The sequence below is a fragment of the Daucus carota genome, chromosome 1 (genome assembly GCF_001625215.2).
Source record: "Daucus carota subsp. sativus chromosome 1, DH1 v3.0, whole genome shotgun sequence".
NCBI lineage: Eukaryota > Viridiplantae > Streptophyta > Magnoliopsida > Apiales > Apiaceae > Daucus > Daucus carota.
The window spans coordinates 26,305,510-26,357,530 of NC_030381.2; the positions used below are offsets into that span (position 1 = coordinate 26,305,510).

The 52,021-nt window shown below is 33.8% G+C and overlaps 5 protein-coding genes across 31 annotated transcripts; 2 read left to right on the forward strand and 3 right to left on the reverse strand.

Annotated features, from left to right (window-relative positions):
- Nucleotides 1-6,661: 6,661 nt before the first annotated feature.
- LOC108204751 (YTH domain-containing protein ECT3) lies at nt 6,662-8,054 on the forward strand. The gene is made up of 3 exons (XM_064085641.1): nt 6,662-7,201; nt 7,469-7,681; nt 7,914-8,054. Exons 1-3 carry the CDS (start codon nt 6,662-6,664, stop codon nt 8,052-8,054), a joined length of 894 nt encoding a protein of 297 aa, XP_063941711.1.
- On the forward strand, nt 7,925-20,485 carry LOC108204750 (YTH domain-containing protein ECT4). 16 transcript variants are annotated; one of them, XM_064094073.1, is made up of 10 exons: nt 7,925-8,061; nt 14,330-14,384; nt 14,801-14,859; nt 15,397-15,484; nt 17,795-17,842; nt 18,100-18,320; nt 18,874-19,377; nt 19,516-19,728; nt 19,974-20,120; nt 20,228-20,485. In XM_064094073.1, the coding sequence occupies exons 2-10, from the start codon at nt 14,357-14,359 to the stop codon at nt 20,297-20,299; spliced, it is 1,380 nt and encodes a 459-aa protein (XP_063950143.1). In that variant the 5' UTR covers nt 7,925-8,061; nt 14,330-14,356; the 3' UTR covers nt 20,300-20,485. The 16 variants fall into 16 exon arrangements, with proteins under 16 accessions (XP_063950143.1, XP_063950153.1, XP_017229827.1 ...); XM_064094083.1 differs by having other exon boundaries at nt 15,409-15,484; XM_017374338.2 differs by lacking the exon at nt 7,925-8,061 and adding an exon at nt 13,750-13,892.
- A 4,227-nt stretch (nt 20,486-24,712) lies between these two features.
- On the reverse strand, nt 24,713-30,776 carry LOC108205128 (uncharacterized). 4 transcript variants are annotated; one of them, XM_017374935.2, is made up of 8 exons: nt 30,638-30,776; nt 29,117-29,746; nt 28,885-28,962; nt 27,906-28,140; nt 27,161-27,260; nt 25,915-26,059; nt 25,320-25,667; nt 24,713-25,129 (listed from the first exon to the last, which is right to left on the reverse strand). In XM_017374935.2, exons 2-8 carry the CDS (start codon nt 29,735-29,737, stop codon nt 24,926-24,928), a joined length of 1,731 nt encoding a protein of 576 aa, XP_017230424.1. In that variant the 5' UTR covers nt 29,738-29,746; nt 30,638-30,776; the 3' UTR covers nt 24,713-24,925. The 4 variants fall into 4 exon arrangements, with proteins under 4 accessions (XP_017230424.1, XP_017230426.1, XP_017230425.1 ...); XM_017374937.2 differs by having other exon boundaries at nt 29,117-29,760; nt 30,638-30,734; XM_017374936.2 differs by lacking the exon at nt 30,638-30,776 and adding an exon at nt 30,224-30,604.
- A 2,608-nt stretch (nt 30,777-33,384) lies between these two features.
- Nucleotides 33,385-43,120, reverse strand: LOC108204756 (uncharacterized). 5 transcript variants are annotated; one of them, XM_064094109.1, is made up of 14 exons: nt 42,962-43,084; nt 41,394-41,499; nt 40,138-40,482; nt 39,960-40,037; nt 39,259-39,502; nt 36,921-37,682; nt 35,929-36,182; nt 35,631-35,834; nt 35,399-35,476; nt 34,624-34,959; nt 34,416-34,496; nt 34,281-34,325; nt 34,157-34,203; nt 33,385-33,669 (listed from the first exon to the last, which is right to left on the reverse strand). In XM_064094109.1, the coding sequence occupies exons 2-14, from the start codon at nt 41,460-41,462 to the stop codon at nt 33,633-33,635; spliced, it is 2,580 nt and encodes an 859-aa protein (XP_063950179.1). In that variant the 5' UTR covers nt 41,463-41,499; nt 42,962-43,084; the 3' UTR covers nt 33,385-33,632. The 5 variants fall into 5 exon arrangements, with proteins under 5 accessions (XP_063950179.1, XP_063950176.1, XP_063950187.1 ...); XM_064094106.1 differs by having other exon boundaries at nt 35,387-35,476; nt 42,962-43,081; XM_064094117.1 differs by lacking the exon at nt 41,394-41,499 and having other exon boundaries at nt 42,962-43,120.
- Nucleotides 43,121-47,700: 4,580 nt separating this feature from the next.
- Nucleotides 47,701-50,812, reverse strand: LOC108204595 (uncharacterized). Of its 5 annotated transcripts, none has more exons than XM_017374117.2 (5): nt 50,557-50,807; nt 49,331-49,929; nt 48,532-49,239; nt 48,164-48,251; nt 47,701-47,956 (listed from the first exon to the last, which is right to left on the reverse strand). In XM_017374117.2, exons 2-5 carry the CDS (start codon nt 49,925-49,927, stop codon nt 47,946-47,948), a joined length of 1,404 nt encoding a protein of 467 aa, XP_017229606.1. In that variant the 5' UTR covers nt 49,928-49,929; nt 50,557-50,807; the 3' UTR covers nt 47,701-47,945. The 5 variants fall into 5 exon arrangements, with proteins under 5 accessions (XP_017229606.1, XP_017229605.1, XP_063950198.1 ...); XM_017374116.2 differs by having other exon boundaries at nt 48,136-48,251; XM_064094128.1 differs by having other exon boundaries at nt 48,136-48,251; nt 49,331-49,736; nt 50,557-50,803.
- Between the last annotated feature and the right edge of the window lie 1,209 nt (nt 50,813-52,021).

The following is a 52,021-nucleotide window of genomic DNA, read 5'->3' on the forward strand; positions in this document are numbered from 1 at the left end:
GGCATTTGTCTGATAAAACTTCTGCCAAATCTCTGTCTGAATTTCATTGTGAATCCTGTATGCTTGCAAAACATCATAAGTTGCCTTTCCATGAGTCCAACTCTTTGGCTTCTTGTTGTTTTGACTTGATTCATATTGATTTATGGGGTCCTTACAAAACTCCATCCTTATCTGGTGCTTCTTACTTTCTTACTGTTCTAGATGATCATTCTAGAAATACTTGGACTACTTTGTTGCATTCTAAGACTCAAGTACCTCAGATTATTTCTGCATTTCTCTCTTATGTCAAGAAGCAGTTTGGTGTGGATGTCAAAACTGTAAGGAGTGACAATGGTACTGAAATAGTACAGGAGTTTTGTGTATCTTTGTTTGCTTCTCTGGGAATTGTTCATCAAAGAAGTGTAATCCTTAACAGAATGGTCGTGTTGAAAGAAAGCATAGGCACTTGCTTGATACTGCCAGAGCTTTGAGGATTCATGCAAATTTGCCTCTCAAGTTTTGGGGGGATTGCATTATGGCTTCAACTTACCTTATAAATTTGATGCCATCTTCAGTTTTATCATGGAAATCTCCATATCAGGTTCTCATGAATTCACCTCCTGATGATTCAGAATTAAGGACAATTGGTTGTTTGTGCTATGCAGCCATTAAAACTTCTGATAAGTTTGCTTCCAGGTCCTTAAAATGTGTCTTCATTGGATATCCTTATGGTCAAAAAGGATACAAGCTTGATGATTTGGATAATCATAAAACCTTTGTTAGTAGGGATGTAGTGTTTAAGGAAAACATTTTTCCTTTTAAACAATCGGTATCTGATCATGCTTCTACTTCAACTATGCAACCTGATTTTTCTGCTGATCTTGAGACTATATTGGTTCCTTCTACTCAGCAATCAAATCAGCAAAATGTGTCTTCTTAGACTGTGACAGATGATCTTCATGCTACAAGTTCTGCAGATTTTCATCTTAATAATCCTGATGTTTCAGATTATTCTGACACATCACAGACCATGGTTAGAAAATCTGCAAGAGTGTCTACTCTGCCTAAGAGATTTGATGACTTTGTGGTTGCTGCACCTAAGAAGTCTGTTCCAACACATTCTCAGGCATTTAATGTTTTTGCTGAGACTGAACTGCTTTCTTTTGGTTCTGCTTACTTGGTCACTTTGGACAAGATGCTATCTATTCATGAGCTTACTTCTTACTATCAGGCTCAGAATGATCCAAAGTGGATTGCAGCCATGGAATCTGAATTACAGGCCTTGGAACAGAATCAGACTTGGGAACTGGTTCCTTTACCTCCCAGGAAAACTGCTATTGGTTGTAAGTGGGTGTATAAGGCAAAGTTTAATCCTGATGGTACTCTAAATAAGTGCAAGGCCAGATTGGTGGCCAGAGGTGATAAGCAAATCAAAGGCAAAGACTACAAATGCACTTTTAGTCCTGTGGCTAGGTTTACTACTGTGAGAGTTCTTATTCCTTTAGCTTCTGCAAAACAGTGGGCTTTGCACCAGCTTGATATCAACAATGCTTTTTTGCATGGTTTTGTGGATGAAGAACTATATATGCAGCCTCCTCCTGGTTATAACTGTCTTCCTGGTCTGGTTTGTAGACTTAAGAGATCTCTTTATGGTCTCAGACAAGCAGCAAGACAGTGGAATGTGGAGCTTACTAAGCACCTATTGGAATTAGGATTCATTCAGTCCAAGCAAGATTATTCTTTGTTTATCAAGTTTAATTCCATTACTGGTGATTTTACTGCAGTACTTGCCTATGTAGATGATTTGCTGCTTACTGGAAATCAAAATTTTCAGATTCAAGCTGTTAAGGCTTCACTGCATAAGGCATTTACTATCAAGGATTTGGGTGAGTTAGCATATTTCCTTGGGATTGAAGTTTCAAGAACTGATTTTGGTATTCTACTTAATCAGAGGAAGTATATCTTAGACTTGCTCAAGGATTGCAATATGGAAGATTGCAAGAGTGTGACTGTTCCTTTCAAACATGGGGTTCATCTTGGAGTTAAGGACACACCCTTGTTTGAGGATGTGGAATTTTACAGAAGAATTGTGGGCAAGTTGTTGTATCTGAACATGACCAGACCTGACATATCCTATTCAGTTCAACAACTGAGTCAATTTCTGAATAATCCTGTTGTTTCACATTTCCAGGTTGCCATGCATGTCCTTCAGTATCTGAAAGGCTCTATTAATGTTGGTCTGTTTTATCCTGCACAGACTGAATTTGTGTTAAAGGGTTACTGTGATGCAGACTGGGGATCTTGTGTCTCCACTGCAAAGTCCTTGTCTGGTTATGCCATGTTTCTGGGAAATTCTTTGATTTCCTGGAAAACTAAAAAGCAGAAAACCACTTCTAAAAGTACATGTGAAGCTGAATACCGCAGCATGAGTTATGCTACTAGTGAGCTCATTTGGCTTCATGGTTTGCTTTCTGACTTACACATTACAGTTCCATTGCCTGTGGAACTTTCTTGTGATAATACTGCAGCTCAGTATATAGCTGAAAATCAGGTGTTTCAGGAGAGAACTAAGCATCTTAGGGTGGACTGTCATTTCATTCGAGACTATGTTAACAATGATTTTCTGCAGCTCATTCATGTGCCTTCTTCTCTGCAACTAGCTGATGTACTGACTAAAGCCCTTAGTGCTCCTCAAGTTCGATTTCTATGTTCCAAGCTGGGACTTGTCTTGAATCATCCAAGTTCAGCTTGAGGGGAGGATATCAAGATTAAAAGGACAGTCTTAGTCAACTCAGTCAACTCTTTGAGAGTAATTTGAGCGGGAAAATCAGTTAGACTTTAGGTCTATATATAGTCTGTTATGCTGCAAGTAGTGGACAACTTTAATGCTTGTAAATACTGTTTTTGTACATACATTTTATGCAATACAATCTGAGTTGCTCTCCTATTATTTCCATAGCTTCTTATTTCATAATCACTTATTGCCAGGTTTTGCCTGTATAAGTACCATCAGTAGTAGTAGTTGTTGTATGTCGAAAGGGCAGTCTCTCTCTCTCTCTAACTGATTCTCACTTTCTCTGTGTTTCAACCCCAGTCCATCTCTCTCTGTATATAATTTCTACTCAATATATGTCTTTTTTGTCTCTATCACTCTCATTTCGCTCTGAGTTCTTGCTTAACTCTCTCTGTATGTCATGTTATCTCTACTTTACTTGTTCCAGCATTTATAAATAGAAAACCCAGAAACGGCCTCAAATAGCCCAGGTATCCACCAAATACCAATTCCTGACACTTATCCTATTTAACTAAGTAATATGGATCCTCCTACAGACTACAGTACATCTTAAATAAACATAAATTAGTCACTGGACCTTGTATAATTTGATCATAGTATTTGATTATCCTATTCAGTTGTAGATTTTGTTTTAGAAATGTTATATTTCGTAGCTTCAGTTTGCTTTGTGTAGATTATGTTTTGTAGCTTCATATATGGTAGGTAGCTTCATCAAACACATATATCCTTGTCAAGATCTAATGCCAATGTCCGTAACAAGGGAAGATAATACACATATTTCCTACTTCATATGTTTGCTTAGCAGATTACACGGTTCCAAATATGAAGCCCAAGCCATTTGTCACCAACCGCAGTTCTAAAAACCGAACCATATGATTTAGTTATAGTTTTAATTTAACAAAAATCAAGCTTCATCATTAAGGGCATTGCCCCAAAACTGAGCCTAGCCTTGCTCTCCCCTAGCTGAAGTTTTAGAGAGCGATGGAGCAGGTGAAACAAGTTGAAATTTGAAATTAGAATTCGCTACTAAGAACCAATTTGCATAAATTAAGCCACAACTTGACTGCTTTGAAATTTTGGTGGAATAAAGTGGTTGATTTCGTTGATGTCGATCATATTGACCTTTTCAGTGCCGATGTCTGTTTGAGTGTTCTTTAAATGCAAGTCATTTTTGAAGTTTTCTGTAATTGTGTCATTTATGAAGAAGTGTGGAGAAATTGTTTTGGTCCAATTCAGTCTTACCTGGTTCCTGCCTTCTACAAAATACGTGTTTGAGTTTTCTTCAACAAGGGGAGAATAATGGGGACGGACATGAACATAGAGGAGAATTTCTATGTATATTATTTGTTGTAAAAAAAAATTATATCAAACGAATTAGTATATTTATTTATATGTTCTATTTGCAGGGTCTGGAGTTTATGTAGTTATAACAAGCCCAATTGCTTTGGGCCTTCATCCAATGAGTAATGCTATTAGGGTTTTACTATTATTCCCCACAAATTGCTTAGACTTAATTTTAGAATTATAGAAACTTATGAATTGAGTCTCTCTATGTTCGTGGGCAGCCGTCCATCATAATTTCTCTCTTTTGTGGTCAGGAAACCGAAGGGGTAGTGGTTCTTCCGACGCTAAATTACCCTCGTCTATCTTTTTATTGTGTTTACTTCTCACTTACATCTTTGTCAAATTTTGTCCTGCAGCAAAAGCAAATGGAGAGAAGAAGGACAAGAACTACTAGATCTTTCTACGCCGGAACTAATGACAGAAGAATGGCGGAAACGAATAGCAGATCTGGTACTCCGCTTTTCTCTTTTCCGCTCTGAGTTTTTCTTACCTTTGAGAATGATGAATTTGTGAATCTAGTTTACAAAGCTCTTAGTTATTACATTAGAGTTTTAATTTAATTCTATTTACGGCTGGATTACGACATAGTTGGTATCCACACGGAACTAGTCAACTATAGCCATTCAGTCCATCGACTTTACCCGTATTTCCAGGATCATTTGTACATTTCTTCAATCATGACTTACCGTCCAGTCGGCAGTTTAGTTGCTACCATTCAGTCGTCGCGTGAACCATGGCCCATTGTACTGTATATAGGTATCAAACTTAATATAATAATAACATTAAAAACATAATTAAACCCTCATTCAATATAGGGATATAAGTGGAGTGCCACTATCACATTTAATTTAATAAAAATATTAACAATAAATTTGTTGATCAGAAAGTGTATTCACCTTATTCAGAATAGAGTAATGATGAATTAATGAACCAAATAGTATGGCTAACTTGCATGAGTAAATGAATTTTGCGAAAGTGTAATAAATGAGAGGGTGCTAGAGATTCAACCCTAACTTGAAATAGAATTTATTTATCTTTTTGTACTATTTTGACTAAAATTGTGATTCAACTACTGGTGTTTACATATTTCTCGGATTCCCCCTCAAATATTGCGACCAAATAGGTTGGTGATTCCATGTAAATGAACAATGATTAGAAGGTAAAGCAAATCTTGAAGGGTGTCTTGAGGACATTTGAAAATTTCGATTATCAAAAGAATATCTTCTAGTGCCTGGAAACTGTTTCCAGGGGCCGACCCAAGAAAGTTTTTCTAACAGTCAACTCCCACGGACTGCTTTTAGGGTCCTATAATTTCTCTAGAGACTGCTTCTAGTAGAATAAAATTGTCTCTAGCCACCTTAACTCTAGAAGCCATGTGAACATCAAGGAAGCACTACGAGGCCCCCAAGAAGTGGTTGATGTTTTAATTAGGTCCCAAGAAACAGTTCCTTTACAACCAGAAACACCTTGAGGCCCCAAAACTCTGCAAGAAGTTAAGCTGCGTTCACTTGGGTGGATTGGAATCGGAGAAGAATGGAATGAAATTTGTACTATAAATTTGAGGTGATTAGAGAAAATGTCTATAATTTTCATTCCTTCAATCATTCCATTCTAAACTATTTGAACTAGAGATCTAACCCACATGTTTTGGAAGAAATGCTCATTCCACTTCTTCATCATGTTTCCCTACAATCTTCATCATAAAAAACTTAGAGTTACTCATATTTAGTCACTATTGTTTCATAATTCTTTTTTCTCCATAAAACTTCTTTACAGAATTTTTATCCCATTCTCCCCCATTCATTTCAGCCAAGTAACACAACCTTATGTTCTTACAATTAGCTTACCAGTACTATACTGGAACGCGTAGCCTGTTGCATACCGTCATGTTGTTTGAAAGTTGAGGTATCAGCTAAATAGGTGTGTGCACCCGTGGATGTGGATTAATGAATTAGAAAGGAAGTAGTAGAAGCTTACTGATGTGGAATGGTGTCCTGATTCATTAAAAATTTTGATTAATTGGTTTTTTGTTTAATTTTGACAGAATATTATGAAGATTTAAATCCATTGGGTGCCAGTAGCTGTTCAAATAAAGTAAGTAATTCACATTATCCTCTCTTGATTACATATCTCGGGTCTAGTATCCTGGCATCTTTGAATTATCTAATTTATTAGAAATTCAAAGTTACTTCTCGGATGATAATTTTTACATCTTTTTTGTTAGAGTATATGTCTTTTCTGCTTTTAGATTCCAGAATACTAGTTTTGGTTTCAGGTGTCAAAATACTGTGCCACAAATGAGTAATTTTATACATCTCATATTAATTTCGTTTAGTCTAGGGTTACTGAATCTATATTACAAAATTTAAACAATACTTTGCTTGTGGCCTGGTGGATCAGATGCCATAAGGTTTAGTCTCACTGTTTCGAGGTAAAGTTCCATGAGTTATGTTTCATCAAAAGTTATGATGTTTGTTTAAGATAGTTTTATTACTTGGGTCGGTTTGGAGATTTATATCTATTTTGCATACTGTACTAACGACTATGAATTTTTGTGATGTTCAGCAGTCAAGTTCTGGTTATAAATCAGCTGGTCAATCTCAAATTCTTAGGGAATTCTCATCACTTAAAATAAATGACCAGCGTCATTACTGTGCTCCTGGTACTAGATTGAATGACAAACCAAAAACTCAACTCTGGAAAGTAAGCAATGCAGCACATATGAAAGAAAAGTGCAACATACGTGGAGTACTTGAAGCCACGGCTCATATATCTCGTGGTCCTCGGGGAGTGGGACAAATGAGAAAAATTGTTTCAGATTTACCGGCTGTGGATAAATGGAAGTGGCTCTCAGTACAGAGAGATGATTATAACCTACAAGATTTTCAGACCAAATATGATAATGCCAAATTTTACATCATCAAAGCAGTTAGTGAAGATGACATACACAAAAGCATCAAATATAATGTTTGGTCGAGTACTCCTTATGGTAATAGCAAAGTAAACGCTGCTTTCCTTGAAACACAAGACGAAACAAGTGAAGTGGATACTGCTTGCCCAATTTTCCTCTTTTATTCCGTAAGGGTTTGCATAGTTCTTTTACAGACTGTTATATAATACTCACCTTAGTTTCTATGAATCGTACTTGTTTATAACATATTTGCATATTAGTCACGAAACAAGTGAAGCGGACACTGTGTCCTTTTTCCTCTTTTATTCAGTAAGGTTTGCATAAATCTTTTATAGAGTGTTATATAATATTCACCTGATTTTCTATAAATCGTACTTGTTTATGGCATATTTGCATTTTAGTCAAATAAGAGTCTTCTAATTTTTTTTGTCTAATATCAGGTTACTGAAAGTGGGCAATTTGTAGGCGTAGCTGAAATGATAGGAAAGGTGGACTTTGCCAAGGACCTGAACTTTTGGCAAACTGATGACTGGAATGGGTTCTTTCCAGTGATGTGGCACATAATCAAGGATATCCCAAACACACGACTGAGGCACATTACCATTGAGAGAAACAATAAGAAACCTGTAACACATACCAGGGATATGCAGGAGGTAAAGGACATTTGTCTAACACATTAGCTTAGGGCCTTTATGACTCAAAAATCACCATCAAGAAAAATAAATGAAAACAATGACATATATGTTTAGTAATTCCTATAGTAAAAGCATGAGAAATCACTTACCATACTACTGATTTACTTTAGGACATCAGTGTTATGTACTATTAAGCTTTATCCTGATAATTTCTGATACCTGTGGATGTCTGTATCGCATATATCCTCAGATTGGACTCCAACAAGGTTTAGAAATGCTGAAGATTTTCAAGGACTATACTGCAACGACATCAATTCTGGATGATTTTAGCTTTTATGAAAAGAGGGAGCAGTTACTTATGGCGAAGAGGAATAAACCTGCAAGCTACTGAAAAAGAGGTTTAAATGCTTAATGTTTTCCCTCTAAATCTGAACTTAATATTCTTTGGGTTAATTTTCTAATAGGACACTCACTTCACTCCAATATATCACTCGGATCATCCTAAAATTTGCGGTCTCATTTAAAACATCGTTTTTAGAAATTGGGCTTTTTCTTTGGGTTTCATATTGGATTCAGGTATACGCAAAACCGGATTTTAAATTGGGCTTTTTTCATAAATACCCAAGTCAAAAAGATTTTTTGCAAAAATACTGTCACCTTTTAAAACAAATTGCAAAAATACTACACCTCGAAAAATATTTGCAAAAATATGGAGGTTGCATATGCAACCATATATGCAACTGCTAGCAACCATTTATGCAACCACAAATTCAACTTTGAAAAAATATTTTGAAAATTACGTTTATTTGCATAATAAGTTGCAACTTGTTGCAAAAGGTCCGATAAGCACCCCTACAAGGCCAAAAATTGTATTACGAACTCACAAACAGAAAATCAACTAAAATAACTCAAAAATCAACTCAAAGCAACCATCAGTAACTTACGGTCTATTTATATCTTTGTCACTTTGCCGACCCATCAACATCGACGCACCGCTGACAAACAAAAAAACAACCGTGAACAATCAATCACACAAATACTTACAACCACCAACAACGCAACCTTTAATCGAGTTTAAATCAATTTTGATCTTGCGCCCTTCTCTCTTGCACTTCGAAATCTTCTGTTGTCGCATCGGTGTACACATGCTTGATATCTGATTTTGAAACGCCGTGAATCGTCAGATCTAACGCCGTGAACGAGTTACGATCGAGTATGGGTTAAACGACGGCTTTTCGCATTGAATATTTTGGCTAGTGTCAGGTTGTTTTAATCTTGGTTTGGTAGCTTGTTGTTAGTATGGTGGTGATGAGAGAAAGAGCGATTAAAGAGTGGAGAAGAGAGAAGAGAGAGAACAGTGAGCAAAGAGTGCAAGAAGAGAGCAGAAGATGAAGATGGCGACTACTGAACAAGCACCGTATTTGTGCAAATGTTTTCACTGAAGTTATAAGACTAACGTATGCTTTCAATAATTATACGTAGACAGTACTTTTGCAAATAATATGACAAAAAGAGGCATTTTTGTCAAATTCCTTTTTTTTCCTCCCCAAATTGGATATGAATATAAAATCCAAAACCTGAAACTCGAAACCTGAACCCGAAACCGAAATCTGAAATTTTGAATTTATCAATATTATCATTAATCTTCAAATACACCAGCATTCCTTGATATGCAGGATTATAATACATCATCAACACCTTTTTTTTTTGAAATAAATCATCAACACCTAAAATCCATCCGTTAATAACACCATACACAAATCCTTGTCATACGTAAATGAATTATTAAAATTTAAAGTTTGTGTATGTGTATGTATATGTATATATTATTGTGTGTATATATATCTATATATGTTGAACACCTCTATGTGATGTGTTTAAAGAGTGTATGTACTTCAATTAATATATGTACTTCAAATAATATATCATCGAGTATATGTAGTTTGATTTGCATGTCATAGAGGTTGATTCAGTGTGTATGAACAAACCTATTTTGAACCAATTCATTGTAAGCTTAGTTTGTATATATTAATTTCAAATTTTTTTCCAATTAATTCGCTCCAAGCTCAATTTACAGATTTATGTGGTGAACTTTATTAGTATTTTGAAAGTTGTTAGGCTTCTTGAAATTTAGGAGATGATCATGTTCTATATTGTTAAATTATCGATTTTGGTTATGAACTTACTGTACATCATATAAAGTAAGCGCATAATTTTTTAGTTTTAGACATAAAAAACTAAATGCAAACTAAGCACAAATTCTACACTTACGCTATATTATAGAGTAAGTACAGAATTATTAATTTTAGACAAAAAAAAACTAAGTACAAACTAAGCACAAATTCTACACTTACGCTATATTATATAGAGTAAGTGCAGAATTTTTTAGTTTTAGGCAAAAAAACTAAGTATGGACTAAGTACAAATTCTGCACTTACGTTATATTATATAGAGTTAGTGTAGAAATTTTTAGTTTTAGGCAAAAAAAAATTAAGTATAAACTAAGTACAGATTCTGTACTTACTCTACAGAGTAAGTTGAGAATTTTTTAGTTTTATGCCAAAAGAAATTGGGTATAAGTACTAACTTTGTACTTACTCTATATAATACAAAATATATTCAGAACTTTTTAATTTTATATAAAAAAACTGAGTACAAGCTAAACACAAATTCTGTACTTGCTTTGTATAATCTAGAGTAAATTCGAAATTTTTAGTTTTATAAAAAAACAACTAAGTACAAACTAGATACAAATTCTGTACTAGAAATATTTAGTTTTTTTAGTTTTAGACAAAAAAACTAAGTACAAACTAAGCATAAGTTCTGTAGTTATTAGGGGTGAGCATTCGGTTCGGGTATCCATAAACCGAATGGATATATCCGAAATATTTTGGTTCGGATATCGAACCGATAAAATATAATTCGGTATATGGAATGTTTTTAGATAATTTCGGAATTTCGGTTTTTTAAATCGAACTTTTGGATTTATCCGAATAAATCTACTAATGTATATAGTTATGTTGTAACTTATCCTTTAAGTTTTTTTGAAACATAATAAACAATACTCCCTCCGTCCCAGTCATTTGTATACAAATGGCTGGGACACGGAGACCAAGAAAAGAGATAAAAAATGAGTAAATGTGGGTGAAAAGTGAGTATAGTGGTGGGACCCATTTATATTTAATAATAAATTTGAGATAGTGGAGAAAAGTAGTGGGTATAATAGTGTTTATATTATTATAGAATGGAGATAGTGGGAGAATGTAGTGGGTGTAGTAGTGTTTTATATTATAAAAAGTTACTATTTTGGGAATGTATAGAAATGATGGGACAACCCAAAAAGGAAACTGTATAGAATTGATTGGGACGGAGGGAGTATCAAATTTCAAACATTGTATGTTTATCATTTGGTTGTCTCTAATAAGCTATGATTTATCAATTTATTTCTCTAAGATAAATTATGATTTGCACTTTGTTTTATTTAAATAAATGGTGCCTTATGTTCCTGTAGTTTGACTAGTTAATATGGTCTAGAATGAATATTATAATTTCATTTTAAGAATTTCATTTTCTTTTTAATTTTGTTATACACATGCAATTTGTGTTATATGCACAATTAAGGTTGTGTTATATGATACTTTTTGTTGTTTGGTTTTTTGGAAAGTTTGGAATCCGATCCGGATTAATATTAATGGTTTGGTTTCCATCCGAAATTAATTCGGTTCGGTATTTGGAAATGAAATTTCGCATTTTTGGAAATTTGGATATCCAAATTAATTTCGGTTCGGTAACCAAATTTCCGAATACTCACCCCTAGTAGTTATAAAGTATAGTCTTATGTAGCGGAAGTCTGTGAATCGTATTTAAATCTGGCCGTTAGATTATCTATTCCAGGGATAAAAAATGATTTGGTTGAATAATAAAACATATCCAACTGTGATTGGTGAAACGGTTTCCATTTTTTGTTGATAAAATTATAATGTATTTAAATATATAATATTTTTCTAAATTTGAAAATAATATAAATTAAAAATGTAATGTTTGAAAAAATAAGCCTGCATCTTACTACATTTATAATTAAATATATTTCTTTGAAATTAGCCGCTCGCTCATTGAAAATTATATTTAATATATGCATTCATTAAAAATATTTAACTATCGACTTAATCTAATATCATATTATTTAATATTAATGAAATATAATATACAAATATCTAATTTTAATATTTATCAAAAATAATTTTTCGTGTTCATGATAAAAAATGCTCCATCTGTGTCAGCCATTTCTTTACACTTTTTTTAAAACGTTTTATCCAAAATTTCACATTCCAAGAATTATTAAATCAATATACTTATATAAAGGAGAAGCGCGGGGCGTGTAGGTGGCGCCTCTCATATCGCTTTGTTCTATTTTTCTAATTTTCTGAAATTTTTGGATAAAAAATATATCAAAAATTAGAACTACCTTTTTTAGTTTCAGGTATATAAGAAGCAAGTTTCAGTATCTGATTTTGTTTCAGATTATTTATGGAATATAGTAGCTTGAAATTTTTAATTTGATTTTGTTTCAGATTATTTAATTACGGGAAATAGTAGCACATAAGTCTCTCTGCACCTATAAATACCCCTATAGATTGTAGGGTTTTGGATCATCTAAACACAACCTCTTATATTTCAATTTCAATCTGATTTTGTTTCAGATTATTTAATTATGGGAAAGAGTAGCACACAGGGTTTTGGATCGTCTAACCACAACCTCCTCTCTTTCAATACCACAACCCTACCTCTCTCTGGTGATAGTTCTTTTGCTCGATTTCCAACTCGGTGGTGCCGTTCTTCTGCGACGATAAGTGAAGGATGTTTATACAGTATTAAAAAAATAAAGGTTATTGCAAGCAAATGTAGTTATAGACCGCTATGTGGAAGTCAACAAATCCAAACACGGGAAAATAATATAGTCTTGACATGATATTGATGGATGATATCAATAAATTAACTATTAGTGATGTATGTTTGTTGGTTATTATTTTATAATATTTGTTTTGTTCATCGGACATGTTTGTTGTTGTCAATTTTTATATAATTTACTTTGTATACAGGTTAAAATTATTCATGAATAATCTGTTTGCTCCGTTCAAACAACTTTTAAGTGAAGGTTGTTTATACAGTATTAAAAAATAAAGATCCTTACAAGCAACGGTAGTTATAGACTGCTATCTCACATATTTAGGTTAGATGTTTTTGTGCACAATCAATCAAAAAAATTTGGAGGAAGGTGCCAATGTAATAACATGATTACTTTTAAAAAAACACAAATTAAATTGTTAATACGTGTATAAATTTATTTTCATTTTTTCACCATGAATTATATTCCAATTTTATATATTAGTATTGGTATTAAATCAAGATTTTTATAGCATAAAATTTATTTTATCCCACAAATATTAACTTGGAAACATTAATATACATTTTATAGACAACCACAAAATTATTGCATTCTACAAATATTAATATTGAATTATTAATATAATTTTTATAGGCCGCCGCAACGCGCGGATTCTCAACTAGTACAATTAAATTTTATAGTATGAAATTCAGCTCTCACTATTTTTTTCACTATACTTAATTTAAATATTAAATATTAATAGATTTGTATCATCTTTTTTTCCTCTTGTTTTTTATATTCTCTCTTTTTATATGACACTTTTGACTTAGGCACGTACTTTTAGATGGGTTGACCGGATAGTAAAATTATTATTTTTAATTGATTTTTTTTTGAATTACAATTTTGATTACATATTTTTATTTAAAAAAAAATCAAAAATAATATTAATGATATTTAAAAGTGTGTATTTTGCGCCCAACATTTGGGGATAAATACTAAATAGGGTTTGTCTAGTGTGTGCTCATAGGCACATGCTAAGCACTAACATTTATAAAATTGGAGGGATTTGATTGGTGTGGTTGTTGTAAATGCAGGGGGCCATCATTATTAATGAGTGTAAGCCAATCAAAATCTCCCAAATTTATAAATTTTAGTGCTTAGTGTGTGACCTTCGGCACACCATAGAAAAACCGTACTAAATAATATACCAGGGGAGAGGGACCGTCGGATCGGAAGCAAGGGTTTTCATTAACACACACATAAAATATGTAATGGAGACCTTTCTAAAAATTCACTAAACCTCAACTTTTGTCGTCTTCTCCACCATTGCACTGCTGTCACTAGGTTTGTGTCTTCTCTTCGTAAGTACATTTTGTCTTTCTCTTCAACGTAATTTAGTTTGTCTGATGTTATGATGATGTTTTTGATAATCATGTGTTTGGTTATAATTTTGAACCCAATAAAATAGGTGAATATGGGTATATATGTATGTTGGGCTTGTGGGTTTTTGTGGGTCGTTCACTAATTATTTAAGAAGATAGTTTGATTTTTTTGGCTGATTCTTGGGTTTGTGCTTTGTATATAAACCCGAACATGTTTAGGGTAAAATTTACGCGGGCCTTGCCTCTTAAATGATCGAGTGGTTTAATATGATTCTTGGGTTTGTATATGTTTTGCATTGGTTTTACTTGAATTGGGTATTTTTGTTGAAAATAGGACGTGGTTAGTTTGAAGAATTTGGGGTATATGCAGATGTAGTTCTGATCTTTGTTGTATTGTAGGTGAGAAATTGAGCATTGGTGGTTGACATGGCTGAAGAGAAGAAAACGGGGCAATGTATCCTTTATCCTTTGCTTTTATGCTCCCGTACTAGATGCCTTTTAGGGACTGTCATCTTTGCGGGAGTCGTGGTTTAGTTTGATCATTCCGATTCTTTTTCAATCCCAGTTAATGATGATGGATGATCATACTAGAACACTTAATTTAGTAAAATGTAGCTTCTATATGTGTACAATTGATTGGCAGATTCATATGGCTGGTATCATTATATAGTCATATTACTTTCAGTATTTCAGCTGAATGCGAGTTGTCGAACATCAAGGGATTTTAGATTTTCCTGTTGGAGTTGGTTTCTTGGTTATGTAAATTTTCACCAATGTAAGTCCTCATGTGTTCTTAGGCCTTGAACATCAAACATGTTAGTTATCATTTGGACATTTTATGTATGGATATCACTTAACTATACTTTATAGTTAAACTGGTTGATGCAGTGCGCAAGCCTCAATTACCTACAATAATTGAGCGTGAAGAGGTATGTCATCAGTACTTCAGCTTATTTGACTTTGTGGATTTGGATCCTTTAACTCTAAGAAAGTGTTCAATGCCATTATAAATGTTGGCAGATAAATGTTCAGTTATATATTGTGTATCTGATGTCATGGTCCAATTTTCAATGACTGTCATCCATTTGCTTGGTTGCTCTGTTATACAATTGGTTTTAGCTTTCTGTTTCCTTACTGTACCACAAGCAAGCATGTAGGTAATATGATATCTTGTTAGACGATACCTAGATTTATCTTTCTTGTATAATCTACAAACCTTTAATATGAAAATGTATTGACAATGAACCTGATGTAAATGAGCAGCCACTAGCATCAATCTTTTTGTGTTAATTTACAGGAATAATTATATACCAGTTTCATACTTTAAATGCTTTAAGCAGATGTTTCTAGGATTTATGATGATAAATTGTTTGGTATAGATATTAATTGTGTTCTTCTCTTTACATTTAAGCATTACAATAAAATTTGTTATCTCGTTTATGTTAAAACTTGATAACTTCTTGTAGCTTATCTACCAGGCTTCAAGAGAAGATATACAATCAGATACAACCACATGCCAGAATCATTCAGGAGATTCTATACCAGCTGTTAATGGTAACTCTGATCAATATATAGTAACATGGCATGTTTTTACCATTTACGTACTAACCGTTAGTAAGATCTTCGATTGGTTTGTCTTGGTGTCTTTTGCTTTGTTAGCATCAATTGATCTTAACAAAGAACACAGGATGTCTAAGATTCAATTTTAATCCTAAAGTGGTGTATAGAAACTCTGGCATATATAAGGCTTTTAAATATTAAGAAAACCAACATGAGCAGCCAGCATATTGGTCATTATCATCTCATGTTCACGTGCAGCTATCTACATTAATCCTATAAAAATGCTTAGTCATGTCTCGATATGTGGCGTACCATGTATCAGCACTCCATATGAGCGGAATGGATCCGGAACAGATCTGATCGAATCTATATTTGTCTAATGTATTGGATTGGATTGACTGTCGAATTTTCAAAAGCTTGTCCATATTTGACCTGTCAGAATATGAGTTTATTGGTTCGAATCTTCAGTCTGTTTAGTAGCGCATGATGAACATGTACGCTACAAGTGAATAAAAAAATTATGCTGAAATAAGAGTTACCTATTCGAAACTCTGACAATGGCATATACTAATTAACATAATTAGGGTCATTGACAACCATCATGGTTGTTACATTGTTATATTGTGTTTGAACCCTATATGTTATTTTATTTGCTCGCTTGGATGTTGTGTTGGCAAGTCAGTCTAACTTGGGCTAATGTATTATTAGGTTGATATGTCCTAACCATGGTATTTTTAAAGGAAGTATGCTAGTTAGAATGGTAAGTCATTCAGTGAGGATCTAACTTGGCGTTAATAAGTATACACACATAAACACTTTATATTCTTTATATATAAAGAGAAACTAATTTTTGTAAGCTACATTGATGTTTTTGTATTATATAAACACGTCATCAACTTCAATCCATAAAGCTTCTGACATCTGTGTTACAAATCATTACAAGGGAGTGAGGTCAAGGAATAATGATGAAAGCTTCTAATTGTAACAGTAATACCAATTTTAACTCCTTAACATTATACAGCCTGCAAGTTATTACAGTCATTGTAAGATTTTATAATTTATACAAAATGAAAACTTATTTTTGCACATGTTTCCAAATTTTAAACAGAATTATAGTTGGCTTCTGCTTTTGTATGGAATACTTGTCTTTGTTTCTGTAAACAGTTATAATTATTAAATTGATTTATAAATTAAAAAAGCTAAAATTGGATTTTGCTAGCATTTTAATATACAAAACTAAAAATTGAAATATTTTCATATTCATACGATATTAAAATTATAATATTAAAGAAGAATCAGAAATCTTTGGTACCTAGTCGGTTAGTCCTATTGGCCCAATGATTAAAGTCTAGCCAGATGAAACTGATTAGGTGTTATAACATAAAGGATAAAAAATGTTAATGTGTTAAATAGGATCTTAGACAGTATATAAAAATAATAAGGTTGAAATATATAGTTAATGTTAAAAATTATGGATGTTTATTTATAAGATCATAGACAATAAAAAGATGGGTTTTTTTTAAATGTAGATCATATATAGTGTATAAAAAAGCATTCAGGTTAAATTATATAGCAGGGTAAAGGAAAATTAAGTCTGCAAAGTTGAGTCTGTGATCCCTGTTATTTGGTCGGTCAATGGGTCCTATTGGCGAGGTTAATAAATTATGTATTAGCACACGTATAATAATTGTAAATTTAAATTTTATGACAATGTTAAGGTGGATAAATTAATTTTAAGGGTAAAATTTTTTACTTTTCCTAGCACGTGTGTGAAACTCAAATAATATGGGATGGAGGGAGTATATATATGAAATATTGCTTAAAAAATTTGAATTTTGATTTACAAGATTGTGGATAGTAAAACGAAAGATATTTGTATATATGGTGTTCCTTGTTGTATGAACAACTATTAAAGGTTTTTTTTAAAGGGATACTAGGTCGTATGAATTGCATGAGTCTTTGGTCATGTAGTAACTGGAGTAATTCCACGGCCACCACCGTACACCATCGGTCATCCTACATCTCAACAATTTCGTTCGTACTGGGAAAAAAAAGGTATTAAGCAACCAAACACAAATTGGGTTGTGTCTAGGGTCCTAGAAATTGTCTGTAGCTGCCCAGAGAATAAGGACTGTTTCGGGGAAAAATTTTTCTCTGGGTGCCTAAACTCAAGTGACCATGTATGTCCAGCACTGGAGTCATATTCTTCTTGATTGTCCTCCTTTTATGAAAATATTATTTGAAGCATTACGAGTGTAATTGCAATTGTGACTGAAAGTCGCTTTTCTGTCTTAAATTCGACAGAATGTAATGAAGATATAAATCAATTGGGTGGAAGCAGCGGTTCTAGTACAGTAAGTACTTACATTTTTTCATAATTATTTGTCTTGTTTCTTTAAATTTTGCATCTTTAAAGTAAAAAAATCAGCTAATTACTTTTAAAATGAAAGTGTAACTTGTGAGATTAAACATTTGCGTTTCTGATTTTTTTTTTAATTATCCTTTCAGGGTACAGCAACTGTCTAACTTTCTTGTATAGTATCTGTGCCTGGCTACAATCTTATCCTACTGGGACTTTGATGGGGGCTGATTGACAATAGCCTTTTCTTCAGAAATTTTGCAGGACTTTGATTCAAATAAATCACGAACCATGCCAAGTGAGTCTTGTAATTCAGCATATGTTCGTGATGCAACAAATAGCACCACTGATGTGTCCAGGAGAGTTAAATCCTCGAACCTTCGACAGAATAACAATTTGCATCAGTATGCTACCTCGCCAAGTATTACCAAGTCCCATTTTCACACCAAACATGTAAGATCATTAAATCAGGTACTTAATAAACTATGATATAATGCATCGCACATATAATTAATTTTAAAATGTTATTTTTGGTTTTTAATTGTATTGTTATTGTTCATAGGATTACATTTGCAAAGTTTTCTTGAAGTTCCCAAATTGTGAGATGATATTAGTGTTTTTTTTAGTTTTAATTTCAGAATATAAGTTTTTGTTTTAGGTTATTAAATACAATTTCACGTATCACTAGTTTTATAAAGATCATATATATATATCTATATATATATATATATATATATATATATTTATTTATTTATTTATTTAATTTGGGGTCAAATATTCCATGTTACAAAATTTAAACAATAACTGTGCTTGTGGCCTGGTGGATTCTATGCGGCGATACGTTCTAGTCTGTCTGTTTTGGGTTGGAGTCCCATCGAGCAGTGATTCCTCAAGAGTTTTAATGTTTGGTCAATATAGTTTTATTGTATTTTGGTTTCAATTTTTTTTCCCAAATATATTTTGCTAGGCCAAATTGTTCAGTCATTACTGCTGACTACCATGAACTGTCTCTCATCTCCTGCAGTTAAGGTCTGGTTATAGATCTGCCGCTATGTTTCCATCACAAAGGATATTCTCATCATGTAGTGCAAACAACAAAGATGGTTTCTGTGTCCGTGATAATGGTTTGAATTACAGTCCAAGTACTAGAACGTGGAACAGAAGTGATCCATTAAATTTTAAAGAGAAGTGCAACATGAACGGAGAGCGTGCAGCCACGGTGGAGTTGACTTGTGGTCCTCGGAGCCAGGGGAGAAAAAGTGTTATAAGTTCATTGTCTGTGGATAACAGGATGCGGCTCTTAGTACAAAGAGATGACTATAACCTAAAAGATTTCCAGACTGAATATGACAATGCTAAGTTTTATGTCATCAAATCATTTAGTGAAGATGACATACATAAAAGCATTAAATATAATGTCTGGTCAAGTACCCCTAGTGGCAACAGGAAATTAGATTCTGCTTTTTGTGATACACAGGACGATACAAGTGAAGAAGAAATTGTATATCCAATTTTCCTCTTTTATTCAGTAAGGGCTTGCATAGTTATGTGAATTAAATTTCGACCAAAAATCTCCTTCACTTCTCTAAAGTTTACTTGTGTATCTCATGTGTGCATGATAGTCAAATAAGTGTTTCTAATATTATTTTTTCCTCCTGTATATCAGGTTAACAAAAGTGGGCAGTTTGTAGGCTTAGCTGAAATGATTGGAAAAGTGGACTTTGCCAAAAACTTGAACTTTTGGCAGAGCGACAGGTGGAATGGGTTCTTTCCAGTCAAGTGGCACATAATCAAGGATATTCCCAACACAGAACTAAGACACATCATCCTTGCGAATAACGATAACGAGTCTGTAACATATTCCAGGGATACACAGGAGGTATTTGCCTTGTTTATTACACATTAACACAGGGTCTTTTATGATTCAGTAAACACCATCAATAAAAAAATAATGAGAACAAGGACAAATATGTCTAGCGACTGTATTTTTGGTTAAAGCATAAAGAAATTACTTGCCATATATTCCTGATTAACTTTCTGCCATTAGTTGTGTTTTTAACTGTAAAGGTTTGTCCTGATAATTAATAGCTGATGCTTGTGGATTTTATCCTTACATCTCACCAGATTGAATTCAAACAAGGTTTAGAAATGCTTAAAATTTTCAAGAATTATACTGCAAAGACATCATTGCTGGATGATTTCAATTTCTATGAGAAGAGGGAGCACTCACTCAGGGTGAAGAGGAACAACATGCAGGCTAATGAAACACAGGTCTAAATGCAACACACTCACTGAATAATCTTATTTTGAATTCTCGTGATTATTTCTTTAGGATTAGTTTATTTTTAAACAAATTTTGCTTGCTTATGTTCCCATAGATACATTATAGAGCAGGACAACGAACAACCAGCAGAGGATTTACCCCCAATGGCTGTTCAGACTTCGTATAGCGCATTTTCTGGAAAACCCAAAGATTCTTAGTTCATGTACCAGATACTAAGGCTGATTTATGTATCTAGAGGACAGTAAAAGTTTCGAATCCAGGGTCTTGACTGTTGAGGGCACGGTAAATGCCATAGCATCACTACATTGTTGGTTATCTGAACTTGTTCATTTGGATTTTTTTTGTTGGAATATTTTGCCTCGCATTCACGTAACTTATTCGATATGATTATGGTGTTTCTGCAAAAAAATTTGAATCCTTTATATTTTAAATGCAAACATGGGTTTGACCCTGGCTCACGCTGATAGTTTCTTAGAACAGATACTCAATTGTAAGGTTATAACCCATATTTGGCAAAAAAAAAAAGAAAGAAAGAAGTTTTGTTTTCTAAATGCTTTACAACTTTCTTTGTTTTTTTTTTCCCGGAAATGAACTTAATGGATTTTTTCTTTTTTTGCGTTAGGAGTTGCTCATTGCTTATTATTTTTAATCTTCTTTGACAAACAGTTTGGCGTTCAAAATATTAATAAGTATCTTGATGATGAGATGTAAGCAACAAAATGAAATAAATGAGATGTAAGCAACGAAATAAAATAATATATTGATAGTAAGTAGGATATTTGTTGCATACCAATTTTTGTATACTGATATGATGAAATTAGAGAATTGATATTAGTGAGCTTGATGTGATGACGACAGGGCCGGCTCAACAGTGAAGTGCTTAGGGCCCCCAGCCCTAAAAGGGCCTCAAATTTTTTATAATTTTATATATATGTTTATGTTATAATAGTTAAATTTTGATTTGTATTTATGAAAATAAATATTTAAAATAAATATAAATTATTTTAATTTATATATATATATATAATATTAGTAATATAAATAAGATTAACTTAAAAAAATGAGAATTAGATGATGTAAATGATTTTGAATTTTTCAGTAATATCTGTAAGTACCTAATAAATGTAATATATATACTATTTGAATAAATAATATCTATTTTGTTTTTCGTAAGTTTTACGTTATTATAAATTATGTAATTTCTATCTTTATTGGTATAGTACTCTTGAAAATTTTAATTAGCTTAAATGTTATATTAATATACAAATTAACCTAAAAAATAAAAATATATAAATGATGTATAAATTTTGTGTAAAATGTAAATATAATTATTATGTTCTCATAAAAAAATATATGTATAATTATTTATAAGAATCCAAAATATAAACTATTTCAAATATAAAAAATAAGTATTACATAAAAATTTATCACAAATAATATATAAATTTATATATTAAATAAAATAAAAATATTTTTATATATTGAAAAAGGCCTACATTAAATCTTGCTTAGGGCCTTATAGTGAGTTGAGCCGGCCCTGGATGACGAGTTAATTTTGGGGCACAGTAAGAGGAACTGATGTATATATTCAAATAATTTTCTTGACCTGGAACCGTTGCTCTGTGTTGGACAGTAATAGTCTTTTTCCAATTTGGAAAGACGAAGAGTATCATCCTCCACCGTTTGAGAGGTGATAGCGTGCTTTTCACCATTAAACTCAAAAATGGTTGGGGCTTGCCAGAGTGTCTTATATGCAAAAATATGTAGATCGATCAGGTGGGCCAGTCCCACAAAAGAAGACCGTGATGGGCTGACAGAGTCAAGATCGGTTCAAACTATAAATGGCTACGCCGAGAAGACGGGCGCCCCTTATCTTCTGGATGCACCAAGTTAACTCTCAAACTTCCTTATTCACGGAAGGATTATGATTTGAAGGGCAGGAGGAGAAGCATTGTGCTTAAGGGGACGCCCTTGGGTATATGTGAGTCCTAGTGCTGGCTTGTCGAAGACATGCTACAAAATAGTTATCCGTTGACAAGTTTCCAACTAACGGATACTGAAAGTATCATACTATCCGTTGATAGTTACAAACACTTTATTAAATTACACAATATACTGAGTGTTATATTTTCATCCAGATCAAGTGTATTTTAAAGATCTCTCCCAACTTATGATTTGAGGAATTGCATGCATAAATTATACCTTTGATGATAACAAAGACACTTTTATAGATAATAAACTTGAAAATGCATTGATAAATACTAAGAGTTAGAAAAAAAAAAAAGAGTTCAGAAAGTTGTACAAGAATTTGACCTCTAAACTGAGCATATTCAATTATGTCTTCTAAATTTTCTCGTTCTTCCCAAATTTACATCATTTATCTCAATCTGAATATGGAATTGTTAGAATCTATCTTCTTCATCCACATCTTTGACGTCAAGCTTCTTTACTAAAATTTCATTACTTATTTTCTTCAACTGTCCTCGAGTCTGATTGGAAAATTGATTGTGTCAAGTGGGACATAATATTCTAGGATAGTCCCAACATGAAACTAACTACTAAGACACATCATCTTTGCAAATAGCGATAACGAGTTTGTATCATATTCTAGGGATACTGAGAGATCTATAGGTTGAAACTAAAACAAAGAAACATATTGAATGTACTGAATGTATTTCATAAAACTTGAAGAAGAAGATTATAATGCATGACCATATATACAGAGTTTGTTATTTGATTCTAGAACATTCCAGATTATGCTATGCAAATTGTAACTAACACCTGGATGTGAGTGTATACTCAAAGATGCTGAGATGCTAAGGAGTGGAATGAGGTGGAGTAAAGTAGTGCAGTATGCTTGAGTGACAGCATGCTAAATGTAGCTGTAGGAGATAGCTTCCGACATTAGTTATGGTTTTTATGAAGGACAACTAATATTTGTTGCCGGTGGTTTTTATTCTTGCATCTTTTTGGATTAAATCCCGACAAGGTTTGGAAATGCTCAAAATTTTCAAATAATATACTCCCTCTGTCCCATTTTAACTGATGTTTGACTTTTTGACACGTATATTGAGACGTAAAAAAACAATATCTACACTCAATAAAAAAATTCAATTCTTATATCAAATAAAAGCTTAAATTCTAAACTTTTATTTGATATAAATTTTATAAAGAATAATTATGTTTAGATGCGATTTTTTTAACATCTTAAAATACGTGTAAAAAAGTCAAAAGCAGTTAAAATGGGACGGAGGGAGTACTATAAATCATCACTCCTGACTGTTTCGACTTCTATGAGAAGAGGAAGCACTCACTCAGACAGAGGTTTAAATGCAAAACACGCATTGAATATTCAAATTCAAATGAGAGAGAATGAATGTTTTATTTTAAAAAAAAGTAATAGGATAAAAAGTTAAGAGTCATGTAGTGAGTCTTAAAAAAAATAAAGAAAAAGTTAAAAGTCATGTAGGAGCTCTTAAAAAAAGGAAACACTACATTCTGAATTCTGATAGTGTTCTTTCTATTTAGGAGTCTCTTGGAAATGATCTTACTGCTGTACAAGAAACTAAGGCATCCATCGACGATTTTCGCTCTGGACTAAGTCCGCACGTATTTGCTTTCGGCCTCCTCCCAAAAGACCTCATATTAATGGAGTTGCTTGACAGTTTATATTCAAGACAAATTTTTTTTATCTTTCCGATGTGGGACTTGGGTTGACACCCACTCAACACTGCACGTATTTGCTTTCGGCCTCCTCCCAAAAAGCCTTATATTAATGGAGTTGCTTGACTGCTTATATTCAAGACAAATTTTTTTTATTTTTCCGATGTGGGACTTGGGTTGACACCCACTCAACACATCAGCTGCTACATGCAAAGGGTGGTGCAGGAGCCTGGGGGCGGAAACGGTGTTGAGGGAGACAAGAATGGGAGTCTTCACATGGCTGAAATCACATCACTTATATGAAGTTAAAGATGGGGACGAAGCTTAGAGATTCTATAGCAGCCACTGTACTTTAACTTCGCAATATCAAGTTGGGAAATTTTGCTCCACTGTCCTATGAAATATTCCAAAACATATTATTTTTCAAATGATATACTTCAAACATCATTATTTTATCGAAAATCTTGCCGATCCCATACATTTTATAAGTAAAAAATATTATACATATTACAATTAGAACATTATAAAATATATTATTATATATTAACATGCTTAATTTACACAACATGCATATCGTAAATGTAGGAGATTCATAAGATTTTATTGAAGTAAGAGTACTTTCTTTTATTTTTTGATGGAAGAAGAGTACTTGTAAAACATGTTTCACAATATATTTTATATACAAAATATAAATGGGCTCTGAGAACTGCAACCATAAAACTTTACTCTCGAGAACCATTTAATAACTCTTCTCTGAAGCTGAAAGAAGAGAACGAAAATATAGGCATAGCTCCAAGAAAGATGCATATTGGTGCAGAAGCTATAACTAGCAACTTGAGTTATTTGAAATACACTTGAAACCATACTTTGAGCAAGTACAAGGTAACTCAGTAAAGAGTGAACTGCAGTAGGAGTATTTAAAGAAAACCCAGCAGAAGCTCAGTCAATTCTACTTAAATATTTCGTAATAGTCTCCGGGTAGATATTGAAATTCACTCTTTGATGGTTCGTCCCTCGTACAAAAGTGATTAGGTACATATTTTTAGCTATACATTGAACTGATTGTCCTGGACTACTTGTCTCTTATTTCTAAGGTGTGATGCTGCTGGAAACCGTCCACAAATGTCACCTACTTCATGAATGATGCAAAAGCTGCATGCATAGAATTTCCAAGACGACTAGAACTCTGATGTCCACTTAGTGAATGAGGCCCGCTCCATATAGACTTGCGCTTCTCAGCGAAAAGGGTTCCACATAACTCCAACACCATAGGATTTTCGAATCGGCGTAAATTCTCATATATTCTAGCTTTCTGTGCCTCATCCAGCATTTCCTGGAGCAGAACGAGACTAATAATTTCAAATACTTGCAGCTTTAGCACTTTGATAGACAATTTAAATGCACACTACTTCCGTCAAACAAAAATAACAGTTTACATCATTATCACATTACCCTCGGTCTTCCCGTACTGTAAAAAGCGTAAAAATGATTAGTTGATTCTGGACCTAAAAGAAATACATTACCTTGGGTTTATCATGTCCAGCTGCTGCATTTTCGAGATCACAATGCATTAATGTTTCTTCTTTCCGAGAGTCATTCTGGACATCATTGCTCACCTCCATCTGTGTCTGAAACTGCCTATTGTCCTCTGCCAATCCATTACCACTTACTTTTGTCTGGGATGTGACATCTTTGTCTTCCTTTTCCTCCTCCCCCGAGGAAGAGCTAGATAGCTCCTCAACATCTTCCACATTTTCCATCTTAACATCATCTCCTCTAACTTCCATGCCTCCATTTCCGTCTTGGTCTTGTGAATTTTCTACACTTGATGAAGTATCTCCACCGCAAGGACTTTCAACTGCTGAAGCTTCCTGGAAAGAAGATGCACAAAGAACTGTTAGGTGAAGCAACAACATACTTTTTATGACATCAGGAAATCTACAGTTGGTACAAAAAGACATAGCAACTGCCAAAGTTTAGTTAACTAAACTTAATCAACTTGCTAGTGGCTTTCAAAGATTCTATTAGCTCCCATGGCCATACAGTCTGGGCATTAATCCACTAAATTGAAGGTTGAGGATAAAATGCTGTTCCCAGCCTTTTCAATATTATATGTACCTCTGCTCGGGCTTTTTGTTGTACAGAAAGACCCCCACTACTCTCAATATGATCGTCAGCTGATTGAGCATTCGCTTCACGCTCCTGCCTCCGCCTCATCATGACACATATAGCACACATACAGTCGTCCTTGTGCTTTTTAACTCTGTCAAGTTTGAATTTAGAGAGCATCAGTTTAATAAGTTGAAAAGACAACATAGTTGACCTTAATATGACGCTAGTGTCAGCCATCCACTCGTATTTTCAACCCTTTTAAATCAATTGTAAGTTATAGTCCCTCCAAAGCCTAACATGTGGAACAGCCAAAGCATAAAACTAAAACCTTAAATGCCTCGGGAGATGGTACAAACTTTCCAATGAACTTTGTAAACAGAAATGTGAAAAATAAACTAATAAGAGTACAAGTTACACTACACAATGAAAAATGCTATGGTGTTTTTCAGCTCTTTTACATCTTGCTCGAGGCCTCAAGGATTTTTGATATTTGTTTGCAGAAAGGAGTCTCTTAGATGTAGGAGCCTAAAAGGTCTAAAGAGTGCTTCCCCATGCTCACAATCTTAAAAGAGTAAAGTACCCAGGCAATTCACGACTTTAGAGGTCCATGCCAAATTATATATACTACCTCATGACATTCTATCCAATAAGAGGTGATCTTGCACCCATGGAGGCAATTATAAACAATCTGATTGTATTTGATAATGACGATTATAACTAAACATGAAGGTAAAGACAAGCTGACACATCTTCGGTGGAGTGAAAAGAGAAATTTTACAAGATCAGGAAATTCCTCATATTTTATTTTAGGAAAAAAAAAATATAATTTCTTTTGCACCATACTCAGCAATCCAAAAAGACACATTTCTCCGACCTCTACATCGGACCACATCCTGTGTCTTCTTTCATATATGTACTCTTGCGAGCACTAATTAAAAGAAGAACCAACTATTTCAAGATTAATTAAAGGAACAAGTACATACTAAGTCATATCAATAGTAAAACGCTTAATAGGTATAAAAGTAATCGTGCAAGTTCGGTAAATTAAATATTGACACTATTGGCAACTAACAATAAGTAATAATATAATAATAACACACTTTTTAAGACTTTAAACGTTTAAGCAACCCATATTTAGACATCCTTAGATGGTATCCTTTCAAATATATAATGGTCTATCAAAATCAAGCCAAAAAATCATCAGTATTATATAAATAACCAAGTTAAACCTGTGCGTTCAGCAGAAACATACTTGTGACGTTTTGGGATCTTGTGTTTCAATTCGCCACTCTTGACAGAAGATTTCCCATGAACAGAAGCTGCCATATCTTTCATATAAATGCTTTCAGTATCTGCAGAAGAGGGAATGAGTAGTTGGCATGTCATATAATATTTTATCACATATAAAACAAAGAAACAAGAGGTGTTTTAGCTTATACTTTTGTAGATACTTGTTTGTATTGTAATAAGTGGTCTGCTTATAACAAGCGGTTTTCTTAATGATGATATAATATACCTTCCAAAGGATTCATCCCTCTTGAAGCCTAGACTATCCAGACAGTGCACTAGAATACATATGAAACATAGCCAAACAACACTTAATAGACTTTAAAAAGGAAAACTATTCCAAAACAACAACCTTGTTTATATGCTATACTTTCAGCATGTGCTATAGATATTAAAGCAGCATTGTTTTTTGAGTGGTCGTATATCTATCTTTAGAAAATTCCAGTTGTTCGATAATAGTCACAGGAAACTAACCAGTGGGTTGTAGCATTACTTGCACCCTTAAAGAACTACTACTAACCGTTTGGTACAGTAATAGGATTATTTAATTTTCTCTAATTGACCATTTCCATAATAAAAGATAAAATCAAATTAGGAGCTATTAGACAATAAACAAACAATAATGAAACACTAAAGTGTTCAAACCAATTTTAAAAGAACTTACTAAACGCCCATTACAACAAAGAAAGCATATGCAATAACCAGATTACCCTGCTGTGGCTCGCTGTACAACCCAGCTGATGTCCAGTACTTTGTGAAGTTCTTCTTCACCCTTTTCATAAGATCTACAACATAATCTCCTTTGTTGTTGTACTTAAAGCAGTTATTCCATATTAATTCCACATCCTTGTATACATCCTTTGAGTTTGAGTACTTGACACCACTCTCAAGATTGCTGCATATTGTACCAAAATCCATTGGTGTATCAATGACGTCAAAATAGTCCTGAACTCGCTCAACAAGAAGAAGAGAGTATCAGTCAACTTGCATATAGAGTACACATGAAGTATCAGTAGTATGGAATACTAAAAGACCACAATAAAGTAAGATAATGTCTCCCAAGGTAGCTGCTACAAATGTACCATCAGATACTTGGGGCCTGTTCACTTCTAGAAAATTTTCCCGTCTTCCACTTTCAAATTTCAAATTTGTTTTAGATTTCTAGAGAACTACTTAAAATTAAGAGAACAGGTTCCAAAGAGTAAAATGGCATCTCATAGAATTTTCTAATATCAATTTCAATATAAGATGATTTAGTATAGCAATTTGCATATACTTATACTCATTAAAAAAATATTAAATATTAATATATATAATCTTTGTTTTTCATTTCTTCCTAATTTATATATATTCAAATATTTAAGATAACAAAAATGAGTCCATTAGGATTCACAACAAATTACAAACATATTATAAAAAAATATTAATCATCATTAAACTTTATCACAAAATTAAGAGAATCATATACCTGTCTGATCAGATGTTGCTTAGTAAAGTTATTACAATGATAAGTAACTTAATATTATGTTGCTGCGAAGATATCCATGATGATGCTATTTCCAAACATCATCTATATAAATGCATGTATACCTTCTTGAGAATAGTACTATATTTTTCAATAATTAAAGAATTAGCAGAAGTATCCTTGAGCACTGAAAAACAAGATTTGTAAAAGTGACTCTAACTTACAGGTATTCCTAATGCAATTGGATTTACTGGAGCATTGAAAGCCTCGGCTGCATCCATTTTCATCACTTTCTTAATTACCTACGCCAGAGAAAAGATAAATAATGGATGCAGTAAGTACATTTATAAAGATGCATGGTATCGGTAAGATACAATATAAATAAGGAAAATGTTTAATGAAATCTCTCTCTCTAAAATAATCAGAAACTAAAAGATGCAAGAAATTATACGGTACCTCCAAAGCAGTATCTAGCTCCTGCTTGCTGTACATGGAATCCTGACGACAAGCTGGCTCTTTCCGCTGTGAAATCTCACCCTGTAGCAGTCCAGTATTGTTGTTACATGGACTTAATGTTGAAGAACTAAAGCCCCTGGAAGATTTAATCTTAATGCTTCCAGCCTTCTTAGACGTTGTTACTGATAGACCAAGATTACTCTCAGGTAACGACTTGGGGCTATCTTCCATCCTGTCACCAGGAATAGCTTGTTTCTCCAAACTCACTTTATGGCTGCTCTTATCAGTGTCGCTTTGTGGAGGTGCTTCCGAAGAAGTAGGATGAGCGTCAAAAGCTTTTGAAGGTTTGATCTTAACTTTAACACGTGTGTAAACTAAAGTTCCAGATGTTTTCTCAACCCCCCCACCAGATTTAACAATCGCAGGCTTTCCGGGCTGATCAGTTCCCGTTGACGATGCTGTCCCAGCCTCCATGCCAGAGTCAACATCATTCTTATTAAAATCATCTGTTCCCGAATTATCTTCTGTACTGCCATTAGATATCTGGGGAGTTTCTTTGCTTGGAACCATCACCGAGGGCCTTTTAGGTCTTCCTTTCTTATTTCCACGTTTGCGTTTCATTTTTTAACACTATACAAAAGAAACTGGAATTTATTGCAGTAGAACTGTCAATCCAATATACACAAAAATCTCTTTGCTTATGACTAGACACCACTAAACAGGAGTACTAACTACCCGCAATCCAGCATACAAGTAAAGAGAAGCAGTGGGCATGCATTAATCGACCTCAGGGTGAAATCTGACTTAATTCGTTGACACAAGTTTATCTAAATCACAGTCACATGATTATACACCTATACCGACATTCGTGAAAAAAGTAGTTAAAAAGAAAGATAATGAACATCAACAATCAACAACATCAAGTCATCTATTTTAAGGACACACACATAATTTTTATAACAACACGTCAAGACTAACTCTAAATTCAACAGCTATATATTTAATTCAAAATGCCACATAGTTGCAACTTATAAAGAACCGTGTCGCAAATCTCAACGAAGCTCATCTAATAGTTTACAAAAAAGCAGATTTTTCACATATACTTACATCCGTTCTGATTCTCTACCATAGAATTCAATACACCTCCAAGTAAACTGCAAAATTTATCCGATTGAACCGAAAAATCCCTCCTCAAATGTCAACAACATACAATTCAGCGTATGAAGTTTCGTTCTTAACAACTAATATCAATCAAATTCCCCTCAAACAATTCAATTAACAGCCAATCAATACAGACGCATTACAACACTAACTAAACACACACAGTAAACCCTAGAAAATTAAAAATAGAGAAAGGCGGGAAGTTTGCCCTAGAATATTTAGCAAAACCCTAATTGATGTGTATAATTTGGGGGGGAACACAGAGAGGTAAATGAATCAAATTTGTGGGTAACATTAATTTATTAATTTAAAAAACAATAGAAGAATGAATAAATAATTAAGTGTTAATATATAAATTACCTGTGTAGGCTGTTCCTAGAGAGAGAGAGAGAGAGAGAGATGTTGTTCGTTTCGGATGCGGACGCTCTTGATTCGGGTCGTCGACCCAACTCCTATACCAGGAATTACTACTCTATCGGTCTATTTATGTATCGAGAATTCGAGATCTGAATTCAAATCAAATATAACCTAAAATCATCTGTTTCATTATATCAGTATAGTTTCTATGTAATTCACCTAACAAATAAAAATTGATCTACATTATTTAATATATGAAAAAAATCATTGAGCTTAAAATTATTTCGGATAGGATTTTATAAAAGATAATATAAATCTTAATCATACAGTATATACTCTTCAAATTAATACTCGGTAAATTGATAAATTCTCTAAAATAATAAAATTTTGTTGTCCCGATTTGGGCCAATTTAAAAAATTGAAAAATTGGATAAAATAATAAGATAATAATTTTTCGGGAGAACTCAAAAAGTTAGTTTTGAAATTTTCTCCCAATACCGTAAAAGGTAATTTTTGGAACTTTCTCCTTCCTATAATTTTAAAATAGGAAAAAATAATTTTCAATACTGAAATTTATTTTTCAAAAATCTAAAAAAATTAAAATAATAGAACAGAGTTATCCTAGATGAGTAATTTATGTTTATGATATACATACTTCCTAAAAATATGCACGGATCAAATATAATTGTTTGAAATTGTTTTTCAACCATTTCAAAATCAAAAAAATTAGTTTTGAAACTTTCTTCTAATACTAGAAAAAATAACTTTGGAACTTTCTACAAATTATTCATTTGCAACTTCTGCAACTTCATTTGCAACAGTTGCAAACTAATGTTGCAAATGAGGTTGCAGAAATTGCAAGTCGTATTTTTGTAATAATTTATAAAAAAAATGATATTTTCAAAAAAATTAAAAGTTTGTAATAGTATTTTTGTAAAAATTTTAAGAGGTTATGCAGTTACGAAAAAAGCGCAACTTTTCTTTGAAACTTTTTTCCGATAATAAAATTTATATTTCAAAAAATTATAAAAATAGAATAGAGCTCTCTGGCTCCATCTAAACGCCCATTACCCTTTAGCTGATGATTGATAGTTAAGACACGTAAAATTTATTGTTTTGTGATAGAATAGTTGAGAAAATACCATAAATGATTAAGATTTTAGTACTCGATGTCCTAAATACCAAAACTCGGTAACAAGTGCCTTTTCACCTACTGCTACGCGCATTTTCTGAATGCGTATATTATGTCCAGCTGTTGTCACTTTGTCCACTTTGTCTTCCTCATCTGATAGATAACTCATCCATCTCCCTCCATATATGATGCATTTCCAACCTCATTTGTCTACTAAAGTATATGCCCACTTTAACATATATGGGGACTGGGTTATAGAAAAACAGGACTGAAATTTTAGATTTCGACAATCAAATTGAAGGTATGCATCGATTGTTATGATTTGGAATGGCTTCTCATGTATGGTGATGCATAAAGTGACAATGATGTTGGGTAGCTGTTGGCGGTGTCCGTGTGGAGGTATAGTGGTGGCGGTGTCTAGTCTAGCAGAATCGAAGCTTTTGTAACATGTGTGTGTCTGATGTGCATAAAAGTTAGAGCCGTTAGAGGCTGAGGGAGTTGAGATAAAGACCGGTGGAGGCTGGGTTTGCAGGATGACTCTGTTATATGATGAGTGTATAACTTCAAATGGCTCGTGCAATCATGAAAAAAGTAGCACATGCATATATAGTCGCATGTGATGTATGCGTATATGATGCATTCACGCATCTGCCGGATGCGTGTAGTAACTAGATAGGAAGATACATCTTAAATTATTGTGTAGTTGCAGCTAGATTTCTGGCACTCGCATTTGACAAATGCGTAAATACTATATGCGTATGTCTAAAATACGTGTTCAATTGATTATTTAGGACACCGGTTTGATAAGTTGTTATTTTGAGTTCTCTTCTTTTAAATTTAATTAGATTAGGCCTTCACCCAGACTAGTCCCTAATCTTGATTTATGTTAATTTAAATAAAATTTGTAAAATTTCAGTATTAGTTACTTGAAATAATTTGATATCAAATTTTAAATAATCATCATCAAAATATTTTAATTTTCACTATCTATTAACAAAAATAATTTTATATATATTTCCATATATTTGTAAAATCATCATTAACGAGATTTCGTGTTTGGTATATTAATTGACTAAATAATATTAAATATTAATTATTTACTATATCTTTTTGCAGGCAACTATCTAAATTTTTTGAACCACTTTAAATGTTATAAAACTGAAATTAACCATAACAATCAGTTACATATTGAATGTAGTACTATGTTAGTATAATATAAAGTAATCATATATAAGTATTTTATGTAATACGATGGCGATGATTGAAATTTCGTACATATCTCCTACACAAATCAGCTAAATTTTTGACAAATAAAATACCTGCGAATAATTTTTTTCAAGAATTTCTAGGTACAAAAGATGCTCTCAATTTTCTTTGAACTTCTCCAAAAAGAAAACACTGTCAAGTAAATCTCATATCGTACTCCTGGCTTCAGGTAAAACCAAATTTCAACAAAACAAATTATTAGATGATTATATCAAACAAACAATTTTTTTATCTCCGAAAATTTTTGTTAGAGCCTAGAAAACATTGTTTTTAGGCTTTAGCTGATAACTAAATTTATTTTAAGCCATTAAAATTGGTTGTAAATCAAACTACAAGACTACAAAAATGAAAAAACTATAAATCAATATGAACATGCATGCAAAGATAAAATCAGGGGGCACTTGCAAAATATAACACAAGATTGTTGAACACAAAACAGTGACTGCACTTGCAAGAAGTATACAGATCTGGAATTTTTTCATTAGTTCTGCACTTTCAGTCAGACAAGTTACTAATACTACCCATGTCTAGGAGAACATCAAACAAATGCTGGAAATACTACAAAGTAAAAATCTAACAGTACAGGGTACTTATGTATCATTATTTCCGGGAAGCACGCGTTCTCTTTATCTTGTTCCTGTGAAGATATCAAGTACAATAATAACATAAAGATATAAGGAACAAGCTACATTAGTCAGCGAATAGACCGAAAATGTATAATCTACTCATTTTATTTTCTTTTGCTAAATTACAATCTACTCATGCTGTCATGCACCATGAAACTAGTATGACTGCTGTAATCTTTAACCTGAATATACCAACTTGCAATCTAGGGATTATTCAATATATACAAATATACGAGTGAGTGTATGTGTGTCTGTTCATGTGCACTGTGTTCGAATTATCTTAATAGAAATGAACATGAAACAATGTTATTCATCTTTTTCTGTTTTGTCTAAACATTTAGCAATCTAAAAGTTCATGACAAAGTCAGAGGAGATCCTTCAAAAGAAAGGTAACAATATTGATGTCATGTGAAATTATGCATATTTTATTAAACACAAACAGGAAAGTAAACTGATAAGGGGGCTGGGAGAGATTATATTTAATCATAGAGAGCTAACCTTAGAGGCGGAACCTGCACCATCTGACTTCTTTTATTTGATCTAGTCTGCAATTTGAATTATTAGTGACTCAGACTATAGTAATGAAGAAATAAAAGAGTGAATTAAAGCAAGGAGCACTCACCTGTCGCTGCATTTCATCCTCAGAGGCATCAGGGGTATCTGCAACCTATTCAGGAGCATAATCAGAAGTTAAATTATATGCAAGCATATAATTAATTATCAATGCAATAGCCAAAAGGATTGAATGATTACTGACTGAAATCGGGCGAAATGCTATGTCATTGTCATGTCCTATCTGCTGCGGTGAACCCCTGAAAGCACTTGGTCCAGCTACATCCTAATAAGAAACCATATCAGGGGAGCAAATGATTCAGAAATGTTCAAGTATTACTACAAATGACATTTTTTTTCTTGCTAATAATATATAACAATTTTGCTGTCCAAGAGATAAAATATCTACTTACGACACTAGAGTTCTGCTTGTCTTGGGACTTCTGCATGGAAGATATCATTGCCATCATAGTAGACATCTGTGTTGCCATCTGAGCACATGTCTGCTCCATAACTGACATTTTCTCCTTCATCTCACGTACCTCCAAATTAGCCACTGAGACCATCTTCAATGCCTCAGCGCGTGTAGGCATCGAGCCTTTAGATTTCGAACGGGACATATCTAACCCATTTGTAACCACCTGACTGTGCTTATCTTGTGCCATTATTTCTGTGAAGTTTTCTTCTTGATTCTTCTGAATGTTATATGAGGTATCATGTTGCTGCATATTGTTGTCTTGGAGTTGAGACTGCAATGCAAATCCAAAATTTTAGATGATATATAATTGTAAGTCATTCACCAAGTTCATGTAAAATAGGTATTTAGGTCAAAGGTAGATTTAACATTGAACATCATATAACAGAAGCTGAGGCTTTATTTACAGCCTGCCCATCTCTGCCTGTGCGGTTAATACAAATAGCTTAGACCTTGATGGTTCCTTCCATGTAATCAAATAAATTAAACATATATTAGAGTACAAGATATGAGGTACACCTTATCCTACATTTTGATGTTCCAAGTAAAAAAATAGGATAAGATAGAAAGAGATGACAGAGATGACAGAGATGAACAATCATGTCCAATTTTTTTATTTGAAACTGCGATGTGAAGACTAAGGTGTACCTCATATACTCTATGAAAACACGCAAATCTCAGGCTTTAAAAACTAACAGTACCTCCTCACGTACATGTGCAGACCTCTTAGCGCCTGTTGCATTGCCATACTTGTAATGTGCACGATTTGCTTTATTCCGAGCACTGCGTGCCTACCAAGTACCACATATATTATCATCATCAGTTTAAGTTAAGCAGTGAGATAGAAGTAGAAAGGAATTCTGAACAATACAATACACATAAAGCATGTTAATGTACAATCCATTAAAAACTGAAGAAAATATGACAGTATTATCCAGAACATACTTCTCCCTCTGCAGAGCTCCAGTAAGAGACAAGGGCCACCCACTGATCTAGAGGGACCCTCTCGTCACGATCAGCTATCCGTTCTTCATTAGTTGCATGAGTATTATAATGGGCAATCTTTAATTTTGCTTTCCAATCTTTCCATTTTCTGCCGAGGGACTTCAGGGCCCAATCTTTACATATGGGGTCGATGTCAAATTTTGACTACATAAGAAGAATTTGTTATTTACATGACAAGAATAAACACTTGCGACAAAAGGCTATGTTGACTTCAGATAATAATGCTATGACCAGTTACCTGCACTTGCTGCCACATCTTTTCCTTGTTTGCCTCGGGCATTGCCCTCCAATCAGCATATATAAGTGGTGCTGTAAACCCATCACGTGCCACAGTGCCCAGAAAACTTATTAGCTTTGATGCTTGATCGCCAACAGGCTGCCCGGAGTTGTCGGTGGTAACGTATATACGTTTGCCATCTCTATTCCACAGCTTAAGGCAACGTGTGGGTCCACGGGTACGAGACTGCCCTTTTTTGCTTGTTGAAGTAATGTCTATAAGAAATATAATAATTAAGAGATTGCATTATTGTACACTAAGAAGGTTAGTCGAATACAAAATAGGATCCATTCTTCAGCTAACTTACTTATGATGCAGAGTGAAAGTACTACCATTATAACAACACATGAAGAAAGAATGTCAGCCAATTAGAAACAACAATGGTGCAACTACCTGAGTGGATTTGGTTTCATTCAACTTGATAAGATTCATCTTGACATAAGTAATTAGTTTTTGATACCTGGTGCTTAAGACCTTAAATCTTACCACAGGAATCAAAATGCAGGTTGATTGATCTAAAGACTGAATTACAATATACGTAGAAACTGTGAAGGCCTGAATAGGTTTTATTGCTTATAACTTCTGTATATTCCTTATGCAAAATTACAAGTTACTACATCCATCCATCAGGATATCCTCCCTTCAAATGCCTTCCTATAGCAAATGAAGTTCTGAACATGTGAAATCTTAATCCGATTCTCAAATGCATATGAGAAAGAGAACGCATAATTGTTTTGCAGAGTAATGGGTGGGGAACTATATAAATTGCAATATGCTTGACATGAAACCAAGCTCAACATAACTTTTGAGTTCTAATAGCCAATTCAGAATTAAAAAACCATAAGACTTAGATAAGAAATAAATTATTATTTTCTTGAAAAAAAAGGAAACAGAAAGCATCACAGAATAAACTTGGCTAAATTCCAATCTTTCACACATGGAAAAAACAGTACCATTTTGAACCTCTGGTTGCTGCTGCGGAGACTGCGACTGGCTAGAACTACTGTCAGGCTGTGACTGGTTGGAGCTTGTGTTCTGTTGTTGAACAGAAGCTTGTGGTCGGTTGGAGCTTGTATCAGGCTGTGATAGCAAAGAATACGGTTGGTTACAGCTTTGCTGAGGCTGATTTCTCTCTCTGTTTGACTGATGTTGGCTTTGTTCTAAGCTCAGGCTCCTCGGACCTTGCAGCTGGCAGGGGATGATGAAATTATCTGGGCCCACTGGATATTTTTGCCTAAGCTTCCTCTGTCCAACTCTTGACGCATTAGAAGGTTGGTATTCATGGGCTATAGGAAATTGTTGGGACTGTAATTGGATATGTTGCACCAGATTATCCAGCTTGTGGGCAGAGTTGTCAGTATCTGAACCCACTGAATAGCCAATGTTATGTCCATGGTTTCTATGTCTCGTGTTAGATTCTACAGGAGGCGTAATTACTTGCTTGTTATTTAACAATGCCTGATGACGCTGCTCCTGATGGATGGAGTTGTCAGTATCCTGACCCACTGCAACCCCATGTGCGTGTTTGTTTTGCCATCTATCATTTGTTGGAGGACCAGGAGCTTTATGTATCTGGCTGTTAGTCAAGGATGGACATCCGGATTGTTCTTGATGTGGGCCCATCTGATGCAGCTGGCAGGCAGAGTTATTAGTACCTGAACCATCTTTACATTCTTTACCACGCCTGCTGTGAGGTGGCTGCAAGTGTGAATATCCTTCACCAGGAGAAAAGAAGACATTTTAAATAAATCATCTTAACTCATTGGAGAAGAAGTGCATCATGTGAGATTTTAAGAGGAATTGTCAGTGGCTGCTTGTTCCTAGAAATCAGTATCCCCTTCACATACAAGTTGTGTAATAAAAAAACTTTCAAAGGAAAAATCACATTGATCCTTAATGAATCACTTGGAGCAGATCTAGAGGCATTAATGAATCACTTGGAGCAGATCTAGAGGCATGACTGAATTCATCTTGTCCAGCTTGTTATGCAAGGTATTACAAGAATTGGACACAACCTTCTACATTTCTATTTTTCAGCTTTTAGAAGAGGTAATACACTGTTATCTTCTATAGATATGAGTTATTGTCCCATATAGTAAAATGCCACCTCAGCACAGAAGTAACCAGTGGCAACAAAGTGATCCCATATGTAATAAAAATTCACATGAGAAAAGAACATATGTTCAAGTTTTGCTAATGTTCCCAACATCTGTTACTGATTACGAAGTACAAAAGAGACTGTGCTATGTTAGTATAGATGGCTCAGATTTTACTACAAACTATATTAGCTTACAAAATCAAAAACCACTAAAACACATAGTTATAGTGGGACAAATTACCTCTTCATAATACTACAAATCACCTCATAATACGAACAATCAGCTTAACCATTGGATAATACACAATGGCTTGTTTTAATGAGTTTTTATTTTCATAAAGGATTGTTTTAAACACACACAATAACAAAAATCTAATTATATAAATTAACTTAATGATACCATGTTTATAATAACTAAAATATTTGTTTCTGATTATTTACTCAGAATATCACAATCATACTTATATCTCAGAACACTACTTTACTGCATGCAGCTAACATATTGTTTGGTAACCCACAATATACAATGAGATATTAATTTATTTAATATATTTTTCTTATAAAATTATATAAATAAATAATGTTATAATTTTTTTAATAATCAATTCAGTTCGGGTTTTTTCGATTCGGTTTTCACTTAAAACCGGAACCGCATCTACTAGAATCGGTTCAGTTTTAAAATTTTCGGTTTCGGTTTGGTTCAGTTTTATGCGGTTCGGTTTTTACCGGTTTCAGTTTCGGTTTCGGTTTGAATTCGTTTTTTTTGCTCACCCCTAGCCTAAGAACCCTTAGAACCTTCTGAATATTAATAAAAATTCTGCAACAGCACTGCACATGCAAAAAGTGTCGTGTTTGTTATTATATTTTAAAATTATTTTTGAAGACACACAATGATGCAAAAAACATGTATTTATATTTAGATCCTGAAAATCTATTTAAAATTTAGAGTTATGCAGCACAGAACCTTAGTGGTTCTATGGTTCTATTTTAAGGACGGGTTCTCTCTTGAGCGCGACCTTCCTATATATATATATATATATATATATATATATATATATAGGCAAGTGTGTGTGTGTGTGTGGGGTATATATATCAATTAATTGTTCGGCCATCTGTGAGATGATAACAACGAAAAGCATAGAAGCACTGAAAAATGGATGATACACGCAATACTGCAATAGTAGGAGCCCAACCTTTAATCATTCGTACTGGTTCCACATACAACTTAGCTTCAGCCCAAAACTTCATGAAATTTATCTTCACCCGCTTCATGAGCTCCAAGACATATGCACCTTTTTTATTGTACTTGGAGCAATTCTGCCAAATGAGTTGCACATCTCTAAACACATCCTCTGAATTCACATACTTGACTCCATCTTCTAGGTTCTTGCGTATGGTACCAAAATCCATAGGTGTATCAATGATATCATAATAATCCTGGTTCAAGCCCCAGCTCAATATTTAATTTAAGAAAAAGAGAAAGAAAGGAAATAGACGAGTCCAAAGTAGTAATTATTTACAAGAGGTAATTATTGCACATGAAGATAATGCTTCCTGACAGGAAGGTAGAAACTGTTAAATCCCATAAGATGAGGTACATGCATATTTAATAAAATACTCTTTCACTAATTTGTTGATCTTGGGTTGCCAATGAAACATGCACAGAAGGTAAAAATTCTCCATAGGTAATCCAGTTTTTAAATAAAAACAGGGAGCAACTAGTAATAAGAATGAAAAAACGGGACACAGAAATATAGTTATCCAACACATCATATCTAAATGCCATTTCGGAAAATCATCACGCAAACTAAAATCTACAAAAGCAAAAGAATTCCCAAGAGCATTTAAGGCCTGAGCTGCAAAAGTAAAAATTAAAAAGAAACCGATACTTAACAGGAATTCCCAGCAAATCAGGATCCACTGGAACATTGAAAGGCTGTGCTGCATCTGATTTCATAATTATCTTGATCACCTACAAGTAAGAGAATAACCTCATATGTACTATAAGACAAGTTTCAGATAATCAATAAGGTAACATAAAGCTTTCAGAAAAGAAACAATCTATAACATACCAAAAGGGCTGCACTCAGTTCTTCTTCATTGTATCGAGGATCCTGGTGCAGTAATCTTGATTCTTCTTGGCAGGTCCTATTGCCTAATGAGCTCACATTATTTTCACTTTTTTCATTAACTAATTTTTCGAAACATAGTGGCTGCTTCCGCATGCTAAAATCAGTTTGTAGTGTCTGAGTATTGATCGCAGAGTCAAATTCCACGCAAACATCATCCTGGACAGTTTTATCTGCCTCAGGATAGCTCATGCTAAGATCTGGCTCATTTTCAACCACCGCATTGGATTTATTTTGTCTTGGCTTCGCCTTTCCACGCTTCCGCTTCATTGTTAGACTACCAATAGACTGCAATAAAAAAAATTGTTGGACTACCTCTAGACTTGGATAAAAATTATTATTACAAGCAAAAGCTTGGTTTAACTTTGACATAAAATCTTAACTATTTATAGTAATGCAATCTTAGTTCATGCTACATTTGTCTTTGTAGGATAAGTTTCCACTGCCTAAGTATGCAATACAAACTAACAGCTAGAGACCTGAACCAAGATCAACATGTAGAGGCGGAATATAGTTAAATTTACGAACATATTTATTTGATTTGAGTGATGATAATTTTACATAAATTTGAAATTAAAGTAATCACTTGTCGCGACACATAATATATAGGAATTTGGTCCTGGGAATATAATGCATAATCATCTAACACATATTACATGCAGTTCTTCCAAACAGAATGGGTTTAAAATGATGTTAAGCCCTGGGAAGCATGAGTGCGGGTGCGGGGATACGGGAATTCGGCAAATTTAGAAAAATGAGGATTCGGGTGCGGGGGGATTCGACAAATATTGATATATTAAAAATATATATTATGCATGTATTTCAAGAGGTACATATATATTTAAACCATATAATCAAATAAATAAGTTCAATATCCTTTACAATTTATAATATAATTATTTAATAACACAATTATTACACTATAAGGTAGCTAAGTGATAAAATAGTCAACTAATCACAGAATTAATCATTAACAAGAATCCCCGAGTATCAAAGAATCCCCAAGAATCGAGTGTGCGGTGCGGCAGGTGAGTGAAGAATCCCTGCTTTCTAGGCTAAGCCTTTTGCACATATTATGTGCGTCACTGGGCAGCCGTTTTCCATGTATCAGATCCCATAAATATTACAAAACGTAATATGATGTCATTCTGTGTAATTTCCCGCTAAGTCGAATAACTACTACGCCCTAAGTCCCTAACTGATTCAAACCAATTTCCAATGTTACAACACTGGATTCTCAATAGAACAGGTGGTGTAAGGCTCCTCATCTTTGCTAGTAGACTGCAGCTCCCACCAGAAACTAAACTGAAAGAGTCCAGTGGTGACACTGTTTCAGATTTCAACTTTATTAAACAATTTACATTCGCAACAATTTTTTATTGCCATTCACTCAGTTTCTCTGTTCAATTTTGTGACAAACGAATGAGAAACAGGGAAGAAAACCAAAGTTCAACAAACAACATTTCTTTGAATTTCTAAAAACCTGAAATCAAACTAGTAATAAGAACCCAGAAAATTGTAGAGAACAAGATCTCAAATAGGTAGCTAACTCTGAACAAAAAGAAGGGAACACATTCCAACTTATAAGACACATCATGCTAAATTTCAAAACAAATTAAACCAGAAATTTATATTCGAACATACATATATATATTCCAGCCCGACTGTTGACAATTCTCCACTTCTTCTAACGAGAACCATCTAACATTATATCTAAGTCACTGTGTTTTTATGTTTATATTACCACACTAATGTTAAATTCTGATCACCATTCTGAACTTTTAACACCCAAAAATAATTTCAAGGAACCAAGTATAATTGGGCCAGACCCACCAAAAGATTTCCAATAACAGCTTTTCTATGTTCTTACCAAACCGAGAAAATTAAAAATACCTGGCAGAAAATGAAATTTTTACATCACTACATGCAAGGCTTAGTGGGACCCACTCTCCTCATTAAAGTAAGAGGTCGAGAATTAAAATGAGAATTTAATCGACTATAACCAAAACAACCATCCCGTTAAATTAACAAAAACCCTTGTAAGCCCCTTACATGTGTATACACATACAACTTCATGAGTTTAACTACCATAACTATATAAACAGAACATACCAATCAAACTCACCTAAAAAATTCAATCTTTCATCGCAAGAAAAGCAAAAATAAGAAAACTCGAAAAAAATTAAAGAACTCTATATACAGACACAAATTCATTAGCTTGGCAACAATAACTTAACAAGGAAAACATACCCATCAAACCCCACTAAAAAAAATTGAATCTTTCATAGCAAGAACAACAAAAAGAGCAAAAATAAAGAAAACTCAAAACAAATTCAAGAATTGCATATACATATACACAAATTCAAGAGTTTAGCAACCATAACTTTAAAACAAAACATACCCATCAAACCCGCCTAAAAAAAGATTCAATCTTTGATAGCTAGAACAACAAAAAGATCAAAAATCAAATGAACTCGAAACAAATTCAAGAACTGCATACACATACAGAAATTCATGAGTTTATCAACCATAACTTAACAAACAAAACATACCCGTCAAAACCAACTAAAAAAAATTAAATCTTTGATTGCAAGGACAACAAGAAAATCAAAAATCAAGAAAATTCTGAACAAATTCAACAATTGCACAAACACTAAACACAAATCGCAATCCAACAACAATCAAGAACAGTATAAAGTAAATATTATTACAAAACACAGCAAACCCATATGAAATTGAGCATAAAATCACAAGTTAGAACACTGACCTTGAGTATCTGTATACTAAAAGGGCTGAAAGTTGAAGTGTGGCGAAAGGGGGTCTAGGGTAAGTTAAGTCGTCACTTGGGTGCGGCTAATTCTGTAATATTAATGATTGTGTAGGGATATAATTGTCATTTCAGAAGTGAAACAGCAAAGGTCTGCGTTATTTTCATTTGGCCATGCAGCAGATCTGAGGACTTTAATCGACAGAGTCATACGATTGTCGTTGTTTCACAATTTGTTGCTTAATAATACCCTAGCAATCATGACATATAATTTCTACGATTAAAAATTAAAATTAAAGAACGATTTCAAATTCAAAAATTTTAAGAATCAATTAAATCCATGATTTGTCACATAGTGGAGAACAGTTTTTAGCTTGGAAACCCTGAGAACACTATTGTTCTGCTGCAGAACAATACAACTGTAAAAAGATAAAATAACTGCAAAACAGTTGTTCTACACTTTTTGAAAAGTGTAGAATTATTCTCATTGTTCTCAATTGAGTCATTGCCTAGATACAGTGATAAGTTTTGAGAAGCAGTCCTTTTTGAAGGAGAAAATGAAAAAAGACAGATTTGAGGATACAAAAGTGGAGCGTTTTAAAGTGAAGAGCTTCACTATCATTCTACCTGCAAAAAATTTTTGGCCATAAAGCGAGGGATCGAGAAATTCCAATTTCATATGACAGGGCAACATTTTCTCATTGAAGTGGATATGTCAGCATTTTCAAAAATGATTCAGTTCAAATATAAGATGTTACCTCAAGCTCAACTTCTACGATAAGCAAATTGGTTTTCTCAGTGGAATTTTGAAGCTAGATACATAAAGGAAAAAATAATTTCCTTCCCGATTTCTTGTCCGGAATTCAAAGAACAATTGCTCGAATATCCTCACTTATCTACTGTATCCAGCCAGAAGATCTCACTCCACATGTCAAAGATAAGATTCTTTCCTTCGTCCTACTGAAAAAATCTCTGACGAATATTCTTGTTTTTCAGAAGATTTACATTTGACGATATAGCTTGTCTTAAGGACCTTTTCAGCATCTTCCAATATTGCACCCCTAATTTTCATTTATTACAGTTCTCTGGTGCAATGAAAATTTTCATCTTTCTTTCCCAAAAGAGACATACATATTTTTATGGTATTTTGTTGAGACATGCCCATATGGAATGATATTTGACAAGGGAAGGTTACTCCAATACTTTGCGATAACCACTATAAAGCCTTGCAAGAAAAAATATAAGCAGCTTTATAAACGGCTTATTCTTTTTGGAGACGCTACTTTTTGACAAGAAAATCTGAGACCCCAAGGAAATAGTCCGAATAGAGTCAGAGATGAGACACACACACACACACACACACAGATATATATATATATATATATATTCATTTTGAATGTAAAAGGACAATTGAATATGTTGAAGATGGAGTCACTTTTCACAGAGAATATTCATGTACTTTCTGGTATAACAAGGAGTACGCTGCTGAACTGGGCATAGAACAAGGCACTCATTTGTACATTAAATAATCTTTTTTTCATCGGTGTTTCTCTAGGCTTGCCATATGATTATTGGCAACATCCACATAATCTTCCCCCATACTATGTGAAAGAAATTCCAGAATGTCAGTTCAAAAATTGGAAATTGAAGCTATTACTATAGATGAACGAGATACTGATCATCCAAATTTCAGGCTCCTAAAAAGGACTCTTATAAAGTATATAAACGTCTTCCTGGACTTGGATATTCAGTACCAATTTTATCAGGAAGCGAGGACAATGAAGATTTTGAGCCAACACTTTTTTCGTTAGGGGGAGAAGAAGAATGAAGCCATTAATAAAATAATATATGAGTTTGCATGTAATATTATTGTATTATGTAAAATAAGAATAAAAATGTGTGGAAGTGTGTGGAAATATGATGTAATAATTATAAGTGTGTGGAAGTATGTAATGATAATTGTAAGTAGAGAATCTTATCTATTATGATATGATATCCATACACATGTCAGCAGTGGCGGATACAAGATGTAGTCAATGGTGTGTCACACATTTAACATATGTAGAGAAAAATCAATGTGATACTTTATCGAACACCTTGCAGTCTCTATTTTTTTTTTCAAATTGCGAATTCTAAAAATACTAAAACTATGAGTATAATAGTGGAGAATTTTAGCGATGAATCATATCAAGAACTTGAAGTTTTAGAGTGAAAAAATCAATCGACGGAGAAGTTAGATATTTGACAGAGGCAGAGGAAAAAGATGTGTAACGTACAAAATGCATTATGTATACATTATTACATCAATAAACATATGGCATATGAATGTAAAAAGAAAAAAAATAAAATAATGGCAGGTCACTTGCCCTACCTTTAGCACTGGTACATCCGCCACTACATGTCAGTACCTTATTGGTGTGCTAGATTTTTTCCTGTCAAGTTGTCCCCTTCGGGATCACTGTAAATAGGGATCCATTGAAAGTGTTTGAGGTACACCAGCATGCATTTCATGAATTCTATCTCTCCAGCTTGATGGGGGAACATTATCAAAAGAGAAACCTTTTGATGGATCATTCTTATATAAATGGACTTGGTTATTCTTCCTCATGAATACCAGTGCCTTGAGTAAAAATCTCCTCATCTTTTACAGTAGGACCATCCCCTAAAGGATTAGCCATCACAATGTCTAGTGATATGTTATCATCATCAGAGTCATCAACACATTTTTCCCATAAAGAGGCTTGCTTGTCTTTAGGTTGATATTGTTTTGCCATCTTAGATACGAAGGATGATATGGGGTTATCCATCAACATTTGAATAAGTGGTTGAGGTGGATCCCTGGTGAGGGATTCTTTTGGAGAATTGACTGGCGATTGTGATGATTGTTGCTTGATAGGTAAAAAAGTTGCACTATTAAATAGGTTATGATCATGAGTTACTAGATAGACAAAAGTTGTGAGTAATTTGGGAGACGTGGTAGATGAGATGAAAATGATGGAGTACGATAACAACCACAATAAGTTTTTTGAGTTTGAATAGAATGCGGCTAAGCTCTTAAAGCTTTCAATTCAGCCTCCTTTTGTGCTAATATTGGTGAATTTAACGACCCAGTTGCTGCGAGCTACACAAGTTCATGATGAATAGAATCAATTTTATGTTGAAGATGCACAATAGTGCTTGAGATAGATAACAGTCCATAGATTAGCCTTTAAGATCGTAGTTGAAATGTAAAATGTAACGAGAAAGCGATTTACATGAAATATCTCAATGTTGGAGCTTGATTTGGATATAAGACTCAGACTCAAGCTTTGGGAACAAGAAGATTGGAATGAAACAAGAAAAATGTGCACCACCTACTCTTTTTTTTTCCAAATAAATATAGGAGATTTCATTAATCAGAATAAAACCATGCTGGGACAACCCCCAACTGGCGATACAACCAGGTGGAAAAACAAAATAATTTGTTTCCTGACTGTTTAACAAGTAGAATTATAAAAATTCTTGAATCTAAGAATGGAATCAAAGACATCCAAATCAATCCAAACTGCACCGACATCCCTGAAAACAGCAGTATCACAATTGACCGTAACACATAAGAACCATTGATAGTCCAGTGTTCAGAAATCCCAATTGTATAAATCGAGATTGAATAAACTTCAGCCCAGCTATCTACTTGCCGGATACCAGCTATAGACATGCCGTAAATGGAGTACTTCAAAAAATAAACAATATTTTGTTGTGAAAGGCTAGGGTTTTTGGACGCGAGAGGCTGTGTGTTTTCGTGAATGCAAACCCTAATCTATAATGAATATATATATATACGTTAATTAATTTACGCGGTTATAAATTAAATCCGTAATCAAAATGAATTAATTTAATTGAGCCCAAACCCAGTGGAAAAATAACATACTAACACAAGTTAAACACTACAAGAGTGTTCTACTATATAAAGCCATTAAAGGCCCATATTCTTTTCTATGTGGGATACTAGCTTTCTTTTCCAATTTTCCACTACCAAGGAAGCAACTTTGGATCATCACAGCTCATCCATTCCTTAGTCGTTTTGAGTGAATAAACATGCATTGGAAAGCTCTCTCGGAGGAGAACATAATCCAAGCATAACCCGGCACGAGCACGTAGCCGAGTCTCACTCAAATTTGTGCTCAAAATGACAAACTTCCAACAGATTATTGAAGGAAAAATGAAAAAGAAAACAATATGTAGGAGAAAATAGATCTCCTAATATGATTATGGTTATTTAGATGAGCGGAGGGGAAGGAGAAGAGGAGACGGCCGATAAAAGGAGAGAAGGGAGAGAAAGGGGTCGACTCTCATTGAAACCCTAATCCGTTTGTCTCCTCTGTTCTTTTTGCAGCGGAAAACGGTCGCACCACCTACTCTTTTGTTCTTGTTGAAATAAGAAAAGTGTGTGTCACCCACTCAGTTAAGTTTTTCAACCATAATCATCTGTAAGATCAGAATCTTAGGATTTTGATGCGAGGGAGTTGGAAAGACTAGAACGCATTAGGAGATCGTATCAGTGTACATTGCTGATATCGAGGGACTGAGAGAGTTGGAAAGAATAGACTGTTCGTATAGACATTTTCTGTTTTTAAAATATTTCAATGCTCTCCTGTGCATTGTAACATGCCATATATACAACAGTAATGTATAAAAACAACTGCATCTGCAGCTGACCAAATTATCTAAGCAGAGGCTGAGATGTCGAAAGACGAAAATAATCCAAGAAAAAGCAGAAATGTTATTTTCGTTAAACATGGTGCCAACTGTGATTTATTTTTACAGATTTGAGAATAGCTTTGCTGTTAAGCTATCAATGTAAACATAGAAATATAAGCCAGTTCATGCGAAGACCAGAACAATAATAAATAACCAAGTCTGGGAACATTGCCATCAAACACAAATATGATTTTTATCACAATTGAGCTTTTCTCCGCACATGTATTCATTTTTGAATGCTGGTTCACTCATTCCCTGCAGTTACACAGTAAGAAAGCACACATTCAGCTTCTACTGAAAGATCATCAGAACCAACGTCGGTTTTTTAATTCTAATTTTACTACACTATGTGTGGCAAGTAGTACCTTATGGTTTGTTTAACCTATAAATAGTAATGCATCACAACAAATTAAAGAAATGAAAATGAAACATACATATATAGTAGTGTACTAGTATATTTATCTTGTTGTTCCTGCTTTATTTCATCACGCAAGAAAGCATCAGTGAGAGCATTTTCCGCAACCAAAGAAGCTGCAAAGAGACGTATGGCCTGCACAATAATAATGCAGAGTATATTTCCTTTTACTAACAGCAACTCTTGGAATAATGTGGTTGAAGAATACTTGATCTTAATCAAAGGGATCTTGCTCTAGAGGTACCACCTTAAACTGTTCAGGCCTTGTCAAAGGCAAACAGTTGTGTGAGTCGGATCACTAAATATAAGTCGGAAATTAAGCACAATATAAATTTATGGTTTGGAACCTCATGATGATTTTTTTTGCCACTATCATTTAATAGTTTGAAGAGAGTATGCATGTTGGAAGATTTACCTCATTCTCACCGATGACTACTTCTTTCTCCACAATTTTATCAAAAGGTATCTGCATCTTCTTGATTAGACATAAGCCAGAGATTGAAGATAGAGGCATTACTGCCAGATTGTCCATTATCATAAAGCTTGACGGTCCTTTAAAAAATCCATTTGCAATTACTGTTTCCCTGTTGCAAGACATTGAGCTGATATTAACTCGCTTAGCATTATAGTGCCCCATAAGGCCGTGATACTTTGGTTCTGTAGCGTCTTTAATACTAATAACTTTCTTAATCTGAGCAAGACCAGGAGCCAATCTTGACTCGAGTAAAGTTTCCTTCATCAATGGAGATTTAAAGAGCTCAACTTCAATATTGTTAATGCTCTTATACACATTGTCCATGCATCCGTTGAAGGGCAGATATGAATTCTTTTGAAAAAGAAAACCAATTGGGAATGTCAGGAAGCTACATAGTAAATTGACAAAGTCATTAGCAGCTTCTGCATATAACAATGTATTATTGACTGAGTTGATAATAAGCTTTAAAGAAATCATTTCCTCCGTCTTTGCTGAGCTACTGACCGTCTCTTGGCTATGATCTACATTTACTGAACCACTATCCAATCTGGTAATATTGCAACTATTATTACTGGGAGGGACCAGACGCAAGAAGGCCTTAGTAAGTGGATTCTTTGACACCAGTGAAAACTTGAGCAACTGTAGAATCTGCGTTAAAGTAGTAAGCAAAAGTAAGAACACACTGAAATTTGGACACTTTTATTTAAATTTATACACTTATTAAACATATAGTTAGTACCTCATCTTTTCCTACATCTATAGTTCTTTCTTCAAGCATATTATTCTCACCTCCTCCAAGAGAATTGAGCAGCATCAAACCTTTCATAGTAGATATGGGCCTTACATTTAGGTCACTGGTTATCATAAAACGAGTAGTTGATTTTGTGAAACCCCCTGGTAGGTTAGGGCTTGGACTTGGTAATTTTAACTCGTTACACAATTGGCGTCCACAACAAGAACAAAGACCATTTTGCCAATAATAATTAACTTGTTCACAAGATCCACATTCAAAGTACTCAATACCATCAGTTTCATACCAATTGACTTTCAGGTTTCTGCAGTAAATTTCAGCTGCACTTCGAGGATGAAGCAATACCTCTCTGCAACTCTTGTGTAGTAGTAAATTCTCATCCGCATTCTTGACACTAGCACATAAGTTATTCATACAACTGAATGTTTGATCACCAGTGAGTTTAAGGACTGTGCTGACAGGAATTGTCATAAAACTGAAGAGAATATCTACAAAATCGTGATTTGCTTCTGCAAAAACTACTTCACTTTGCATTCTGTCTACCAAGAGTTTCAGACTTACACTGTGGGATTCATTGACATCCATGGCTGGGAAAATCCGAGAAACAGAAAGTTTACATATATAATGATTAGTAAAAGTGATAAATTTCTGGCAAGTTTTAGCCTATTTCTATGAGTGACTGATCCACTAGTTAGTTGTTATATGTCACCTAAAAAAATTTGCCTAGTGCTGAATACCTTCTTAACGAGTACACATCTAAACCTAAATCAAGTCAATAAACCATTCTCTGCTTATATTAATCTTTTGTCTTGCCAGTCTCTCATTTTAACCAAAATTTGATAACAAAACATTACATAGTGTTTACAATAATGCAATTGATACTAGCTATTGACAAAGAAACACGACAAACATATTAAGCATGCTTCCTTAACCCCTAAGGTCTTTAAAAGTCCTTAACTCAATGCAGCACAAAATTCATAACTTATGGTCTTTCAACACATCGCATTTACACATGAACATGATATACATACCAAGTCCTTGTTCTGCTATAGGATTTTGGGGGAATTAGCAGTTTAACAGAATATATCCAGAAATAAACTATAAAGCAGAAGATCAATATGAAAGACCGTTTCTTCTGAGATACGTACACAACTTGCAGCCACCAAAACTAAGAGTTATCAACAGAATAAATGAAATTAAGGAAAATAGGTTACCTAAAGATTCGAAAAAGATCAATCTTTGTGAGAGGGTAAATATAATCTCTCTGATGCAAGCAAGATCTTGGACTAGAGGAGTTCAAATGTAATCAGAAAGCAATTTGCAGCAAAAAAGAAGAAGAATTAGTTTGATTACGATACACTGAAGAGTGAAGACTCAGATTCTGGCTTTGGGAACATGAAGACTTGAAAGAACACTAAATTACTTCAGCTACAAGAAATTTATGCGGGAGCAGGACCTACTCTTTATCATTTTGTTTTCACCCTTTTACCTTTTACTTTATCACTTTTCCTTTCGAAATAATAAAATGTGTCACCCACTTAATAAAGCTTCTTCTATCACAATCATCAAGAGATCAAGATCTTCAAATTAAACCTGTGATCATAAACTACAGTGATATGCACACAGAATTAATAAATACAGTTCAATAAAACTCCAAGGCTATTCTTTACAAGCTTTTTAAATTTAGTCAGTACTTCAAACTGTTTGTCAATAGCCAAGTGCTCTGAAATTTATGGCTTTTCTGAGGCTATAAGGCTTGATGAAACCTTAAATTATGTAAATACATGAGTAAATATAGTTCTTTTTTTTTTTTCAAATTCTTGTCACTAGATTTCTAACATCTGTAATACTAAAATTTGTATAAGATCCAAGTACGGGGCAAAGTTACGTGGCTTGTACTGACATAGACATCTGACTACAAATGAGTCAGCAGTGATAATTTTAGTGGCTTGTAACATGTGATAATATAAGTTGTACCCAACCCTCTAAGCAATTTCATTTTCGTGTTTAACTAGGTAAACAACCAGATGTTACTTGTGAACCAAACCATCAAGATTATCTGCCGGCCTTTGTAAGATGCCATAGATGCATTAGTAACATTAAAACAATTGCATCTGCAGTTGACCTAGTTAAAATATCTGCTGCAGGCTAACAGCTACACGTGTCCGAGATGATATCTGCAAGGACTCAGTTTTACCTGATCAAGAAACTGTCAGACAGTCATTTCTATGATAACTGATACAAAAAGATGTTTCACTAGAAAGCAGAGGCTGACATGATGATTTTATTTAAATGGTAGCAAGTCCTTATGTTCAACAAAAAACAACGCGATTTTACATTGATCTGAGGATATTGTCCCATACTTTGGTGATGCAGCATTTTCTAAAAATAGATATGAGTTTGTTAAAGGGTCAAGCTTTGCTGCAAATCTATTAATATACAGAGCTACAAGACACTTCTTGCAAGAAAATATGGTAAAGGCCACTTGACTTCTGGACTTGCTTCCATCTGTTAAATTTGATAAATAATTGACACTCACATTTTCCAGTGTTACGTTTACTCAAATGGCACTAAATTCCGTCTAATAATGTTGACACAGATTAAGAAAATTCAAAACACTTAAGTTATGGATTTTGGTTTTAGCCAATATTTCTCTGGTGAAATAAACTGGAGATCGAG

Bases quoted from the DNA above. Each gene is read 5' to 3' on its own strand.
- LOC108204595 (XM_064094121.1), bottom strand. From the start codon at position 49,927: ATGGATGTCAATGAATCCCACAGTGTAAGTCTGAAACTCTTGGTAGAC. The intron at 49,240-49,330 runs GTACTAACTATA...ACTTTAACGCAG, and splicing joins TAGATGTAGGAAAAGATGAG to ATTCTACAGTTGCTCAAGTT. The intron at 48,252-48,531 runs GTAAATCTTCCA...ATTATTGTGCAG, and splicing joins TAGTCATCGGTGAGAATGAG to GCCATACGTCTCTTTGCAGC.
- LOC108204751 (XM_064085641.1), top strand. From the start codon at position 6,662: ATGAATTTTTGTGATGTTCAGCAGTCAAGTTCTGGTTATAAATCAGCT. The intron at 7,202-7,468 runs GTTTGCATAGTT...GTCTAATATCAG, and splicing joins TCCTCTTTTATTCCGTAAGG to GTTACTGAAAGTGGGCAATT. The intron at 7,682-7,913 runs GTAAAGGACATT...ATATATCCTCAG, and splicing joins ATACCAGGGATATGCAGGAG to ATTGGACTCCAACAAGGTTT.
- LOC108205128 (XM_017374935.2), bottom strand. From the start codon at position 29,737: ATGAAACGCAAACGTGGAAATAAGAAAGGAAGACCTAAAAGGCCCTCG. The intron at 26,060-27,160 runs GTATGTTTCTGC...CAAACTTGACAG, and splicing joins AAGATCCCAAAACGTCACAA to AGTTAAAAAGCACAAGGACG. The intron at 25,130-25,319 runs GTAATGTATTTC...GTTCTGCTCCAG, and splicing joins CTGGACATGATAAACCCAAG to GAAATGCTGGATGAGGCACA.
- LOC108204756 (XM_064094106.1), bottom strand. From the start codon at position 41,462: ATGAGGAGCCTTACACCACCTGTTCTATTGAGAATCCAGTGTTGTAAC. The intron at 36,183-36,920 runs GTACTGTTTTTT...TATTTCTTATAG, and splicing joins GCAACCAGAGGTTCAAAATG to ACATTACTTCAACAAGCAAA. The intron at 35,477-35,630 runs GTATGTTCTGGA...GGTACTTGGTAG, and splicing joins GGAGCTCTGCAGAGGGAGAA to GCACGCAGTGCTCGGAATAA.
- LOC108204750 (XM_064094073.1), top strand. From the start codon at position 14,357: ATGGCTGAAGAGAAGAAAACGGGGCAAT. The intron at 14,860-15,396 runs GTATGTCATCAG...AACTTCTTGTAG, and splicing joins CAATAATTGAGCGTGAAGAG to CTTATCTACCAGGCTTCAAG. The intron at 19,729-19,973 runs GTATTTGCCTTG...ACATCTCACCAG, and splicing joins ATTCCAGGGATACACAGGAG to ATTGAATTCAAACAAGGTTT.